Source organism: Rattus rattus, unplaced genomic scaffold, assembly GCF_011064425.1.
Source record: "Rattus rattus isolate New Zealand unplaced genomic scaffold, Rrattus_CSIRO_v1 PGA_scaffold_45, whole genome shotgun sequence".
Classification (NCBI taxonomy): domain Eukaryota; kingdom Metazoa; phylum Chordata; class Mammalia; order Rodentia; family Muridae; genus Rattus; species Rattus rattus.
The window spans coordinates 11,707-83,795 of record NW_022651162.1 but is presented as its reverse complement, the minus strand read 5'-3'; the positions used below and the strand labels follow the sequence as shown (position 1 = coordinate 83,795).

The window sequence follows — 72,089 nt, the reverse complement described above, 5'->3', positions numbered from 1 at the left end:
GCCTTTTCAAATTGTTCTGAAGCATCCAAGAAGAATACTTTTCTATCTTGTTTATTTTTCTTAAGAATAAGTACACAAGTTTCTATATTTGTTCCAAAAAACAGGTTTTCTGGAAGCTTAATTATTGCTTCTATAACATTTTGAGATACTAAGTATTCTCGAATTTGTTGTTCTTGTCTTCCTCTATATAGAATTCCAGGGAAGCAAACTACAGCAGCTACACCATTAGAAGGTTCAAGGTGATGAAGAATATGCATAACAAAAGCTAAATCTGCCTTCTCTTTAGGAGCAAGAACTCCGGCTTTAATAAATCTTTCATCCACAACTAAAGTGGAATTGTCAGATCCTTCTCATCTAACAGAGTAAGGAGGATTTGAAACTATCGCATCAAATTTATGTTCCAAATGTCTGAATTTATCATCCATCAGTGTATCTCCTAGTTGAATATTGAATTTGTGATATTCCACACTGTGCAGAAGCATGTTCATTCTGCATAGGTTGTGAGTTGTAGGATTTATCTCTTGACCAAAAAAACTTACATCCTTTAGTTTTTCATTTTTTAAAAATTTAAGAAGTAGAGATCCTGAACCACAAGTAGGGTCATACACTCTCTTAATGTTTTCTCCATTTTTACTTGCCATAACTAATTTCACTAGAGTTTCAGATACTTCTGAAGGAGTAAAGTACTCTCCCCCATATTTACCTGCATTTGAGGCATACATACCAATTAGGTATTCATATGCATCTCCAAACATGTCCATTTTGTGTTGAGAAAGATCTTCAAATTTCAATTCCATTTTTTGAATAACTCTTAGTAAATCTAGAATCTTTTCCCCTTTTGCTTTACCGCTGTCTCCAAGTTTGTTACCTGTGAAATCCATTTGTTTAAACAGGTTTGCAAATAGACCATCTCTAGAAGAACTTTCGATTTCATCGAAAATATCCCTCATTTCTTTATTTATGTTTTCTCTATCATTTGTTCTTGAGAATCTGGCTAGTACATTTCTGAATAAGTGAGTAGGCCTAATAAAGTATCCTTTTTCCTCCTTAAGGCCTTCCATATGTTCTGTTTTTCAGTATTCATCCTGAGCCTCTTCTCCGTAGTAATCAAATTTATGATCACCCGCATTTCTCTCTATTTGGTTTACATAATCTGCAAAGTTTTCTGAAATGTATCTGTAGAACATGAATCCAAGAACATAGTTCTTAAATTCCCAACCATCTACAGCCCCTTTTAGTTCTGTAACTACAGACCAAAGGGTCTCATACATTTTTTGTCTATCTACAACTATCTGATCGGACATAAAATACTTGTTATCTAATTGTAGCAGTCTGATTCAATTTTTTATTCTTAGGGATAATTAAATTAATAATTTATTTGCTTAGATTCCCCTTTCTTTGAAACGACTGTAAAGAGTTTCTAGTTTTCTTCTTACAGAATTCTTTTTCTCATTAATTTTCTCTTTACCCATTCTGTGGGACATAGGGGGCATCATTTTTCTTAAACTTTCTCCATCTCAATTTATTACTTGTTCTCCTGAGGCAAATGCATCCTCCATAAATTTCTGTGCTTTTTCCTCATCTAGATTTTCTTCTTCCACAATATTTTTAAATTCTTGTTCTTTTCTTAATAGTAAGTATTCAAATCAACCATTTTCATCTGAATGATTGTCCATATATTCTTTGAATAAGTCATAAATTTTTCTCCAAGAAGGATCTGCTTTAACAATATGGAGAATATTTTCTTTTTCTTTAGCTAACTTTACGGGGTCATCTATATGTTTAAGGTTGGATAATAGTTTTAGGATGTAGTCTACATTGATAGTTTGAGATTCCAGAATTTCCATCTCAAATGTGATGGAATCAAAGATGCTTGTTTCATCTAAACTTTCTGCTTGCTCTCTTTGTTGGTTTACTTTATCCCTAATGTCAAAGTATTTACTTTGATATCTGTTAATGCTGTCCTGATCTAGTTTTTCACTGTCTTTAAATTCATCAAAGTTTTTAAGCATGTTGTCCAATTTCAAGAATTCACCAAATGCTTTACAGAAGTTAAGTTCATCCTCTTCGCTGTTTAGATTTTGAACTTCTTCATCTATAGGGAATTGTTTTTCAAGTTGATTTTTTCAGCAGTCCAGATATTGAGGATAAATCACTTCAAAACGAGGAATAACTACTACAGCTTCAGATCCTGCAAATTTAGTTATTGCTTTTCTTAAGCTTTCCCTAAGGTCTAGGAAGCTGACTATGTTTCCGAATGGTTTTGAATCATCAAAAATTCTGTTTGTTCTGGATAAAGCTTGGATTAAGTTATGTTCCTCCATTTTTTTATCCACTCAAAGAGTATTTAGTTTTGGAGCATCAAAACCAGTTAGGAACATGTTTACAACTATAAGAATGTCAATTTCTCTTTTTTTCATTCTTTCAGAAATATCTGTGTGATAGTTTTGTAGACCAAGTCTTAGCTCTATTTGTGAATTAAACATTTCTCCATAATCATTTATTGCTTTTTCTAGGTATTGTCTTGCTCCTTCCTGAAGTTGGTCTATTGCAAGTGGTTCTGAATTCTCTTCCTCTTCTCCTTCTTGTTCTTCGGGTTTTTCATCCGAACCAGAGGAATAAATAATTGCTACCTTTAATTTTTTCTCTTTTCCTCTTTGTAGTTCTTCAAACAGTTTGTGATACTTAATTGCTTCATTTATGGATTTTGTAGCAAATATACTATTGAACTTCCCTCCACATGTTTTTGCATGAAAATTGTCCAATATTCTTTCCACAATACTTGATCTCATAGCCTGTTTGGATATTTCATCTCCTTCTGGAATTAATTCCCAACTTTTATTTCCTTGATATTCATAGTGAAATGGAAGAACGTTTGAATCAATTATTGCATCACAAATTTTGTAACTATGAAGTAGAGAACCAAATATTAGACTTGTGTTTGAATCTGACCGGTCATGTTCTTCTTCATGCATAATTGGAGTTCCTGTAAATCCAAATAAGTTTGATTTTGGGAAATGTCTAGAGATTGATTTATGCATTTTTCCAGCTTGGCTTCTGTGGCATTCATCCACAATGATTGCAATCTTTTCATCAAAATATTTATTTCTTAATTTCCCTCCAGATCCAAAAAGTCTTGCTAACTTTTGTATTGTGGTTACGATTATCTTCTTTCCCTTTATTGGGTCTAGAAGTTTTTCTTCCAGTTGTGTAGAGTTTTTTGTACTATCTACAGAACCTTTAGAGTAGTTTTCATATTCCTTGCAAGTTTGATGGTCTAGGTCTTTTCTGTCTACTACAAATAGAACTTTTTGTACTTCAGGAATTTCTAGAATTAATTGTGCGGCCTTAAAGGAAGTAAGTGTTTTCCCTGAACCAGTTGTATGCCAAATAAAACCTCCTCTATCCTGTTTATTTAGATCGTGTCGTATGGAAATTTCTACTTTCTCTCTTATTTTCTCAATTGCGGCTATTTGGTAGGGCCTTAAGACTTTAAGTTTTTTGTTTGAATCAAAAACACAGTATTTAGTAATTATTTTCTTTATTGTTCTGGGGTGTAAGAATGTTTGAACAAATTCGTTTAGTTCTTCAATTGTGGCGTTGTTTATGTCTGTTCAATAAGAAGTAAATAAAAAACTGTTATTAATTCCATTTTGTTCTTGTTTACTTTGTTTAGTTGTGTTTGAATAATACTTTGTATTTATTCCATTTGAGATTACAAATATCTGAATAAATTCAAATAATCTGTAAGAAGAATAGAAGCTGTTATTTGCATGAGTATTTGGTTGTAGGAAAGCTTCCTTTAGGGGCATTCCCCTTTTTTTTAGTTCTATTTGAACCATAGGAAGACCATTCATAAGAATGGTTATTTCATGTTTTCTAGCTCCTCCTTGATCTTCGTAATTATTTATTACTTGTAAAAAGTTGTTGTTTGGATTTTGTTTATCTATGAATCTAATGTTTTCAAATGTACCATCTGATCTATATAGCTCTACTTGATATTCATTTCCTTGAATTCTATTATTTCTATTTTCTATTCCTCAGTTTGAGGATCCAATTACATATCTATCAAGAAACTCATCCCATTCTCTATCTGTAAATTTGAAATCCTTTATTCTCTGTGCATTTAGATTTTCTAACTGTATCCTTAAATTCTTTATTAAAGCTTTTTCGGTGTTAAGGTCTGGCCTGTATTCATAGCCTATATCTTTTAAAGTTTTGATAACACTATCCTCTAATTCTTGAATGGTTTGATACTTTATGGAATCAGTATTTGTTTTTTGTCCCTTTGCTACAAGGGAAAATTCTCCAAGTTGGGAAATTATTTTTTGAGACATCTATTTCTTAAATTTTATTTTTTGAAATTTAGGACAAGTAAATAAGGGAATTCTAAATTATTTAAATTTTCAATCAATTCATAAAAGCTCAAATAATTGTTTATTTAAAGATTAGGTGTCTTTATACCGTTTCTCTATATTTAGGTTCTAATTTTCTACAATCTCCTGATTTCTTCATGTCTAGTTTCAAAGGAGATTTCAATAAATCATCATGTATATATCATTTGGAAATTCAAGCACCATTAGAATCATGAAAACCTACCTTAGATTCTTTATTGTTTAAAGCTGTAAATACCTCTTCTGTTAGATCTTCATTTTTAGAATCGAAGATGTTTAAGATTTGTTGTTTTCTATTTTGGAGAATCGCCATATTGTTTCTTTTTTTTATACCAGAGACTGCAAATCAAGCATGAGTTGCACTCCTGTTAAATCAATCATTGTTTTTTTTGAATTCTACGAGTAATAGAAAATATATATCACTGCCCCCTGACAAATTTGAAAGCATTCTCTGAAATTCTTCTTTAGTTAATTCATACAATCAGTAGTTTCACTCATTATTATTTAACTTACATACTTTATTTCCGTCTAATGTTGTTTTTTTGATTTGTTTTAATAATTCAAATTCATAATCTGCTCTAAAAAATCTGACTTTTCACTGCCCATTTTTATAAGCCTCTTTAAATGATTTTCCTTTTAATTTAGAAACATCATTACTAATTGCATTTTCTGCAGGGATTGCTGCAGCAGTTCCTAAAATTAAAGTTGTTGCTCCACCAGCAATCATTATTGGGGCTTTCATATTTTTAAGATTTGAATATCAATTGGCTATATAAAAATTTAAGCCTAAAAGTTTTTCTTAAATGTAAAAAAATTTTATTTTTAAATATTTATTATTTTCTATATAAGTAAGAATAAAGGAGGGTAATATAAACACCCTTACTATAATCGCGTCCGATTTTTATGGCAATTTCCACCGCAACAGTAGCAAAAATTGGTGGTGCAGGAACAATAGTTGCGGGAGGAACAACTGGTGCTTATTTAGGCAAAGACTATTTTGTTCTATATGCGGCTGAAAGGGAAGCAATAAATAAATCTGTTAAATTGAAAGTTTCAAAGGCAGAAAATAGGGACAAATTGATAAAAGTTGCTGTAGATGAAAATAGCAGCACTAAATTATCCGAAGGTTATTCTTGATTTTGTGAAATCGAAATGATAGGTGCCGATCAAGAAAAAGACTATTTAAATAACCTTATTCATAGATTAAGAAGTCATTTACCAACAGCCGATACCAAAAGTCATAGTAAAGAAAAGTCACTTCTTGTAAGGGCTTGTGCAGGAGACAGAGTATTTGTTGATGGAAATAGAAACAAGATAAAAGGGCGATTAAAACTTAAACAAAAGGCAGAATCTGTTTTTGAATTTGAAAATCATCCAGAACTTACAAGCCTTTTATCCTTCAATTTAAAAAAGAAAGAAGAGCAAGATGTTATTGATAGAAATGTAAAGCTTGAAGTTAAAGCAACAGAAAGTACAAACACTCCGTTGATAGTGTCTATAGCTGAGGATAGCACTGTCAAATTAGATCCGGGTTATTCTTGAACTTGTGAAATAACTTTGGATGAAGGCTCCAAGACTGATCATGCCAATCTTAAAACAAAAATTAGTAGTAAATTACCTGCAAACAATACTGGAGATGATCAGAAACAGAAAAATAAAAAGATTTTGGTGGAGTCTTGTTCTCAAAATAGAAAAACAGGAACTGAAGCAAATAAAGTTGTAGGGCAATTGTCTATTAAGAAAAAAACAGAATCAGAAACTCCAGATAAATATTTTGAGAATCATCCGGAATTGGATTTTTTTCTTAAAGATTAATAATTAAGTTAGTAGCAAGCAATGGCACTATCTACAGCAGCTAAATCTGTAATAGGAGGAAGCTTAGGAACAATAACTGTAGGTGGACCCATTGCTACTTATGCTGCTTGAGATCACATTCAGTACTATGAAGTAGAAAGGGAAGTAATTTATAGAACAGTGAAGTTAGATAGAAAAAGCGGAGAAACAGAAGGAACCAAAATAACTATAGAAGTAAAAACAGAAGAAAGTGCTAAAGAAAATGAAAAACTTAGTGAAGGTTATTCTTGGTCTTGTGAAATTACAACTCCAAACAGTAAATCGAGTGATATATGGAATAAATTGAAAACAAAACTTCCAAATAGCAAGAATAATGAATATTTAGGAAATAAACAGTCATTAGTTAAAGCTTGTTCAGGAAATAGAAAAAAATCAGAATTGTCCTATAAAAAAGTAGTAGGCCAATTAACAATAGAAACTGTGGAAGGACAAGATTCAGCTTTCAAATTTAAAGGGTATCCAAATCTTGACTCTCTATTAACAACCCCTTAAATATAAGAAAAACATTCTTATATTGCTGTTTTGTGATTCTTTGGAATTGTTATTTTTCCACAGTTTTTTGATTTTTCTATACCGGGTAGTTCTAGAGAGTTATTTAGTACTTTTTCATGAATGTAGAACTCAGAAGCAACATCATTTCTTGTAGTTCCTGTTGAATTTAAAAATTCGAATGATTCTTCAGTAAGTTCTCCCCCATTAGAACTCAATATATTGGGTAGTTTTTTCTTTATTTCGTTTATTCCTACGTTGGCACTTGAATTATTGAATTTTGGACTAATTTCAAATCAAGCATGAGATTTCCCTCTACCAAATCAATCTCCTTTTTTGTTGAACTCTACAAGAATTAAATATCTGCTGGTTGTGCCTTTGTTATCTTGTAATTTACTAATTTCATCTTTAAATTGTTCTTTAGTTCTTTCTCATAATCAAACTTTAGTTGGAGTACTACTTGCTGCATCCTCTTCATTTACTCCACATTCTTCACTGCCCTTTAAGTTATTAGCTTTTCCAGAGTCAGTCCGTCCTGCAAAAGTATCAAGCGCGAAGTCAGCTTTAAAAAATCTCAGATTTCAAGTACCTCCTTCATAAACCTCTTTAAATGATTTTCCCTTAAATCTGGAGATATCATTTCTTATGGCATTTTCTGCAGGTATAGCTGCAGCAGTTCCTAAAACTAAAGTTGTTGCTCCACTAACAAGAATTGTTGAAGCTTTCATATTTTTAAAATTTGGATGTTAATTGGCTACAAAAAGATTTCTTTTTAGGGTTGCAAATTAGTTCAAATTTTGATTTTTAAAAATTAATCTTTTTCGAGAGCCCTTCTGAGAGCCCGAATGACTAATGTATCAGTGCACTTAAAAACACCCCCTTTCCGGGCTCAAATAATTGCTTGTTTGAAATTTATGTGTTTTTAAACTAGGAAAAAATTTGATCTCTGTAGTATTCATATTGCTTTTCACATTCTTCAATTAGCTTAGGAATTCCTTCTTCTATATCCCCACAAATAGTGTGGAATTTATCTAGTATAGAGACTATTCTCTCTTGTTCTGCAAGAGGGGGTAGAGGAATTTTTAGTTGTTTAATTTTGTTTATTGAAAAGTTATATCTCGTGCCTGCTTGAACTGTTTTGAAGACTTGATTTTTGCAAAAATTAGATGATAGAGCATAAGCTAAATACTTTGGATTTTGATTGTGTTTAACTACAGCAGAACCCATTCCCACTAAGCATTTCTCTTTTCCTAAATAAGCAACACCCTTTCCAGTTCCTTCTAAATTTTCACTAACTACAGCAAACAGTAAATCTCCCGTCTCGCAATACTTTTTATTTTTTATTTCTGATTCATTCACTAATCCTTGATTTGACCATATGAATAAATTAAATTTATGAACATCACTGTATCTAATTGCAGGAAAATTTCCTTTATTTAATTGTGATTTAGTTATTCCATTTCCCGTGTAAGCTTCTATAGCAATTTCCCCTAAACTTTTAATTTCTCAATCAAACTTCTTCCTCACTTCTTCCGATTAAGGAGTTCAGATAGAAGTTGTATTGCTTTTTGCATTCAACTAAGGTATTTCTCAACTCCTCAATTAACTCCGAGAATTTGTCCAAATAGTTTGCAATTTTGGATTGAATATCTAAGAAAGAAATAGGAATTTTTATTTTTTTAAAAGAGGAAGCATACAAATCTAATACTGTACTTTTTTGAGCTAATTGCTTTGCTTGATTTTTGTAATCATTTGTAGACATTGCATAAGCTAAATATTTAGGATTTTGCTCGTGTTTAACCACAATTACATGATTACCAGCAATACATTTCTCTTCTCCCAGATAAACACAAGTTTTTCCAATAGTTTTTTCTCCTCCCATGTTGGAGACAATCAAATCTCCTTTTTGAAAATACTTAGGACTCTTAATTAAATGTGGATTTATGAAATTTATGCATTTCTCAAATTGCTGATTTAATCCACTGCTAATATCTTTATTTTTTACTGCAGGAAAATCACCACTTCCAAGCTGAGCATCAGTAACCCCTGTTCCTGTATAGATTTCTTTAGCAATTTCTCCCAGAGTTTTGTATTCTCAAGTTTCTTTTTGTAAATTTTTCATTCTAAGTCTTATTGATATTGAACAAATGTGGTGAAAATCTAAATTCAAACATTATTTTTAAATTATTTAGTTTGATTGAATTTTGCTGATTGAGGATCGAGAGAGCAAAGCATAAAATAAATTGTTATTCAGTTTGAAATAATTGATTCTACCAATAAATAGGATTTTTTAAGCTTGTGTATATATAAGGAATATTGTTTTCTAGTGATTAGAGGTAAATGTTTTTATTGTCTAAAAATAAACTTAATTAGTTTTTATATTTACTTGTGAAAAGAAAGAACAGAGTACAGCTAAATCCGACAGAACACTATTTGGTTCGTAATAAGAGAATATTTCTTATTAAATCAAAAGTTGAAAAATTGTTAGCAGACAAAATAACTGGTAGCAAAATTGAATTATTTTTTGACTTAAAAGACGAAGAAGAAAAAAACAAAAAACAAGATCCTGAATTTTATACCCCATTCAGAATTTGAAAGAGAGTTATAAGTTGAGAAAGCCGAAAGAGATCTCCGCTTGCAGATGAAGAAATCAAAAATGCAGAGAGACAAATAATTGATTATCTAAATAAACACACAGGAAGCTCTTGAGAACCATATCCAGCTAATTCTAGGGATGTGTTTAAGAATCACAAATATCTAGGTGGTGTTCCAGATGCTGTGGAAAGGGAAGGATTAAATACAGTAAATGTTTTAGAGATTAAGACTGTACTTCCAAAGCAAGATTCAGAAAGTTTAGCTGCTCAAATTCTTAAACAAATACCCTCCAAATATTTATTGCAGCTGGCCTTCTATTTATTTCTTAATGGTTTGGAAGAGGGCTATTTGACAGTTTGTTCCATAAAAAATTCAGTGGTTGGAATAAGTGGTAGAAACTTTCAGTTAACTGCAAAGCCAGAACGAATTCCTATTCCTAAAGAGGATTGGGAAAAACCTATAGATTCTTATATTCCTGAAATAGGAGGAATAAATTTGGAATATAAAATTTTGGAAATCCATAGAAATAACTACAAATATGACAATGAATTATTGCTAATTAAGGTTAAATTTGATATGGATAAATATGGAGCCGCTATTGCGAGAATTCAGGATTGATTTATTAAGCATAAATTTATGAGTCCAGAAATGACAGATAAGGAATTAAAGGAAGTATTGTGATTAAATGGCCCAAGAAAAAATAATTAGGGGTTTCTATGCAGGGAGGAGCTTTTGAGCTTAGAAAAAAGTGAATAGATTTTTTTACAAGTAAGAGTCATTTTGATGTTTCAAATAGATCAATAATCCCTCCTTCTTCAGATAAATCTTTACTTTTTATAAATTCTGGAGTAGCTGCCCTTAAGGAGTATTTTTGTGGGGATATTGAGCCCCCTGCAAAAAGGCTTGTGGGATGTCAAAAAGTAATTAGAACCGGAGATATAGAAGCAATAGGGGATTCTTTTAGGCATCACACTTATTTTGAGATGCTTGGAAATTTTTCTCTTGGAGATTACTTTAAGAAAGAAGCTATACAGTGGGCTTGGGAATTCTTAACAGAGTGTTTGTGTTTGGATAAGGAGAAGTTATATGTAACTATTTATAGTGAGGATAAAGAAGCTTTTGAGGAATGAAGTAAATTGATTGAGGCAAACAGAATAATAAAAGGAAACAAAGATACTAATTTTTGGGATATGGGGGTGGGTCCTTGTGGTCCTTGCACAGAAATTTATTTTGATAAGGGAGAATCTTTTGATCCTGAGAATAAAGGAATTGAATTGCTTGCTCAGAACATAGAGAATGAAAGGTACCTTGAAATTTGAAATATTGTGTTTAGCGAATACATAAATGTAGACGGTAAATTTAGTCCTGCTATTTCAAAAAATATTGATACAGGAGCTGGACTTGAGAGACTTTTATCAGTGATTGAGGGAACTTCAAATAACTTTGAAACTACTTTATTTTCCCCAATAGTTTCCTTTGTACAAAGATATACAAAAGAATCAGGATCTAGAAATTGAGCTATATCAGATTACTTTAGAACAGTAGGTTTGTTGGTCAATGATGGGATTAGGTTTGGAAGTAAAGGGAGGGAATATATTGTGCGAAAGCTTTTTAGAAAAGCTATATCTTTGCTTAATTGTTGGGATTTAGAAAAAGATTTTTTTAAGCAGTTAGTTCAAATCATATCTTCCACCCTTACTTATTATTCTTGGAATGAAGAGGAAGTAACCACGTGTTTATGAGAAGAATTTATGTCTTTCCGAAAAACAATGAATATGTCTAGAAGATTACTTGAGGAGATTATGGATAAGTTTGAAGTAGAGATCCCTGCGGAAGAGATATTTAATTTAGTCACAAGTCATGGTCTGGATTTTTGAATTGTGGAGAGAATACTTTCCACAGAAGGAAAAAAATTTTCTAAATCTAAGTATGAAAAGCTTGTTCAAGAACATAAGACTTTGTCTTTTAATTCAAATATATCCTCTGCTTTTGTAAAGAAAATCCCCTCACTTGCAGGACTTACATTTCAGTCCAGAATGAATTACAAAGATTCAAGTCTTAAATCAAAAATAGTAGCTATATTTGATACGAACTTTGAGCTTACAGAACAAGTAGAAAAAAAGGGTTATTTAATTTTGGAGGAAACAGTGGTATTTCCTTTAGCAGGAGGACAAGAATCAGATTCAGGCTTTATAAATGAGCAAGAAATAGAATCCTCCATAAAAGCTCCTGAGGGTCAAATTTTGCATCTAGTTTGTGGATCTTATAAGGTTGGAGATCTAGTGGAAGTTTCTCATTCTGTAGAGAAAAGAAAAAGATTGGAAGCAAATCATACACTTGAACATTTATTGTTTGAACTTTTAAAGAGAGAAATAAGTTCACAAATTACAAGAAATTCAGGACTTAAGAAAAGTGATTATTTTTCCTTAGAGGTTATTGTTCCAGAAAACATAAATAAAGATTCTTTTGATCTAATAAGTTTGAATAGCAAACTGCAAGAGATTGTGAATAGTAATTTAAGTATAAAAACAAGCTTTATTTCTTTTGAACAAGCAAAACAATTGAATATTCCATTTCAGTTTGAGGAGGTTTATTCCAAGAGCAAGGATAGTTTGAGACTTGTGGATATAGGGGGATATAGTGTAGAGCTTTGTTCTGGAACTCATGTATCACAAACAAAGGATATAGGAGCTTGCTTAATAGCTGAATTTAAGAAGAAGCAATCTAATGTTTATAAATTTAAAGTAATAAGCGGAGAAGAAGCAGTACAAGAGGTTTTAGGGGGTAAAACGAGAGAGGAATTTTTAAGTAGAAATAATGCAGATTTAGAGAGAAAAATGAAGGAAGATAAGAAGAATAATTTTGAGATTGAGAAAAATAAATTCTTAAGCACAATAACAAATAGAGAAGAACAGCTTATTTGTTTGGAAGATGAAGCAGTGGAATTAGAAGTTGTGACTGCGGCTTTTAGGGAAATGAAAGGATTATTAAACAAGCAACTTGTTCTATTTAGTAGATTAGAAGAAAAAGGGTATAGATTCTTTATAGCGAGTGATTGTTTTGATCTTGCCCCTCTATTTAAAAAACTTAGAACAGAATTAAATTGAAAGTGTGGGGGAAACTCAAACTTTGGAAGTGGAATGGGGGAGAAAAAAGACTTTAAAGAAACAATTACTAAACTTCTAACAACATTTTTCAACTAGGCATTTTTAAACAAGTGCTTGGTTCTTCTTTAATCATACATTTACATCTAGTAATTATTTCCTCATCCATAGCAACAATTATTTTTGTTATTTGTGTATTTAGATTGTTAAGCCTTTCCGCTTCTTGGAAGAAGAAATCTATAAATGCATTTATATGAACTTGAATGTCATTTATAAACTGCTTCTTAGCCATTTTTTCTGATTGACTAATTTCAGAAAATAACAACCGAACTACCCGTTTTCTGTTTTCAAGAAATCTGTTTGATAATTCTCTTACACTTTTTTCATATTTCATTACTTCATGTAGATGACGGTTTAGTTTTTTTATTTCTTTTTGATAGCGCATAATCTCTTCATACATAAATCTAAAAGCTTCCATATTTCTAAAGTATTGTCTTTGTTGTGTTTTTTTTGTTTCCTTAAGTGCTTCATAAAGAACTTTTCTTGATCTGAAATATCTGGTGCTATCAGATCATTGTTTGAAAGTTTTGAATTTGTCTCTAGAGAAGGGTATATTAAAAAGTCTTTTTTTTTCTAAAGCTTCTTGGGAAAAAGGCAAAAATAAATTTTCTATATGGTAAAGGTGTTCTCTAATTTCTACTTTTCCAAAGTGTATGGATTTTTCGATGAGACTTTTGTTTAGGTCGTAAAATTGTTTAAGGGACTGCTTGGTCTTAAGAAGTTTTTTTTGTCTTTTAAGATCTTTATTTCTCATATATAGGATATATTTTATTTTGTACCCTCGTTTCCTAGAATATTGTATATTTTCAAACCATGATTAAGAGATATTCCGTAAAGAAAATTGCAGATATATTCTCAGATAGTAATAAATATAAAAATTGATTGAGTATTGAGATTTTATTAATTAAATATTTAGCAAAGAAACAGTTTTTAAGGGAAGACAAGGCAGAAAGATTAATAGCAGACCTTACAGTTCTTCCTCATAAGATTCGAGAAGAGGAAAAGAAAGTTAATCATGATGTAGTAGCTTTCATAAATCAAATATCAAACTCTACAGCTTTACCCGAGAAAAAATGAATTCACTATGGACTTACTTCCTCAGATATTGTGGATACAGGGAATTCAATGGCCTTGAGGGAAGCAAATGAGATAATTCTTGATGTTCTTAAGCAATTAATAAAAAAAATCGAAAAATTAGCTTTTAAGCATAAACACACATACAAGCTTAGAAGAAAAAATTTGCAAATAGAAGGCTTAGAGTCTTTTGGTTGTAATTTAGCTCAAGTTTATTCAGATCTTAAAGTAGCTTTAGAACACTTCTTTGAAATTAGAAAACATGTGGAAGTAGTTTCCTTGAGTGGATCTGTGGGTCATTGCACATATTTGGATCCCGATTTACAAGATTATGTGGCACAAGAACTTGGACTATTTAGCTCAAGAGGATCCACACAAGTACTCTCTAGAAGTAGATATTTTTCTTATTTTGCTATATTGCATAACATTGCACAAACTATTAATTCTTTAGCTATAGAACTAAGACTACTTTGTCGTACAGAAATAGGAGAAATATCTGAAGGTTTTGCGGAACTGCAAATAGGCTCTTCCTCTATGCCACACAAGAGGAACCCTATAACTCTTGAGAATATATGTGGATTATTTAGATTGTTGGGAGGTTACTTAAAAACAGCTAGAAGTAATTCAGTAATTTGGTTTGAGAGAGATTTGTCCCATTCTTCTGCGGATAGGGTTTTATTTTTGGATGGAATTACAGTTTTTGTGCAGATTGTAAAACGAATGAATTCGTTTCTGGATAAGTTCACTGTACATGAGGATGTTATGAAGGCAAATATAGAGAAATGAGCTTTTAGGGCTTTTGAGGGATACATGAGACAATTCTTGAGAGTTAAAAGTAAATTATTTGATTTAGAAATTGAAGAGTGTTTTGAGGAAATGAAAAAGCACACTTCAAATTTGGAAACTTTGAAGCAATCTTTTAAGGATGTGGGATTTGGAAAGAAATTTAAGGATTATGAGATAGATAAGTTGTTTGATATAAATTCATATTTTGGTTCCTTGGATCTCATGTATGAAAGCATATTTGAAGATAAATATTTAAGAAATTCATTTCACAATATTTATTTCGAGAATTGCGAAATAAAAAGAGCTTTAGATCTAATTGCACAGCAATTAAATAATTTGTATGTGAATATAAATGAGCCTGTACAAATCATAGGAATTAAGGATGATTGCATAGTATTTCTTTCTCAACTACTACTTAGACTTAGATTTCCTGTGACTATAAAAACTGTGGATTTAAATTTGTTTAAGTATGAAATTAAAGAGGACCCAACACAAGTTACTGAAGTGAATTTGTGATTTAGCAAAGACCTTCTTAAGAATAAAGATGTTTTAGTGCTTGATTGTTTTTTTGAGAGAAAAGAAGTTATAGATTTACTTAGTGAAGGCTTGAGGAAATGTGGTTGTAAGAGTGTGAATTTTTGCTCTATGTTTGTGACTAAGAAAATCGAAATTTCAAAACTTGTGAATTACTTCGGACTTGTCTTGCCAAGTGATCAAAATATAGCTGGATTCGGACTTAGCTACTCAGGACTTTATAGAAATGCTAATTTTGTAGGTAAAGTTAAAGAGTATTAAGAATTAGTAAGAAATAGATTTAGAGTCCAAGTAGTTTTTCACATAATCCACAACTTCTTTTTCGGTACCCAAATTTAAAACCACATTTGCAAGCATTTGACAATCAGTTATTGAAACTTGACTTAATGTTTTTTTAATTCCAGGAATTGCTGTGGCACTCATGGATAAACAATCAACCCCTAAACCTATAAGTAGGATTGCAGAAATAGAATTACTTGCCATTTCCCCACATACACTGATTTCTCTTGATTGAGTTTTTGACCCTTCCACAGCCATTTTTATAAGATTCAAAATACTTGGATTATTTGGTTGGTAAAGGTAATTTACTTCTTCAGACATTCTATCTACCGCATGTGTATACTGAATTAAGTCATTAGATCCCACAGAAAAGAAATCTGCTTCTTTTGCAAAAGCTTTAGCAATTATTGCTGTAGAGGGGATTTCAACCATCATTCCTATTTTGTAATCCTCAGATACTTTGTGACCTTCTAATTTAAGTTTTTCAGCAATTTCTTTTGTAAATTTTTTAGCTTCTATAAATTCATCCAAAGTCGTAACCATAGGGAACATAATTTTTAATTTTCCAAAAGTACTTGCTCTTAGTAAAGCTCTAAGTTGTGTTTCAAAAATGTCTCTTTTATCCAAACTTAATCTAAGAGCTCTATATCCCAAGAATGGATTCATTTCCTCAGGAAATTTGAAGTAATTCAAATGTTTATCCCCCCCTATATCCAATGTTCTTATTGTTACTTCATGTTCTTGAGATTCTTCCAAAACTGTTTTATAGGCTGTAAATTGTTCTTCTTCTGTAGGTCAATTTTGATTTTCCATGTATAAGAATTCACTTCTAAATAGGCCAACTCCCTTACCCCCATATTCAATTACTTTTTTAAGATCTCTAGGTTGACCAATATTTCCTTTGATTGAAATATATGTCCCATCTTTTGTTTTGCAATCTTCTTTCTTGTACTTCTCAAGTTCTTGTTTTTCTTTCTCATCATTTTCTTTTTTAGATTCTCAAGCTTGTTTTTCAGATTCAGAAAGATCACATTCTACTATTCCTGCTTTTGCATCTAAAGCCACTAAATCTCCATTTTTTACAGCGGAAGTTATGTTCTTCAGGGATACGATTGCTGGAATTTCTAAAGTTCTAGCCATGATTGCAGAATGGGAAGTTGCTCCTCCTATATTTGTGGCAAAACCTTTTATGTACTTCTTATTAAGAATTGCTGTTTCACTAGGACTTAAATCATTTGCGATGATTATGCATTCTTCTGAAATAAGAAGTAAATCCGGCAAAGTTATTCCACATGCACATGCAAGAAATCTTTTTTTTATATCTCTAAGATCACTTGATCTTTCTTTGAAGTAATTGTTTTCCATTGCTTCAAACATCTTTATATATTTCTCAAAAACTTCACTTATTGATCAAGCTTGACTTTTTCCTTCATTTATAAATGCAACAATTTCTTCTTGCATTTGTTCATCATTAACCATTTCCAAATGAGCTTTGAATATTTCTGCTTTTTCTGCAGAAATATTTTTTGTAGAAATTTCTACTAATGATTGAATTTGTTCTTTAACTTTGGAAACAGTATTTAAAAAAAGTTCTTTCTCTTGTTTTGGGTCTAAACTAGAATTTTCTGGATATTCAAACTTTGGTTCTTCAAGTAAAAAGGCTTTAGCTATAGATATTCCAGAGCCTATTCCTATCCCGGTAAATGTTTTTGACATATATCAAACTTTAAAAATTTTATATGGACAATATAAATATATTTAATTATGCAAAAAAAGAGAAGTATAGACAAAATACAACTTTATCACTTATAGCATCTGAAAACAAGATTTATCCTGAAGTTTTAAAAATTGCGCAATATCCTTTGTCCAATAAATATAGTGAAGGGTATCCAAAAAAAAGATTTTATGCAGGTTGCGAGAATATAGACGATATAGAAACATTTGTTATAGAGCAAGCAAAAAAAGCTTTTGAGTGTAATTTTGCAAATGTTCAGTGTTATTCGGGTTCTATAGCTAACTTTGCAATATATAGTGCTTTTTTAAGCTTTGGGGACACAATTCTGAGTATGGATATGTCTTCAGGAGGACATTTAACTCATTCTTCTAAAGTTTCTTTTGTTTCAAGAATATATAGAGTGGAGACATATTCTGTAGATCCCGAAACTTATAAGCTTGATTATTCAAAAATCAGAGAGATTGCAATAAAAACAAAACCCAAACTAATAATTGCTGGAGGATCTAGTTATCCATTTCAAATTGATTTTGCAAAATTTAGAGAAATTTGTGATGAAGTTGGAGCATATTTGTTTGCAGACATTTGTCATTTATCTGCTTTCATAATCTCTAAGGAACATCCAAATTGCTTTCCGTATGCTCATGTAGCTATGTGTACCACACACAAACAATTAAGAGGAACAAGAGGCGCAATAATTCTTTGAAATGATGAGAAATTTAGTTCTTATATAAATAAATCTGTATTCCCTGGTTTGCAAGGAGGAATGAATCCAAGTGCTATTGCAATGAATGGTTTGGCTCTTTGTAAAGCAAACACCTCAGAATTTAAAGACTATGCTAGGAAAATTCTGGAAAATGCAAAATTTTTATGCCAAAGATTTATGTTTAACGGAATAGAAGTTATAGGGGGAGGAACCGAAACACATATGCTTTTATTAAATGTGAAAAAAAGTTTTGGATTAAATGGACAAGAAGCTTCCGATCTGCTAGAAAGAGCGGGTATTATGGTAAATAAAAATTTAATTCCTTTTGATGAGGAATTACCATCTGTTTCTTCCGGAATAAGAATAGGAACTTTATCTCTTGCAATAATGGATCCCTCCAAAGAAGAATGTTTTTGGCTTTCAGATATCATCTGTAAGGTTCTTAGTTCTAAAACTAAAAAAACCGCGGATAACATTAAAAAATTAATACGAGATTGATTGTTGAATAAACAATTAAACAAATAATGAAAAATAGAAAATCCATAGGAAACGGAGAAATAGTTGTTACCAGATATGCCCCTTCTCCTACAGGGAAATTGCATATAGGGGGAGCCAGGACTGCCCTTTTTAATTATTTGTTGGCAAAAAAATATGGTGGTAAATTCATTCTTAGGATTGAGGATACAGATTTAGAAAGGAATGTTGAAGGAGGTCATATAGCCATGGAAAATGACTTGAAACTCCTAAATATTTTTCCTGATGAATCTTTTTCTGTTCCTGGAAAAAGAGGCCCTTATTTGCAATCTCAAAAAATAGATAGGTATACGGAACTTTGTCAACATTTAATTGATGAAGATAAAGCTTATAGATGCTTTTGTACAGAAGAAGAATTGCAGGAGGCCAGGGATACAGCTATAAAAAATAACTCTACACCCCTTTATTCAAAAAAATGTAGATTATTAAAACAAGAAGAAGTAGGGAAATTACTTAAGAAAAATGTTCCATATACAGTAAGGCTTAAGGCAGACATAATTGAAAATTATTGCTGAGAAGATTTGGTTAGGGGAGAAATATCTATTCCTAAGCATTCCATGAGTGATCCTGTGATTATGAGATCGAATGGAATACCTACATATAACTTTGCTGTGGTTGTGGATGATTATGACATGGAAATTAACTATGTTCTTAGAGGAGAGGAACACATTTCTAATACCCCTGTTCAAATAGCTTTATACCATGCTTTAGGTTGGCAAGACAAAATTCCTACTTTTGGTCATTTATCCATAATCGTAGATAGTGACAAAAAGAAATTATCTAAGAGATCAGGAAATGAATTTCATTTCATTTCAAGTTTGATTTCAAAAGGATATCCGGCGGATGCCGTTTTTAATTTCTTAGCTTTGATGGGCTGATCTTGTGGAGAAAAGGAAATTTTTACAAGAGAGGAACTTATTAAATGTTTTGATTCTGCGGGTTTAAGTAAAGCTCCGGCCTTTTTTGATATAGAAAAGCTAAATTGGTTGAGTCACAAATATTTTCAGGAAATGTCCAACTCATATTTTTTGAATTTTGTAGATCCTTTTTTTAATGCAGAATTAGGACCCGATAATGATAGAAAGCCTTTATTTGCTTTGACAAATAAGAAAAATATTTATTGTGCTTCGCAACTTAATGAACTAGCTATAGATTTTTTTAAACCTAGAGAATTTTCAGAAAAACAAAAAGCATTCTTAAAAAATCACAAAACTTTATTGTCCTTAGCTAAAGATTATTTCCCCGATTTAAAAGAGGGTTGAGATCAAACCACAATTAGAAATTACTTGAAACAACTTATGCAATTAAGTGATTTGTCTGGAAAAAATTTCTTCAAACCGCTTAGAGTGTCATTTTCATGCCAAGATGCAGGGTTTGAATTAGCAAATGTTATTGAATGTTTAGGAAGGGAAAGAGTGTTGAATAATTTGGAGAAAGCAATTACTTTTTTGAATCAGTAAGGAATGAACAAGCTTTTAGCTTTTTCTAAACTACATTTAAGTCCAGAAAAAAACAGAACTATTTTTTTTATTAAAGACGCCATACATGAGGATATAGATTTCTCTGGAGATCAATTTTGGCTTTATGAACTTGTAAATACAAAAGAATTACAAAGACTTTTTAATCTCAAACAACTTTCTCTTACTTGGTGAAATTTTCCTTCAAGCACACATACAAGATTTTCTCATTCTCTTGGGGTATATGAACTGTGTAATAGGTTCATAAAACATTTTTTACTTAAAGGGGATTTAGACAAGGATAAGGATAAATCTCAAATTAATATTGCTTTAGCTTATGCTCTACTTCATGATGTAGGCCATGGACCGCTTTCTCATGCATTTGAGAGAATTATTCAAGGATTTCATCATGAAAAAATGGGGTCCAAAATAATTTCTTCACAGGAGACAAAAGTCAATCATTTGCTCAGAAAAAAAGCATTGGAGGATGGTTTAAATGAGAATTTTTATGTGGAAGAATTGGTGAAGTTGTTTAACAAAAAAAGCGGATATAAGTGAATAGAGGATTTAGTGTCTTCTGATGTGGATATAGATAGGCTTGATTTTCTTGTTCGAGATTCTTATTATTCAGGAGTTTCCTATGGTAAGGCAATAAATATAAGTTTTTTGATTAAGTGATCTACTCTAAAAAAAGATTCTGATGGAGAAAGAAGATTTGCATTTCACACTAAGGCAGAAAATCAACTAGAACAATTTTTATTTTCAAGAAAAAAAATGTATTCTGATTTGTACTGCAACAAGATTTCAATAATTTATGAATCAATATTGGCTAAAAGTGTGGAATTCATAAAAGCAAATAAATCAGAATATGAATCTATAGAGCCTTTTAAACGAATTAGTTTCTTATTTGACACAAGCTGAGAGCAGTGGTCTATAGAGAATTTTCTAAGTTTGTATGACTGCAATCTTTTGGATTGTTTGGAGAGATTACTTGAGTCGGGGCCAGAAACAGGAAAAAAATATGCGAAGTATATGTTTGGTAATTCAAACACATGTGATGTGGAATCTTGTATGAATGAATTAGGAATAATTTTTTCTTCTGAAATTATTGAAAATTCTAAAGCTGCAACAGTAAAACTTTGGGATTCAAAAACTAAGACTTTGTTAGAAAAGCGCATAATTGGTTAATATAAAGAAGTTGTATGTCTAAAGAACAAGTATCAAAACTTCACGTATCCGAATTAATAGAGCTGGCTTATAAATTAGCAGCAGAGAACTTCAAAGATCAAATTTTTAGCTTTTCAGCTATCTGGTCTAAAGTTTGAAAATCAGCAGAAAATTTCTCAAAAGAAAAAGTGGAAAGCTGAATCGGTTATTTTTATGTAGAACTTCTAAATGATCCTAGATTCATAATATTCAGTTTCAATAAGTGAAGACTGAGAGAATTTATGGATTTTGATGAAGTTAAGAAATTTGAAAAAACAGTTGTTTCTGATGAATCTTTATTTGAGGAAGATTATGAAGCCTATCTTGCCGCAGAAAAAGCTAAGAAAAGTGTTGAGGTTGCTCCTGAAACTATGCAACAAGATCTTGATGATGTTGATGCTGATTCAGTTATTGAAGAAGCACATGAAGGCGAAGGAGAAACAAGATCAGAAGAAGAAGATTCATCAAATATTGATGAAATCTTTGAGGAAGAGGAATCATAGTGGTGCCCAAGGGGAGAGTCGAACTCCCACAATATCTCTATTGGCAGGTTTTGAATCTGCTGCGTCTGCCTATTCCGCCACTCGGGCAATATAAAGAATTATAAATGCAAACTAATAATTCGTTAAATTCTGTTGTTAAACCCACAAGGGAAGCTGACAAAAAAAACTTACATCTCATAAACGAGGAAATTGAGTTTGAACAAGTCCTTTTGGTTGTTCCTGATGGAGAAAATCAATTGATTAGTTCTGATGAAGCCTTGGAAATGGCTAAGAAACAAGAGTTGGATCTTGTTCTTATAAATGCTAAATCTACACCGCCTATAGTAAAAATTCTTGATTATGGGAAATTCCTATATGACATCAAAAAGCAAAAATCAGGAAAAAAGAATGTTGTTAAAGTTAAATCAATAACAGTAAAACCACAAATTAGTGCACATGATATTGGTTGAAAATCCGATAGAGCTATAGAGTGATTTAAAGCTGGAGATACTGTTCAGTTTGTTGTACGTGCTACAGGAAGAATGTCAGATAGAATTGATCTTATTAATGATGTATTTACGAATTTTTCAAAAAGAGTGGAAGAATATGGTAAATCTAAGGATGGACTGAAGAAAATAAGTAAAATTCAATATGCTACTTATTTCATGCCTATAAAAAAATAGATATTTAATACTATGTCAGTAAAAAAAATAAGAATGAAAACCAAAAAGGCGTTTTCTAAAAGATTTATAGTTTTGGGAAATGGAAAACTTAAAAGAAAACAATCTCATAGATCTCATTTGGCCTCAAACAAGACTACAAAGCAAAAGAGACATGCTAGAACTAGCTTGATTCTTAATAAACCTCAAATGAAACGAGCATATCAATTGCTTCAAGGTTAGGAAATGCGAGTAAGAGGTGGGTTTAAAACCAGACAAAGAAGAAAGAGCATCCTTAAACAAGCAGAAGGATTTTGGGGACATAGGCATAGATCCTATAGAACCGCAAGACAATCTCTTTTAAAGGCAGCGGAATATGCTTTTATTTCTAGAAAACAACAAAAAAGAAATTTCAGAAAACTTTGAATCTTAAGGATTAATGCTGCAGCAAGACAAAATGGTATTACTTATTCTCAGTTTATGAATAACTTGAAAAAAAATAATGTTCTTCTAAATAGAAAAATTCTTTCTGAAATGGCTATTCATAGACCTGAAGATTTTAAAAAGTTATGTCAGCTGTAGTGATTGAGTGAAGTAGATTTTTAGAAGCACAAAAAAAATTAGATTCTTATACTTTTAACTTAAAAAACCTTTCTTATTCGGAAACTGCTTCTGAGAGGTTACTTGCTCTTGTGGTGGAGCTAAATGAATTAGCAAATTCTTCTAAAGTTTTTAAATTTTGAAGCTTACAAGAGGGCAGTAAAACTCAGATATTGGATGAATTTGCAGATGTTTTTCACTTTACACTCTCAATTTTTATAGAGAGAAACATTGACCCTAAAGGAATTGCATTTAAATCTACAGAAATTAAAAGTAAAAAAGAATTGACCCTTTTATTTTTAGAATTAATCTCTTCTTTTAAGCAAGATATATCGGATTCCGAATTTAAAGATTGAGCTCAAAGATTTTTAGATCTTGGAGGAGCTTTGGGATTTACTTGGGAAGAAATAGATAAAGCTTATTGAACTAAATGGCAAGTGAATGTAGAAAGGCAAAATAAGGGTTATTAGAGGATGTCAGAAATAGTACAAGCAATAGATCTTAGAAGGGGGCAAACAATTATTTGAAAGGGGGATCTTTATTTAGTTCTTGACCATTCCTTTAACAAAACGGCTATGAGATCGGGAATTGTTAAATGTAAGGTTAAAAATGTTCAAACAGGATCAATTACTGTGGAGGATTTTTCTGGAATGAAATTTGAAAGAGCTTTAATTAATAAAGTTCCCGTCATTTATTCTTATTCAGATTCTGAGTTTTCCTATTTTTTAGATTCAGAGACTTATGCGGAAATTAGAGTTTCAAACAAAGATTTTGAAGAGGAAATTAAATTTATAGAAGAGGGTCTTGAGCTAAGCTTAAGTCTTTATGAGGAGGAGGTGCTAGCCATTAATTTACCAGAAATAGTTTCTTTAACCATTGAAAAGCTTTCTGATGATTTGCCTGCTACAGATCAGAAGAAAGTTGTTACTTCAACAGGACTTACTGTAGCTGTACCTAAGTTCTGTGAAGTGGGTGACAAAATAAATGTGTCTACTTCGGATGGAAAATATAAGTCACGTTAACAGAAGGTTTTATTTAAGAATTTTATTTTCTCCGTTTTTTTTCTTTTCAGCTGTTTTAAAGTATATTTCTTGTAAATCAGAAGCTAAAAGATACATTTCAGACAGCAGTCATATTTCAGTAGAGGAAAGGTATGAGAAGTTTTTTTCTTTTTATACGAGCTTACTTAGGCTCCAAAATAAGTCATTTACTTTCATTTGTCAAAAAAAAATATCTCAAGTTCAAAGTATTTTTGTTGTTGATGGAGATATTGATTGAAATTCAGTAGCATTACTCAGGTATTTGGTAAAAAATCATCACCATCCATTTCCTTCAATACTTCTTACCTCTTATCTTTTAACAGTAAAAAAAACCTCTATATTTTGAGAACTTATAGATACTTTTTATGGAATTAATGGATTAGTTTCAGCTTTAAATTCAAATAGCTCTTTGATAATAGAAAAAGATTTCATATTTAAAGATCAGAAATATGTTTCTTTGCTTAAAAATAGTCACTTACCAATAATTCCCATTCTTATGAGAAAAAGCAAAACAAAATTTGTTTTCAAAATAGGAAACGCAATAAAAATAAATGAAATAATGGGATTAAAAGAAACAGCTTTGGAAAAAATGTTAAATTCATGTTTTTCGCATCTAGAGCGAGAATTCTTCGATTTAATAGAAAAAAAAGGAGAAAATAAGAAGATTATTTTTAGAGATTTATTTTCGATTAAATAGCTATATATTATTATTTTTAGAGTTGGATTGGGTAGGTAGCGAAGTGGCTAAACGCTTCTGACTGTAGATCAGACACCTTGATGGTTTCGGGGGTTCGAATCCCTCCCTGCCCACCATTAATTGGGCTGTAGCCAAGCGGTAAGGCACTAGACTTTGACTCTAGCACGCGATGGTTCGAATCCATCCAGCCCAGCCATTGTTGACTTGCTAGCTCAGCGGTAGAGCATTCGCCTTTTAAGCGAAGGGTCCTGGGTTCGAATCCCAGGCGAGTCACCACTTTTAAGTCAATAATATTGGCGCTGGAGTGGCGGAATTGGTAGACGCCCAGGACTTAAGATCCTGTGAAGTTTTTCTTCGTGAGAGTTCGAGTCTCTCTTCCAGCACCATATTTGCGGCCATAGTTTAGTGATAAAACCATAGCCTTCCAAGCTATTGATGTGGGTTTGATTCCCATTGGCCGCTCCATTTTGTATGTTTTTAAAACTAGAATATAATTAGTATCCAGTTTTTAATTAAGATAATTCTTATGATTTCTTTTAGTCCCAGAAATTTAAAAGAGCATTGAAAGAAACCATTGGGGCTTCTAGAGCTTAAATTTCTTAAAAATACATTTTCTAGAGCTTGTGGTTATTTCTTTTTATTTGGAGTTCTTCTTACGTTATCAGTTATAGGTATTAACTATGTGTCTGGAGGATATAGTTGGTTTTTGACTCTTTTCTTTTTGATTGTAGCTCTTGTATTTCAATTTCCTCTGGTACGAAATCACTTGATTTACAGAAATAATCCAGTTACAGTTACCAAACAGTTTGTAACAGGAGCTTACACTTGATTGATAGTTACATTTTTGTCTTCATTCTTAGCAGTATCTTCCATACTGGTTTATTTCCTTTCTACTGAAGCAAATTTCTTTTCAAATACGATAACCCTTATAGCCGTTGTTTTTGTGTCTGCTTGCCTAGTTTATGCTATTCCCTTGGCTATCGCTTTATTTCTTGCGAATAAGAGAATGATTATCTCTCTTAGAAAATTTGCTTTTATAGGAAGCTCTATTTATATTGTTTTATCTGCTATTTCTATTACTTGACTTATTTTCTCCCCTTATAGTTCAGGTCAAGGAAGTCTTCTTTTGATTCTAGAATTGGTTTCTTTAGTTCTTTTATTTACCGCTCCAATAATTACTATCTACAAACTTAAAACAGTTATTAGATACATCAATCATGAGGATGCAGAAGAAGTTAAAAGATGAGAAACATATTTTGTATTTGAGATTGTTTACCAATTGCTAGCTCTAGCTCTAACAATTATGAAAATTATTCTTCGTTTTCTACAATCAGCCTCAAGATCCAGATTAGGTTAGTAGAAGTGCTGTTTTTTTAGTGTATGAGCTGCTTATTTAAGGTAGCTATCATACACCTTAAAAAAAATATACCTGTAGCATCTGTCCTAAGTTTTTTTGTCGGGACAGGAACAACAGTATTAGCTTCTTCTGACAATTTATTAAGTAATTTTCAAAAAGGTTTTGATGAAGTTAATTACGATAGTAATCCACACGATTTAATACTTGTAAATAAAAACTTTAAACCCACACAAGATTTAAATCTAAATCCGACTTACAACATTGATTTATCTAAGATTAGTTTTTCCATAAAGAGAGGTTACAAATGAGCTTTTGACACAAATAAAGATCATTCATTCATTAAGGCTTCTAAAAAAGAACAATTGTCTTCTAGCGAAGAAGGCAAAGAGGGATCGTCCAGCCCTATAACTCCAACTCAAATTTTTGATAGTGACAAACTGGCAAGAATCAGCAAGAATGTTTTGACAATTTCTCATGATAAAAAAGCTTCTGGGACATGAGAAGGAAATGAGCTTTTAGCTTGTTGAAATTCCAGCTCCTTTATTGCGGCTTATGATGGAGAGTTAATTTTTAAAGATAGAAATAAAACTTCAGTTAATCCCTATGCAAGCCAACTTAAAAGTAATTTCGCTTTGAAAGAAGATTTATATGAAAAAAACATAGTTTTCAAATGTCCAGGATCTAAACAAGAAGAGAATACATTTTTCAGATATTTAGATTATTTTTGAGGACTAAACAACTACTATAACAATCGATCACGCCTAGCAAATAATTCGAACAATATACCTAAATCTGCAGAATCAGAAGATTCAGAATCTAAATTAACAGAGGATGAAATTTATGAAATAAGTAGAGACACTTTTAATAAGAAGTTTGTTTTTAAAACTGAATTAGAGAAAGCAAAAAAAATATGAGGATTTAGACCCTTTATAGAGCAGGATTACTATTTATCTTTTGATATTGATTTTGAAAACAGAATAGCAGGAAAAGATTTATCTAAGAATTTCAAAGAGCTTGTAAGAAAATTAAAAGACTCAACAATTTTTACAAAATTAGATGATTCAATAAGACAAAACATAAGTCTTTTTTCATCTACAGATATCTTTGACAAATTAGTAACTAAATACTATTTTTCTTCTTTTGAAAAACCACTCTATGAATTTACATCTTGACTTCCCATGATTAAGGGAATGACTTTCTATGAAACTCTTTTGCTACTTACAAAATTATTTTTGTGAACACAACTTTTAGACACAAATAATAAACAGGAATATATCAAGCCTTCTTTTGAATATTCACAACAACTAAAAGAAAGGATCAAAAAAACAATCAATAATTGAGGATCCTCTCTTAGTGCTGATACATTTGATCCATTTAAACAATTTAATGGCGACATAAAGCAAAATGAAGAAGACAATAAATCATTACAAACCAAATCAGAAGATTTCATCTTTTCTACACTTAGATGAAATAAAAAACTTTCAGAATTAGACGAATCAGAATATCAAGAATATCAAGGACAGACAAGTTCTGGGGGACCTGAATCGACTAAATCATGATGTTCAACAAGTTCAACAGGAGCTTGCAACAATTTATTAATTAATGATTACAACGAGAAGACTTTATTTCAAGCTGCAAAAGAAGTTCTTCTTAAGTGAATTGATGGTAATTACAAAACTATAGACTCTTCGGATTCCAGCAACAATAAGGTAATTACAGCTTTTGATAAAAATTCTTACAAAAACAAAAAAAACAACAAAGATTCATCCAATACAAAGTGATTTAATGAGGAATCGGCAGTTTATAAGTACTATAGGCCTTTTCCGGATGATTTTGAGACAGTATACAAAAAATTAAGTTCAGAGCTTTTTGAATCAATCAAGAAGTATTTGGTGTTCATTCAGATGAACAATCTGAATGAGGTAAGAAAGTTCATGAATGATCACAATATATTTACTCTTTCATTCCTGCTTTATACTTTCAAATATAACGTCCCTGAGCCTTACAATAAAAAATCAAAATATAGGGTAATAAATAAATCTTCTTCTGATTTTCATGCAGATGATGGAGATATAAATGAAGATTGATCTGCATCAATTAATTACCACAAATCCATTGTTGTTTCAAATCTTTCAAATGTTTCCGCAAAATTAAATGATTCAAGCACAGTCAATCATCACTTTAAAGTAATTACACAAGAAACCAAAGATAATTCTTCTCTAAATAGGGCAAAGATTCTTTCAGGTAACCCTTTGTTTTCAAATGTACAAGACTATAAGTCAATAATTAGAGAAATAAATCTTTGGAAGGCTAAGGAAGCTAAAGAGAAAACTCCTTCCTCTTATGAATTGAGACATGCATTCAAAGTTCTTTCTAGAGCTAAATTTACAAATCCTGAATATTCAGAAATATTTAAGACTCTATATAACCAATACTCTTGTCCTTATCCTGATTTTTGAAAGTCTTGTGACGCTTTTATTTCTGTACTTGAAGCAGAAAAAGCAATAAATTACATTACACAATTAGAAAAATATGCGAATAATGTCAAAACAAGAGGTTCACAAATTGTATTTGACTTTATAGATCTAGAAAGATTCTATTTCTTAAGTAGTTTCTCTTCTATTATGTCGAGAATATCCATTGTTCCTTCTACAGGATATCTTGATCAATTCTCTTCTGCTTTTGCTTTGGTTTCCCCTTTTTATGCAAAGCACAACAACATAAAGCCTATTTCCGATGAACAATATAAAAAATTTAAGGCAATAGTAGAAAGCGAAGATACTACTCAGGAAGAATGAGAAAAAGAATACTACTCTTTCATTCTTGATCCTACAAATCATGACAGCATAATCAATGTAAATAACAACAAGCTGATTGTTGTGGGAACCGCTTTAACTCCAGACATGATGCTTCCTTCTTTATCTTGGTTAAATCTTGTTCCAAATAAAGAAAAAGAGGCTTTGGTGTATGTGGATGATTACGGTTTTAAAAACATAAAAGATAATTCTCTGTCATCTTGAGATGAATTCTATTTATCTATTGCTTACCCTCAAAAAATCAAAGATCTACATTTAGAAGAGGATTATTTCTTACAACTTAAAAATTATGTAAATTCATTTGTAAATGGAGTTGAGGAAGATAGCACATTTATGTCTTCTAATCCAGAAATACAAACAACAACTTATGAGCTTAGAAAAATAAAGGATCCTGTATTTAATTATTTGGTGTTCTTGAGAAGTAATTATGTGGATAGATTTTTGTCCTCTATAAATTTACTTTCTTACATACTGCTTACATTTGTAGGAGCAGTTACTTTATTTACTGTATGAACACTAATTAAGAGGTATATCACCTCAAGAATAAACACTTTTGGGGTATTTGTTGCTAATGGTATACCTAGATCTTCAATAATTCTTAATTCACTTTCATTTGTTCTTATTCCGGCAGTTATAGGAACTGTAATTGGTTATTTCTTGTCTTTAGCTCTACAGCCTTTGTTATTTGGTTTATTCTCAAAAATTTGATACTTAAATCCTATATTCAATGGATTTAGTCTTCCTCATTTACTGAAATATGTATTTATAACTACAGGAATTCTTATTCCAGTTTGTGTTCTGTCCTCTTTCTGAATGCTTAAGCCTTCTGCAAGTAGTTTGATGAAGACAAGTTTTTTATTTAAGCAAAATGCACTTGTAAGTTATGTATACAAATCATTAAGCGAAGTTTCTCCTCTTTGGAAATTTAGACTTTCAATAATCCTAAACACCATAAATCGAGGTGTTGTGCTTTCCGTATCCACAGTATTTTTATTTGTTTTCAGTAGTTTCTTATTTAACAACTTTGGTCAATTCGAACAACTAAGTAGTCTTGAATTAAAAACAAAAGAATATGGATTTGATATGGGATTTGAAACCCCTACAGAACAAACAGGGCAACATCTAATAAGAAGTTATAAAGGTTTAGGAGATACATTTCTAAATACTGTTTACCATAAGAAAAACATTCTTGAAAATACTGGAAATAAGGATCCAGAAACAGGAGATTTTGTTTGAAACAAACGAGAATTAGTTATTGACAAATCTCAACCAGAAGTTGTTTCCTCAGGACTTTATTCTCCATATCACCTTAAAGACATAAGTTCAATTCTTAAGGCTTGCAATGCTTTAAGTGTGGAAGAAATAAAGGATAAATTTCAACTATTCGATTCTGATTATCCAAGTAAGTTATTCAAAAACAATCCTTACAATGCATTCTTGCTTAATAGTATTCTTAAGAAAAAGAATGGCTCAGACTTAACTGTAAATGGTTGTGATAAGAATACAAAAATTTCAGATTTTTATGATCAACAGGCTTTGCCTTTACCGACTCCAACACATGAATCTTTAAAACTTTTTTATCATTCAATTCCTAAAACTCCGGGGGCAAATAGTCAAGGAAAAGGATCTTCCCAAAACTCAAAAATATTCAATCCAGATGTTACAAATGAAAACATAAAAGCGAGTCTTAATATTTCGAATTATGTTCCTGTTAAGGATGAACTTTGGAAAACAAGCGATTCCTCGAAAACAGCAAAAGAAATGCTGAAGTTTGGGAATGAGCCTTTATTTAAACCACTTATTGATTACTACAAGCAGAAGAAACCTTTATTACCAAAACATTCTGCAAAACACGAAAACCAAAGTTTATATTCTTGAAATTTTGTTTCCACACCAAGTATTACAGCAGGATCTGGGGATGATAGTGATGTGTATGGAGATTTCAGAACATTAAATAACTCAAACCAACATTATCACCCAACCCTATCTAGATTATTTAAAGACCACTCAAACTATTGATTGTTCTCTTATTCAGATTTAGAAGATTTACAAGCAGACCCTATTTTCTTTAAGAATAAAGTCGTTATGTCCTTCTTGTTTAATCACGATTTTGAATTTACTTTATTTGGAAAAACAATAACAATCAATCCTTGAAATGAATTTACAGACTTCTTCTCTAAATATTCTCCTGAGCTTGTTTCTGCAATAGATAAGAACCATAACAATTTTGTAAGTGCAATTATTAAGTCCAGATATGGGGAGTTTTTTGTGAAGAGATTTATGACAAAGATTGAAAATGCAGGAAATAAATCTTCAAATGTTCAAACACATCATGGAAAGAAGATTTGATATGTGACTAAAAATGAACTTAAACCAGAAATTCAAAATAATGTGGAGGAGGGTGTTTATTATCTTGATCCAAGGAAAATCATTTACTTTTATGACAAATTAAATGAAACAAGTACTGCAGGATCTAAAACTTCCTCAGTGTCTGTTTCAATCGAATTCAGTGATAGATATTTCGACAGATTTGTGATCTTTAGACCAGATTTTTTGTACTTGTTCTATGCACTTATGAAAGATCCAGATTTTTTAAAACCAGAGATTGCACCTATAAAGATTGTCTTTAATCAGAGTATTTATGTAGGAAATTATGACAAACAATTGGAGGAAGAATGGGAAATTGTGGGTGACCCAAGAGAGGATTCAAAACAGAGAATAGGACTTACTTCTACACACTGAGGAAATGAACAAGAAATTGATTACTCTAAACAACCGAATGGAGATCAAACTTATACATATTTACTATCAGATATAGAAAATGCGGGGGTAGGAATCAAAATTATTGGACTTAAACAGGATGTAAGGGGAAGTTATGTAAGGCTGTACAAAGGGGATGAGATTATTAATCATAGGTTATATAGTTCAAGTAAAGAAGAAGATGATTCTTATCCGATAGTTATTAACCAATTCACTGCAAAGAAATTAAATCTTGAACAGGGAGATACATTTACTGCAAAGATTAGAAATTTAAGAGAAAAATTTACACTTCAATTTAAAGGAAAGAAAGAGTCTGATATTTATAAAACAGTGAAATTTAGGGTTGTAGATATATTTGATTCATACTATCAAACTGCATTTTTCATGAGTCAGAAGGATGCGAATGAAATACTGGGACTAAATCCTGATTATGGATTTAATGGAATATTCACAAAGAAATTTATAGATAACTCAGATCTTCCTTTGCAACTTAAGGGGGCTGTGTCTGGATACAGTAAATCTGGATTTTTTGTAAGACAAGCTATAGATAGAACTTCTGCAGAATTCCTTAATTTTTTGTCTTCATCAAGAAATAACGATTCAAAACTAGATGCAGAATTGCTTTCTCACAAATTAATACAACCAAATAATCAAAAATGATTTAGTTACCTTTATCTTGTGGATCAAAAAAATAGAGAAGCCCATTCTATTGATCAAAGAAATCCGGATGAATTTGCAGGATTGCTTGAGCAAGTTTATGGGAAAAAGAATGCTCTAGGTTCTTCAATTAATGACATTAAGAATGCTTCAATTTCAAATGATTTCATATTTAACACAGCAAGTGATTTGGTATTTTCAATAATAAATCTATTTATTTCAATTTTTTCTCCTCTACTTGTATGTACTTTGCTTGTAATTACTAATTTGATAATTGAAGACTTGAAAAACCTACTTACAATTTTGAATTTACTAGGATTTACAAATAGAGAAAATGCAGTAACTATATTGCTTTACTTAGGTTTAATTTTGGGTATATCCACAATAATCTCTCTTCCTATTGCTTCTGCTATGTTGGGCGCTTATGTAAATACCTTATTTAATAACATTTCTATATATCTGCCTGTGTACTTGAGATTTGATTACACCTTACTTTGTTTTGGAATTATTCTTTCTATGTTTGGGTTCTCCTACTTCAAATCTATGAGAAAAATTAGAGGTTTACATTTGCCTACAGCTATGAAGAGCTTGAATGACTAGAAATTAAAGATTATGTATTCTGTAGAGCTTGTGGATTTGTGTTTTGGATATACACAAAACAAACCAATACTGAAAAAAATAAATTTAAAGCTTTCTAGAAATAAATACATCTGTGTTCTTGGGCACAATGGTTCAGGAAAAAGTACACTTTCAAAACTACTTATAGGTCTGGCTAAGCCTTGGTCAGGAACTATAAAGATTTTTGATATGGAAATGAATGAAGAGAATTACAAGAAGATATTGCTAAAAATTGGTCTTATATTTCAAAATCCTGATAGTCAATTTATAGGTTTAACTGCAGAGGAAGATATTGCTTTTGGTCTTGAAAATAGGAATGTTCCTAGGGTTTTGGTGAAAAAGATAATAGACAGAGTAAGTAAATTTTTAAATATAGAGTCCTTACTTAAACTTAACTCTTCAGAGTTATCTGGAGGAGAAAAGCAAAAGGTAGCTATAGCATCTATTCTGGCATTAAATCCAGAAGTAATTATTTTTGACGAATCCACATCCATGCTTGACACCGCAAGTAAAACAGAAGTTTTGAAAATTATGAAGAGATTGGTGCAGAAAGAAGGGAAAACAGTTCTTTCCATAACACACGATATGGAGGAGCTTTTGTTGGCGGACGAGATTGTTTTACTTAAGGATGGAAATTTGCTCGCTCATACTACTCCTTCAGAATTACTTAAAGATTTAGAACTTATAAAGTCTTCAAACTTAGATTTACCTTTTATCCACTGTTTGGCTACAGAATTAAGAAATAAAGGAGTAGATATACCTTTCTTTAAGACAGAGGATGAGCTTGTGAAGTTGCTTACAAAGAATGTGAAGTAGTTTTCTTAAGTTTATAAGCGGTAAATCCTCAGAAGAGAAGCGAATAATTACTTCTTATAAATTACACCCAAATATAGCTCTGGAGGCTAGGGATATAAACTTTTTTTATGGCAAAAAGAAAATAGTAGATGGGTTTAGTTTTAAATTTGAAAAAAACAAAATTTATACGATATTAGGGGCAGCAGGATCAGGAAAAAGCACTTTGGCAGCTCACTTTAATGGATTACTTAAGTCTGATACTGCAAATATATTTTTATTTAACGGACAGAACATATACAAATTCAACAAGAAAATATACAATTTCAAGGAGATAAGGAAGACAGTGGGGATGGTTTTACAAAATCCTGAGTATCAACTTTTTAAAGAGACTGTGCTTGAGGATGTTTGTTGTGGAATGAAAATGTTAAATGTTGTAGATGGAGATCCTATTGAGAAGAGCAAGAGGAAACTTATAGAGCTGGGTATGGGGGAAGAATTCTTCGAGAGAAATCCCCTTATGCTTTCTGGAGGGCAAAAGAAAAAAGTGGCTTTAGCGGGAATTCTAGTTATAGATGCGGATATTGTGGTTTTTGATGAACCTATATTGGGTCTTGATCCTTATTCCTCCGCAAAAATTGTGGAAATCATAGTAGATCTTAAAAAACAAGGAAAAACAGTGATAGTGATTTCAAACAATATAGATTTATTGCTATCTTTGGGGGATGAAATGCTTGTTATAGATAGAGGCAGACTTATCTTGAGTGGAAACCCATACACTATATTTAGGGATGAAAGATTGAATCTTGGAGTTCCAAAAATTATTGAATTTATAAAAAAACTTACAAAAGCTTCTAGCAAGTTTGAAAAAATCTGAGAAGATGAACCTAAAACTTATCAGGAGCTTTCTAAATCTATCTTAAATGTTCTTGGAAAATAGCTTTTCGCATAACAATACTTTCTTAAATAAGCTTAATCCGCTTATAAAGTTCATCATATTCTTTGCAGTTATATTTTTAGTTTTCCTAAAAATAAATCTGCTCACACAACTTCTACTTCTTATATTTGTAGGAATTGTAGCTTGGAAAGGGGAATGTCAACATGTTCTTAAGAGATCTATTTCTGTATATGCATTCTTGCTTTTCTTTTTATTTGCAGTAAATTTTTTCTTTCTTAAAACTCCTGGTTTTTGAACAGACACAAAATTTTCCAAATATACAGATATTTTGGGTTTAGTTAAACCTTATTATCCTAGTGCAGTTAGTGTGAAACATGGTTGGTTTTTTGGAGGAGAAGTGTTGAAAGCTTCAAATTCACACGATGTATTTTCCACAGAAAATATCTCCGTTCTAGAATCAATAATTAAGGGAAATGCTAATTCGAGTGGAAATTCAGGATCAGAACAATCATTACCCACTTTGCCTATTCAAGGGAAATGAAAGATTATTCCGGTAAAAACGGGTAATTTTGAAGGGGCTTTAGAGAAAGTTCATTATGTGGCTTTTTTACCTACTTGATATACAGTTTCACTACTACAAATAGTTCATGCAGTTGCTCTTACAAACAAAATAGTAATGATCATGATTTTGTCTGCAGTCTTTTCTATAACTTCCCCGTTGTCTTCATTTACATATGCTTTGGAGGATTTATTTAGACCTACACGGGCTCTGAAATTTCCTGATAGGATTATGGCCTTAGCTTCAGCAATTTCTATTAGGTTTGCTCCTTCTCTAATTTCAGAAGCTTCAAGAATAATAAAAGCTCAAGCAAGTAGGGGGATAGATTACAAAAATGGTAGATTTAGAGATAAGTTATCAGCCTTGCTTTCTCTTTTTGTTCCTTTGTTTGTTATCTCCTTTTTTAAATCAGGAGAATTGGCAGAAGCGATGAAGGCTAGGGGATATGACCATACACAAGCCAGATCTTGCTACAAAATTTATAGAGCTAATTTGATAGATTTAACTGTATTTGCAGTAGCAACATTCTTTTTATCTTCACTTTACTATATGTTTTTTAACAGTTATTTCTTAAGCATTTTTTCTATGACTGAATGCCTTGTGCTTGTGGCACAATAATAAAATTAAACTTCCTATATTGTGGATAAAAAAATTAAATTTAAAAGTTCTCTCCATAGAGAAATTTTTATAAATTCGGACAAATTTACTTTCTTGCTTACAAAACAAGAGCTGTCCTCTCTTCCTGCTTCCACAGGAAAACTTCTGACTATACAAGGAGTAAGCTTTCAAGTTGTAGCTATACCAAACTCACAGAAATTTGTTCTGTTCAGGCTTATTGCAAACTATAAAGAGAAAAATTTTGAGTTTAAAGGAGAGGATTTTTATCTAAGGGGAGTAAAACGTGAATTACATCCGGTTTCTAAGCTTGATTTAAAAAATAAAACATTAACTATGTCGGCTGAGGAGAAATCAAAAATACTTAAATCTCAAGAATTATTTGTAGAAGAAGAAAAAGCAAATCTAGAAAAGTTAGATCAAGAGTCCTCAGGTTTTTTGAAAACAGAACAAATATCCACAGATTCAATTAAGGCTTCTGAAGAAGATGTAAAAAAAGTTTTAGAAGAGGTTTCTACAATATCAAAAAAAGAAGAGGAAATCCCAAAAGAAGCTAGTTCAATTGAAATTAGACCAGAGTCAAAAAAATCAATAAATAAAAAAACTTCACAATCAGAAAAGAAAAATGATTTCAGATTTAAAAGTACACAGGAAATTGAGAATATTCTTACTTCAGAAATAGCTTCTTCTAATTCCATTTCTTCAGAGGGGGAAGACGGAGGAGATGGAGATGAAGGTGACAAATCTAAACAAACCGCTAAATTTACTCCTAAGAATTCTGATTCAGAAGTTTTAGTAAGCCCAGAAGAATCTCTATTTCTATCTCCAGTAAATCTTGAAAAGAAAGGAAATTTTTGATTCACCCTTAATTCCCAAGTTCAGGATGCTGATAAATTCTTTAATGATTTAAGGCTTTATTATTTCTCAAATCCTTCAGAAATAAATGCAAAGATTGGATTTGTAAATTCTTCAGAGCTTCCCCCTGTTTTCTCTAGATCTTTTTCTGGTCTAAATCTAAAGGATTTAAACAAAGCTTTTGCAGAGAAGATTGCGGCTAGAGTGGATGAATTACAAGAGAATAAAAATCGAATTGAGGCTGATTTAATAGCCCTTAGTGAACAACTTTCAAAAGGAGGCCAAATTCCTACAGATCACAGGCAGTATCAGGAACTTCTTTCTTCAAAAAGATCCATACAAGAATGTATAGATAGAGCTAGAACTGCAATTTCAATTTACTCTAAGAATGCAAATGAATTTAAAACAGAAGCACAAACAGCCTCACAGAAATTTTTCCTAAATATACATGGTAGTCCAGAAATCATTTCTAGGTATTACGAGAAAGTTACTGAAAAATTATTTGAATTGAATGAAGAAATAAATGAAATTAATCAGAAACATATAGATTTAGAGAACTTAATTGTTAGAAGATTAAAGGAACAAGAAGCGGCTAAGAATGCAAAAGAGAAAGTACGAAAACTGGTTGAACAAGAAACATTAGAAGCATTTAGAGAGGATAATAAAGAATTTTTTGAAACTTTTTCTAAGCGGGATAGAAAGGATTTTGTAGAGAAATTAGGGGAACTTTCTGAAAGTACCGCAGAGATTTATAGAAATCTTGCGGAAGAGAAAAAGAAGATTCAATACTACATTGACAACCTTAGTGCTTTAGAGAAATTTGAAGAATACGAAATATCTTTATATGAGCATAAAAAGAGGGAAAAACAACTTAGACGAGAAGCGGATGAATTCAATAGACATGTTTACAAACTAAAGCTTTTCTTGGATGAAAAAGAGAAGAAATTTGATGATTTCTTTGAATTTACAAATAACACAATTCTTGATTTTCAAAAAGAAGTGGCTCAAGCCTTTAATAACAATGACACACTTGCAAAACAATGTTTAGAACAATTTTGGAATAAATGAAATGTAGAGAAGCGAGAGATTGATGTAATTTACACTCGAACAGAACAAATAGTAGAAGCCTTGTCTACAATTCCTCCTCTTCAAATAATCAAACTTTACAACTTAAGTAAGAAACTTAGAGAAGAGGCTTTAGACAGGCAAAGGGAGTGAGATAGGGTTTATGAGGAAATTCAGAAAGAATTTAAGGAACTTGGTTATGAACTTCAAACCCCTGCTCCTTCTGAATTAGATAAACAATATCTAGAAAAGATTGATAAAGCTACATTCAAACTTTCTGATGCCACAAAACGAGCTTTATTTATTCCTAAGGAATTCTTCATGCTTACAGAACAAGATGATCCAACAATAGGGTTAAATCCTAAATTTATGGATGATGAAAAATTTGCAATTATTGATCAAGTATGAACCAAATTATCTCCAGAACAAGAGGAGGAATTTAAACGTAAATTTCATGAAGAGAAGAAGGAGAATGAGCTTAATAATGCTAGAAAAACACTTCAAATTCTTAAATCTGAACAATTCAAGAAGCTTGGAAAAACATTTGTAAGTAAGTTTGCTTCTATGGAGAGATATACAAATTTGTTTACTGGAGCAGAGAAGGAATCAAGAATGAAGGTTATTGAGAATGATGAGCTTAAGTTATGGAAGGATGAACATTACTTGATTTCAAATTCAAGAGGAGAGTTTAAGGATACTCTTTACAACATAACAAAAAAACTATTTAGTAACAAATCTGTAACTACAGTGAATTCAGACCTTGTGTTTACAAATGATGGGCTTGTGGATGACGGAAAAACACAAATATTTACAGCAAAAGACTTCTTTATAAAACCTGAGGATTCAAACTCTTTTGTATTTGCTGAGGATGAAGTAGAGTTAAAGGAGGACGAAAGAATGCTACAGGAGCCGGATGAAAACACAATAGATTTGATTTCTGATGCAGAATACTTGGACAGAGTGAGGGACAAATTCTCACCTGAACAGCCACTACATAAACCAACTTTTGAAGAGCTTGCTCAAATATGTATCTCCAAATATAAACAACAAGGGGAAAATTTTGATGTGGAGCTACTTAGAGAGAAATTATTCTTACTTAGTGATGAGGTTAAACTCATAAAAGAATATCACTCTGCTCAATCTCAAAAATTAGACACATTACTGTCTGAGAAATCAGAAATGTTTGAAGAAATGCAAAAAGATCTTTCCTCTATTCAAGAATTCTTAGAACAAAAAGAGAATGAGCTTGAGGATATAATTTCTAAAACTGAAGAAGAGCTTGATATTAGCCTTGCTGAAATCAATAATAATTTGTTTAGGGTAGAAGCACCTAAGCCTTCTAAGAGTGCTCTTATGAGGTGATTTGATAAGCTTATGTATGGGGAAAAATTAGAAAGAAAATAAACAATACTTAAAATTAAATTAGTTTTATGTCAAGAAAAGATAGATTTACAGGAAAGGTGGCTAGGACAGGGAATAGCAGATCAAAAGCTTTAAACATCACTAAAAAAGCTTGACATTTCAATATTCAAACAATTACTATAAGAAATAAAGCAGGAAAGAAAATAAAGATTAAAACTTCTGCTAAAACCTTAAGAACCCTTAGAAAACAGGGAAAAATTTAGAGTAGATGTCACGATTTACAGGAAGCATTTTTAAAAAATCAAGAAAGCTTGGACTTTCCTTGCTTGAAACAAATAGGGAATTTACCAAGTGAAAGCAAAGAACTACTCCTCCAGGACAACATGGAAATAGTGGGAGAAGAAGAAAGGTTTCTATTTATGGGGAACAATTAAGAGAAAAACAAAAACTAGCCCTTATGTATGGTCTGAAGGATGTTCAATTTAGAAGATTCTTCAAAGAAGCTAAGAAAATGGAGGGATCTCTTTCCTATAACTTGCTTGTACTTCTAGAAAGACGTCTGGATAATGTTGTTTTCAGAATGAATTTTGCTCCTACAAGACGAGCAGCAAGACAACTTGTTTCTCATGGTCATGTTTGTGTAAATGGTAAAAAAGTTGATATTCCTTCTGCTTGAGTAAATGTGAATGATGAAATTTCTATTAAACCCAAATATAGACATCTTCCTATAGTTAATCAACTGAATGAGGATGATACTCCTGATTATGTGGATGTGGATGTTGCAGAAAAAAGAGGAATTTTGCTTAGATATCCGAGAAGACAGGAAATGAGTCAAAGTGTTAATGAAGTTTACGTCGTAGAATGGTATAAGAGACTTGTTTAGAGAATGATTGCTCGAATACAAGCTCTATGTGACATTTTCCCCAGGGGAAATAATCTCATAGATATTGGTTCAGATCATGGTTATTTGGGTCTTGAACTTATAAGAAGCGATAAGGCTATACATGTTTGGAATGTAGATCTTTCCCAATCTGCAATAAGCAGAAGCAAAGAAACATATGAAAAATATGGATTCTTGAATAGAGCTGAATTTTTTTGTGGGGATGGTTTTAGCGTTTTCAAAAAAATTCCAGATAATGCCGTAGTTGTTATTGCAGGAATGGGAAGTGCTCAGATTTTGAAAATACTTAATTTTCTGCCTGACAATATAAAACATCTTATATTTCTTAGTCATACTGAGTATTTCACAATCAGAAAATGAGCAAATGAGAACAATTGATTAATTCAGAAGGAGAAATATTTTGAGGATAACGGCTTTTCTTATTTAGCCATGTCTTTAATTAGATCCGCAAAGAAAAGGGAAGATTATTCTCTAAACGACTATATTTTTGGCAAAGAAGAATTCTGGAAGGAAAATGAAAGCTTGTTTAGGTCATACTGAAAAGAGAGAATTGCTAGAGTGCTTAAGATTCCTTTTCAATATAGAACAAATGAAGAAAAGATCGCTCTTTCCTTCTTAGAGAAAATGGGTGTTGTGGATGCGGAAACTATAAATAAAAAGAAAAAACATGAGTAAATCAAAAGCAAACAATAAGGAAAGTTCAGATTTTCACATTCAGGATTTAAGGCGTATTTCTGATGCGAATATAGAGGACGCAAAAAAATTTCTTAGACAAACTTTTAATTGAGAGGGATTGGATGTTCTGAATACAGAAGTAGATAGCAATATAAAAACAGACAAATTAAGAGATATAGTTATAAATCCAGAAATAGATTTGGGAATTGAGAATCCAATAGACTTCTCAGAACTAATTGATTCACAAAAAGAAAAGATTGTTAAGCCAGATACAAACGATCCAAAAGAACAAATAAAGGGATTAATTAAGCAGCTAGAGCAAGAAAAACAAAAAATAATTTCAAGTAGTTCATTTCTGTCCAGATTCTTCAGAAAATCAGAGGAGGAATCAGAAGACAAGGATAATAGCAATTCACACCTTGTAGATTCAATTTCGGATGGTACTTTTGAGTGGAAGATAAGGGACACAAATATCACTTGTGCTCTTATAGTTTCAGACACCATTTGAACAAGAGAAACTCCCCTTTATAAATCTGTTACAAATATTCTTAAGAAGTGTTCTGTATCTTATGTAGAGTACACAAATGTTCAACCTAATATGGACAGAAGAATTGTGTTTAAGATGGCAGAATTTGCACATGATCATGAAGTGAACACAATAATTGTTGTGGGGAGTATGTCTACTATAGATTTAGCAAAAGTAGTAATTCCAAAAATTTCAAGACCAAATTTATTTAGTTTGCACTTGCATAAGAAACTTAGAAGTTCTACTTTGCATCCACAGTATTGTTTGTTTGCTATACCCACACTTGTAGTTCCGGAAAAGGGGATAAATTCTAGATCTGCAATTAAAAATAATGTGATTTTCCCTAAGTTTGATTTGTTTGGGGATGCAGTATTTCTAAGTGGTACAGAGGATGGAGTGGACGCAGTTTTTTATTCTCCAGAAGTGTTTGATATGCTTGTTCCGGAGAAGATTGTGGAAGTTTTGCATGAAACCTTTTTCAGACTTATATTCAATTATTTTGATTTATCTTTAGATACAGAATATTCTGAGGGAGTTGTTGAGAGTGTTCGTGAGATTGAGAAGTGTTTAGAACTTATATCTGCAGGAATTGATATAAGTGAAGCGGAAAAATATTCACTTATAAAGATTATTGCCTCTTCTTTGAACAAACAATCATTTGTGGATGTAGAGGATTTTTGGATTTGATATAGGCTTGAGAGTAGATTATCTCTGCTTGTAAATTCTAAAAAATGTCATGGACTGGCTTTATTTTTACCTTCTTACTTAAAAGTGCTTTCTGAACATAGTTTGGAATTTTCTAAACGAGCAGAAGAATTAGGAAATCAACTTTACGGAACACAATCAGTAGAGGGATTTATACTTAGGATTTTTGTGTATATAAAGAAACACAAACTCCCTATAAGTTTCTTGGATATTCCTGAGATTAAGAAAGTGGATTATATGTTCTTATTTAACCTTATAAGGAAGACCTCAAGCTTTTCACTTTCAAGAAAACTTGCAAAAGTAATTACAAAAGATTTGACTATTTGATAACTTCTTTTATCTTTTCAAGAGTCTTAAAGTTTCTTTTTACAAATTCATACTCTATTTGTGTGGGCGTATAGCCTTTATCTCTGAGACTTGAGTAAGCTGTAAATACAGAATTTATTCCGTTATATGCGGCTCCCATTGGGATTCTAACCCCGCTCTCACGACTCATACTTGCAATCTTTCGTATGAAGTGGAATCTAGCCACAATTGAAGCTAAAGCCACAGAAAGGTATTTGGATTCACACTTATCCTCAAATATGTCTATATTTACTATTTCTTGACCTTGACTGTTTAAATATTCGTAGTATTTTTGAACATTTCCGTTTGGAACAAATCCATCCACTACTCTAGCTACTTTTAAAGCTCCCTTTATGGCTAAATGGGCTTGATTGTGCCATACAGCCATAAGTACATTTAGATTTTTAATCTTGTCATATTGTTTGTTATATTCCAGGGGGCTTATATCTATAGTATGTGTCTCGCAAATTGTCATAATTTTTGGAGCCAAATCTATTATCTTGTCATCACTAAGTTTCTTAGAATCTTTTAAGTAGTAGAAATATGGTTGTTGTTTAAGAGTTTCTAGAGCTGATTTAGATAAATAAACAGCAGTTATAGAAGGGCCCCCAAAGAAATCCCCTTTTCCTGATTCATCCGACCCCACAGAGATTTTTTCTCAATCGTGAGTAAAAGACTTATAGTTCATTTTTTGCAGTAATTTTTAGTATCTTTAAACAACTATAGAGTGTGTTTTTAAACATGTATAGTAAACAAAGCTTCTCTTGCTTAACTTCTGGATTTTGTATGTTCAAAATAGAGGTTTCCTCATAGTAGGAATGGAAAATTTTTGCGAGTTTGAATAGGTATTGGGTCAATTTGTGTGGAGCTAAAGTTTCTGCAGCACTAGTAATTAAATCTTCATAATGTATCAAAGGAACAAGTAATTCTCTATCCTCCTGTGTTATGTGCTTAAATTCACAACTTTTAAGAAAAATTTCCTTTTCTACTTTAATAAGTATTTTGGTCGCTCTAGAATAGGCATAAAGCACATAAAAAACAGGATTGTTGTAGTCTTTAAGCTTTAGTTTTTCTACATCTATCTCTAAAGGACTATCAGGTTGTTGAGAAACAAAGAATCAACGAACTTCTTCATATGTCATATATTGTTCAAGATCTCGCATGTAAATTGCTGTGGCGTTTCTTTTGGACATCTTCTTGGTTTCATTATTCTCTATAAGCTTTACAAGTTGTAAAAGTACAAATTTGATCTTATTTTCTGGATAGCCTACTGCTTGTACAAATGCTTTAAGTCTGTCTATATGCCCTATATGATCTGCTCCAAGCACATTCACAATTTCAAAATTTTCATTAAATCCAGTCATTCTTAATTTTTTGTAGTGATAAATCAGGTCTTGCATGTAGTAAGTGTGCTTCCCATTATTTTTTATAAGTACCTCTGGTTTTAGATTTTCAAACACTTTGTTTGCTTCAAATCAAACAGCATTATCTTTGAAGGTCACATAATCTTCAATCCTTTTTAGTAGTTCATTTATAGAGCTACTATTTACAAATGAGCTTTCCTTTATTCAAATGTGCTTGTCTATTGCATAATTTTTTAGATCTTTTTCTATGTTTTCCAGGAAGTATTCCAAACAATCAGTTCTTACTTTTTCAAATATTGGGGATTTCAGTATGTCTACAACTCCCTCTATTCACTCTCCTCTTTTTTCAGTAGCAAAATAATTTGCACAAGCCTCGATATCTGGACCGTTGTAGAGTGCAGGTCTTTCTATATGTAGTATTTTTGGGTTGAAAACTTTATTTGTATATTTAATTCAGACTGAATTTACGAGTTCATCTATTTGGTTACCCAGATCATTAACTAAATATTCCTTGTATATGGAGTATCCCGCGAATTCACACAGATTTACAAGTGTGTCTGAAAATATTCCATTTCTCGCATGTCCTATGTGCAAGAAACCTGTAGGATTAGCAGAAACAATTTCTATGTATTTTCACTTGTGATTTGTAGGTTGTTTCCCTATATTTCTGCCTTGAATTAAGACTTTCTCGTAGTAATCTGAAAATGCTTTAGAGGAATACTTTATATTTATGAATCCATTTTTTTCTGCTTTAGCTTCTTGGACATATTCAAGTTTATTTAGTTCTTGGGCTATTTTTGTGGCTAAATCTGTGGGTTTTTGTTTGTATTTAGAAGCAAGTTGTAGGGCTATATTTGTGCAAATATCCCCATAATTTGTATTTTTGGGTTCTTCAAAAATTAATTTGTCAAACTCAAGATTTAAATCCGCAAGAACTTTTAGTAATTCAGTTCTTAAATAATTTTGAATTCCTATCAAAACAGAATAACTATATAAATTGGGATTTTATTAAATACTAAAAAAGGTTTGGGTCCTTTAACATATTAAATATTATTTAGGCTACTAGGAGTGTAGTTCAATTGGTAGAACAATAGTCTCCAAAACTATGTGTTGTGGGTTCGAGTCCTGCCACTCCTGCCATTTAACTTTATATGTCCACAGGGTTAGCTATAGTTCTTTCTGTAATTATTTCTTTATTGATAGGAATTGTTATTGGTTGAATAGCAGCTACATTCTACTTTAGAAAACAAATTAAGGAAAATCCTGTAATTTCGGAATCCCAAATTAGGGAACTTTATAGGCAAACGGGGCGTAGATTATCTGAGAAGCAGGTTTCTCAGATTATGAATAACCTTAAAAAACAGAATTAAGAATATGGCTAAGTTTGTGCTTAGCTCAAGCAATCCCAAGTATTATCCAGAACATTCTCTTTCAGAAATAGCTTTTGTGGGGCCTTCAAATGCTGGCAAATCTACACTTATAAATGCTCTTGCAAAAAGCAAAATTGCACACATATCAAAGAAACCAGGAAAAACAAAAACTCTTAACTTTTATGATTTTGATCGTTTTTTCTTGGTTGATATGCCAGGATATGGTTATGCCAAATTAAGTAGAAATATGCGGGAGTCCTTGCTTAAGATTCTGGAACTATATTTTTTAAATAGGGAAAAAGTTATAGGTGTTTGTCACATTTGTTCCCCGCATGCATTTTCTGAAAAGGATTTAGAAGTATTTGAATACCTTAGTTCCAGATTTGATAACTATTTGTTACTTATAAACAAGTCGGATAAGCTTTCTAAATTACAACAAATCAAATTTAAGACATCTATTCTTAAGGAGATCAACATTTCCGAGGAAAAAGTTCTTTTTATAAGTGCAAAGGAGAATTCCAATATAGATTTACTTAAATCAAAATTAATTTCTTGAATCTAAACATGAAATATTTCTCCACTTTGCTTCCTCCTCCAAATTTGACGGGGGTTTTGCACTTAGGCCACATGTGAAATGGGATTTTGCAAGATGTTTTGTATAAGTTTTATGAAACACAAGGAATCCCTGTGTCTTGGGGGTTTGGATTGGATCATGCAGGAATATCTTTGCAAATAAGAGTGGAATCAGAACTTAGAAAGCAAGGAATAAAGAAGTCAGATTTAAGTAAACAGGAGTTTGAGAAAAAGCTTTGGGAGTGGAAGGAAATACATGCGGAGAAAATAAAACAGCAGTATGGCTGGCTCAATTTCGGATTTGATTTAGCCAAGGATAGATTCACTCTGGATGAAGGATCTGTATCTAAAGTTTTAGAGATTTTCAAACAACTTTATAGAGAAGGACTTATATACAGGGAAAAGAAGCTTGTAAATTGAGATCCAAAATTAAACACAGCAATTTCGGATGTAGAAGTTATCTACAAGCAAGAAAAAATCAAACTTTATACACTTAAGTACAAGCTTGAGAATTCAGAAGAATATTTAAGAATATCTACTACCCGACCAGAAACTATATTTGGAGACACAGCAGTATTTGTAAATCCTGGAGATTCAAGATATTCTAACTTTATAGGGAAACGAGTTCAAGTTCCTTATACGGATAGATTTATTCCAATTCTTGCGGATGAATATATAGATATTGAGTTTGGAACGGGGATTATGAAATGTACTCCTGCACATGATTTTCAAGATTATGAACTTGGAAAGAAGCACAAACTTGAATTTATAGAAGTATTTGGGCCTGATTTGGTTGTGCTTGTAGGTCCATATAAGGGCTTAAGCAAGGATGAATGCAAGCAGAATTTGATTTCAGATTTGAAAATTCAGGGATTGGTGGAAGAGGAAGAATATGAAACTAATGTGATTTATTCAGAAAGAAGTGGAGCTTTAGTAGAGCCTCTACTTTCAAATCAGTGATTTCTTAAGAGTTCTGTGTTGGCACGAGAGGCTCTTGATTATTGGAAAAAGAACAAACAAGATATGCGAATTTATAAATATACAAAAGAGAGAGTTCTTGAGAATATGTTTCTTGAAATGGAGGATTGGTGCATTTCTAGGCAGCTCGAATGAGGGATTAAATTGCCCGTATGGATTGGACCTAATGGGGAGCATTCTCTTGAATTTAAAGAAGGATTTGTGGCTTCTGAGGATGTTTTGGATACTTGATTTTCCTCTTCTCTTTGACCACTTATAGTTTTTGAAAAAAATCCTGAATTGCTCCCATTAAGTGTTCTTATATCTGGTAGAGATATTTTGCTTTTTTGAATTTCACGAATGATTTTTATGCACTTTTATGTGTATAAGAATTTGCCCTTTAAATCTGTATATTTGCATGGATTGGTGCTTGACTCTCAGAAGCGAAAAATGTCCAAATCTTTGAATAATGGAATAGATCCCATAGAAGTCATAAAAGAATTCGGAAATGATGCGCTTAGATTATTTTTTGTAAGTCATACAAACTATGACTCAAACATAGCTTTTTCTAAATCTAAGTTAGATCACTATTCTAAGTTTTTGCATAAATTTAAGCATGCTTTTAAATTTCTACAAACTCAAAATTTGGATTTAAGAGCTATAGATTTTAATCCACAAGACTTGAATGAATTTGAAACTTGAATATTTTCAAGACTTTGTGATCTTGCTGGTCGTATGAGTGAACTTTATGGAGAATATAAATTTCCTTTTATTGCTAAGGAAATTATGGATTTTGTGTGGGATGATTTTTGTAATAAGTATTTGGAAGTATTTAAAGTTTTAGAAAGAGGAGGTAGAAACACAAAAGGATTTATAGGATTTGTGTGGCATGAAATTCTTTACTTGCTTAGACCTTTAGCTCCAGAAATAACCACAGAAATTTACAGAATAATATTTAATCAGGATTGAAATAAAGAGCATAAGTGGCCTGTGTGTGAGCTTGAAAGGAAGGATGTGGATTGATTTTTTGACTACATGAATAGTTTCTTGGAAATGCAAAAACAGTTGAATTTGCCTAGGAATCAAGCTTTACAAATACGACTTATAACAAATGATTCTCAGGATTTCTTTATGACTTTTAAACCTTATTTTGAGCTTTTAAATCAGGAGGTTGTGGAGATCGGAAATAGACTAAGTGATGAAAAACGAGCATTAATTTCTGTTGCCTCTCGAGAGCTTACAGTGGAAGTGTTCTTGTCTGAGGAAAGCGTGGATAAATATAGATCTATACAGGAGGAGAAGAAATTATGACTTAAGAAGGAAATTAGTTTTCTTAAGGGAAGATTAAATAAGGATTTTATAAGTAGAGCTCCTGAGGAATTGGTTGAGGAAATACAAGAGAAAATTACAAGATATGAGCAAGAACTTAAGTCCTATGAATAATTTCTTTTTTCTGCTTGATCAGCTTCCAAAAATTACTTGGGAAGTTTATTTTGCTAGATTTTTCCTTGTATTTTGATTTCTTATAGCTCCAATAATGTTTTTGTTTTTCTTTATGTTTACTCGAGAACTAAATAGAGGGAAGAGAGGATCTGTAGTTTTTGAAGGTTGAAAAGAATTTGGACACTATAGTTATTTCTTTCACAACCTATTATTCATATTTGTTATAGGAGCTTTATCCTTTAACACAATATTCCTTATTTATTCTTTTGTGGATATATATATTGTGAAATTTAGTTCTTTTTATTCGCTCATATTAGGGATTGAGGGAAATAGAGAAACTATTACTGAAAAACACCAAACAGGATTCTTCTGGGGAGTTGTGTTTCTGGGTTATTTCTTAAGTTTCATATCTATTTGCTTGTATACATACTTCAATCTATACAAGACTGATTCATTTTTTGCAAATCAGTGACAAGAATTTGTGCGTAAACACGCCGCACATCCCTATACATTCACTATTAGAAATAAATTTCCGAAAATTTATTCATTCTTGCATGCTTGATTTTTAGACATAGATAACATAACTGCAAATACAAGAGATAGATCTCAAATCTTCATAATTGGTTAATCTTTCCTAATTAATTAAGGGAATTCCTCTTGAATCCCTTGAGAAATTTATTTGGAGAAATAAACAAATATAGGCTTGAAACTGTTGAATTACTATTCCTGTGTTTCCAAGCAATCTTTTTTTCAAACCTATTTCCTTTTGCTCTATACAAGTTTGTATTTTTTATTCCATTATTTCTATTTGTATATTTATTTAATCTAAGCCATAAAGTTATAGGTCTTTCAGCTCTATTTTCCTTGCTACTTTGTGGATTGCAAAAAATTAGTGCACTGCAAGTAAAAACCACTTATCCAGCTCTACTTAATCACTATTTTGATTTGAATGTTTGAATATGTTCACATATAGACTTACTCTATGAAAAGGACACAGCAAACTTTATAAAAACACTTGTATTTGGTTCAAAACAAAGTGAAGTTTATAAATTCTCAATTGGATTAGGGATTTCACATTTGCTTGTGGTTAGTGGAATACATATCCACTGAATTAAGAAATTTATAGTTAAAGGACCCAAAACAAAATTCTTATTCTTCTTTTTCCTCATTTTTTACTGAGCTTGTTTACGATTTACAGTTCCTATACTTCGAGTTTTACTAAGTCTTATATTTTTTAAATCCAAGGATAAATATAGAACTTGAACTTATTGTGTTCTTATTGCTCCCTTTTTTAATGTGGGCATATACAAGAGTATTTCTTTTTTACTTTCCTTCTTAATTCCTCTTTTATTTTTGTTAGTAAAGGAATTCAAACTTAATCGTGTGAATACTTGAATTCTTAATTTCTTCATAGCTTTTATTTATTCCTCCCTGCTTTTGCTTCCCTATACAAAAACTATAAATCCCGGTTCCTTTTTGCCTATTTTGCTATTGAGTAATTTGATCCTGATTTTTTATCTTTATTTCTTATTTACTTGATTTCTTGTATTTTTAGCTCCTATACACACATTATTGGCCAAACTCACTTTAGTTTTATTTAATTGAACAAACTCTTTTACTATGCCCTTAAGATTGGAGTTTTGAGGGTTTGAATGTAGCTGATTTGCTATAGCCTTGTGTGCTTCAATATTTTTTATATATTTATATAGATGTTTGAAATTTTCTTCTCAAGGGATGTTGGATTATTAGATCATAAAGCTAAAGAATTTAGGTTGCACAAATTAGATGTGCGAGTTATACGAAATCCTGATTTATATGAACTCCAACACTTTCTTGCTTGGAGGGATGTAAATTCCGGAATTAATTCGTGTTTGGTGGAAGGATTTAAAGGTCAACTGCATGAATTGGATGAATTTGTGTCCAGAACCAACTTGTCTGATCAGAATATTATGGTTTTGATTAGGCCCGAGGAGGATTTTAAACCCCCTAAAGATCCTACAATTTTTCAAGCAGTTTCATTTGTAGAAATTCCTATCCTTAATGAAAAAACTAAACGAAGTTTTTTGAATAGAGTTCTTCAGCTTTATGGGATTAGGCTCGAATCTCAATTATCAAATTTTGTTAAAGACAGAATACCTCCTGATGCTTTAGTCATAAACGAATTTATAAATCGTTTATCTTTGCTTGAAGAGGAGGATTTTTCTGAACAATTGCTTCTTGAATTGCTTGATTTATCTTCTTTAGATGCTAATTTTTTCCAATTCTGAGATTTATTTTTGGAACAATCAAATGAATGACTTGAATTTTTTAATAATCATGTTCTTGGGATTGATTCGCTTAGAAAATGTTTCCATATAGTTGCAGGAAAAGCTACTGAATTTAAAATTTTTATTGATTACAAAACCGCAGGAGAAAGTATGAATGATGTGGAGAAAGAATTAAGTATTAAAAAATATACTATGTATGAAATTGAAAAAATATGAAGAAATTATGGGTCGGAATTTCCGAGTTGAATAAATGAATTGATACTAAATTTATGCTTTTTTCAAAAACATTTAAATTACTCTTATAGTTCGAGTATTTCTTTGTTTAGATTATTTTTGCTAAAACAGAAAATGAATTTAAAGCCGTGTTAATAAATCAAACCAACAAACAGGAATTGTATGAATTGCTTCGCAAATATTTAAGCCTACTTGTAAACACAAAGTTTTTTTCGTCCCAAAAGAAACACCATTCCAGCATAACAAAAACAATTTCAGAATATCTTTCTCTTCTTTATTGATTAGCCAGAGAACAAAAAGATAAGGAAAAAGAGGTTGAATTTCTTATTAAATCATTCCTAGAAAACTATAGCTATTCTCAAGATATTGATAAATATCTAGATTATTCAGATAAGAGCTATTCAGATTTGAAGGATGAAATCAATTACTTGAAGATTTGTGCACAAAACATATTTAAAGTAGATTTAGACACGATAAATCTAGAGGAGCTTAAGAAAAAGGAGACGGTTACTGCAAGAGAATATTCTTCTCATATATCTTCTCGAGCAGAAGCAGTGAATGGAAATTTTGAAGAATTTATTGCTACAGAAGATCATCTCCTGGATAACAACTTTATTAATAATTTAGTTATCAAAAATAGTGCTTGAATAAGGATTAATCAAGATATAGAGAGAGGAACAATTTACATCTATAAAAATAAACCTAAGAGAAATGTAATTATTAAATCTGTAATTCAAACATTACTTGGATTGGTAATTGCTTTTGCTTGATTTGCTTTTGCAGTAAGCCTTAATAAATTCGTAGAATTTTCAATCTTTTCTTTGATTGTGGCTACTTGTTATCCCTCTTTTGTAATTTACAAAATAAGTCAATCTTTAAAAAATGACAATTACAAATATTCTTTCCAGAAGAATACAGTTGCCCATTTGATTGCTCTTACTTTAATCTTTTGAGTGTTTTTCGCAGACTTCCCCAAATCAGAACAAGACGCTTATATGTGAAATCTTGCACAAAATAAATTTGCTTGCGGCTCTATAGCATTTTTAGTGTTGGCAACCACCATTTATCTTGTGAGTTTGCTTTGGCTACAACCAGAGAAGGATCAGGAAATGATTGATAAAACTTTAGAGAAGCACATGTCTGAAATATCTAAGAATGCTTCTATAAATAACTAAATTGATACTCAGACATTCTTATCGCTATTCTTGATCTTGAGCAAATCTTAAAACTAAATTTAGTTTTTTGTTATTTTCTCTAGTTTGTTCCTTTTTCTCTTTATACATTCCACACTTAGAAATAACTATTTCAATTAAATCCTTGCTTTTTTTAGCCACGGGATTTATATGTGGGCCAATATTTGGTTGTTTAAATGCAGCCATTTGTGATTTGTCTGTTTTGTATTCAAAAGGCTATCCGTTCTCCTTTTTGTTTTTTACTCAAGCAATATTTTTTGGATTTATAGGGGGAGTATGGGGCTATTTATTTAAGAAAAGGAAATTTGTAACAAATAAGAAATTTATGCATTCATCTATTTCTTTATTCTTTTTTATATCTCTTATTTTGTCCTATTTTGAACCTTTATTGCTAATTCCTATTTGTGGTTTCTTTTGTTTGATTTATATATTTATCTACTGCTTCAAAAAAACACTTACAAAACAGGATTTTTCCTTGTTTTGTAGCGTGCTCTCGTTGCTCTTAATTTCTTCTTGTTTAGGCTCCTTATTACTTGGAACTTATGCGGCTGTAATTTTTAATTCCAAAATGTCTATTTTGTTAGGATTAATTTTTAGACTTTTGAAGGAAATTTTTAAGGTTTCTATATTTATTATTCCTTTATTTTTAATACTTAGAAAATATGCTTAAGTTCTTCACAAAAAAAGCCATAAACCCAAAAGCCCCTTTCTATTTTTTCGAGACTTTTTCGAATATATTTTTTGTAGCTATAGGAGGAATATTCACTCATCTATTTCTTATATTTTTTGCATTTGCGGTAATAAATCCTAAACCTATTTATGTTCAAATAAGTCTATTCTCGCTTATAGGGGCAATAATTTTCATAATTTCGAGGTTTAAGTTTGTAAGCAAACATCCTCGTATTCTTAGAAATTTGAATTACGAAAATTTTTTATCCTCTAGAAAGCAATTATTCTTTTGAATTCTTTGAACATTTAATTTTTATTTCTTGTTTTGTTGATTTTGTTTGACTGTACTTGGGACTTCAAACGGATTTAATATAACTATAGGACCTAACAATACAGAACTTGCAGGTTCTGCAGAAAAGTTACTTGGGTTTGTGTTATTTATGACCCATCTTTTCTTGTTATTCTTGTTTAAATTGATCATTTACTTCTGATCTAATCTAGTTGCTTTTGCACACAAAGAATTTGAAAAGAGGCGTAAGAATCTTGAAATTGTTCGTAGTAAAGTTGGTCTAGGGGGAAAATAGAGGAATGTTATCTACGAGGTATCACAGACATTACTTGTGGGTGTTCTTTTATTTTTTTTTCACTCTTATGGTGGTTGCTATTGCTTTTGACATAAGTGCTGATGCCTCCTCTTCAGGAACTAATTCAGATAAACACTTGATTAGATTTTTGAATGTTTTGTTTTGCTTTATCTTTGCTTTTATAGCTTTAGTTATGCAAAACTATTCTTCCCGAACTCTTATGGGTCTGAATACCTTTATCTTTAATAGGAAGAAATGACTCAGAAGATTTTTGAAATTAAAGAAGAGGAAAGTAAAGAAAGTTGTAAAGAAGAGACATGTAATAACTTTGATGTTTATTAATGCATTTTCTAATCTTGTGTGCCTAATTCCTATATATGTTGTAGCTATATTGATTATTTGCAATGTTTGGAGTAGTGTAGAGAGTACAATTTTTAAAAGGGAATTTTTCTGCATAGCAGTTATAGGAAAACACGTGGCTTGGTATTTGACTCTACTGATTTCTAGATTTTCAATATTTTTTGGTAAAAAACGTTTACTTGTGCTCGCCTAATGCTCTCCTTGATTTCTCTTCCTATCCTTAATGCACAACCTAAACAGGGAGTTTTCTCATTTAATTTGGATGTATACGGTTCTATAGCTACTTTAGTATTCCTAACCGTATTTATGTGTTCCTTGTGTTATCACTATTCAAAATCGTTAAAGCAAGTGAGATCTTACTCCGATCTTCCTAGATTAATTTTTCTGATTTTTATAGCTGTTCAATGAATTAGAAACACTACCTACCAAATTCTTGGAGAACAATACAAGAAGGCAGTTCCTTTCTTTATTTGCATAATCTCCATGTTTTGATTTTCGAACATAATTTCGATTCTTGGATTTAAACCGCTTGGGGCAAGATTTGAAATTCCAGCCTGTTTTGCATTAATAGTCTTTATAGGAACGATAATTTCGGGTTTGGTGTATAGAGGCAAGAATTTCTTTGGAGATTATTTTGTTTGAATAAAGAGAAAGGGTAAAAAGATTATTCCTGTTTTGGATCCTTTAAAACTACTTGGAGAAGTAAGTAAGCTTTTGTCTTTAACTTGCAGGCTCTGAGGGAATACTCTAGCCGGTTCGTTAATTCTATTTGTGGCTTATCAGTTCTCAATGGGCATGTTTGCCTCTCAAAATATTACTTATCTAGGACCAGTATTATTACCTCTATTCATGTTTCCACTTCACATTTATTTTGATATTATTGATGGTACTATTCAGCCAATGATTTTTATGATCTTAACTATGTGCTACTGGGCCATGGCAAGGCATGGAGAAGGAGCTTCAAGTGAAGTTAATTACGCATCTAACCCAGAAAAAGGTTAAAATTTTTTAAGATATTAAAATTTATGAATCATTTGGTTGATACATTAACTTCAGCTTTAGTTCTTCTTAGTAGCGATAGTAGCGGTAAATACATTGGAGCGGGAGTTTCTCTTATTGCTGGTTTAGGTGCAGCAATTGGTCAAGGTTACATTGGTGGTAAAGCAATTGAAGCTCTGGCGAGAAATCCTGAGGTTGAGGCTTTGATCTTTAGACAATATATTGTTGGAGCAGCTATTTGTGAATCTGCTGCTATTTATGGTCTTATTATTGCACTTCTTTTAATGTTTGCTACATAGTAGTTTTTTGTGAAGTTATTGGGGAGCTTAGCTCCCTCATGCTTTCATGAGTTTCTCAAATTATTGATTTAGTGCATTATTTAGTTTTCCCGCTCTTTCAGAAGGATCTCTTTCTAGTAAAATTAAAGAATTTATTACAGATCATCTAAATATGAATGTTTGGACATTTTTAGCTCACCTAGTTTGTGCATTAATAATTATTTCTTGCATAACTTTATGGGTTTGAAAGCCAACAAATGAATTCATAGATAAAAACAAGAAGAAGCTTGATAGGGAAAGACAAAATTTAGTTCTAAATACTAGAGAAACAAGATATTTCTTGGGAGTTTTAAAAAGAGAAAGAAATGAAATTTTCAATATTAAACGAGAAACAGAAAGTAAAGCTAAAGCAGAAGCAGCAAAAATTATTAAGGATGCTCAGATTCGTGCAGAAAGATCTACCGAACATATGAGAAAAGAAGCAGAGGACAGAATTAGAGTTATGGAAGAGAAAGCAAAAGATCACATCAAAAGTTCTGTTGTGAAATTATCTATAGAACTTACTGAAAAATTGATCTCAGCAAACCTGAATGACGATAACAATAAAGCTATTATTGATGCCTACATTAAGGATTTAGAAGAAAGAAAAATTGCTTCAACTGAAATAAAGAAATAGGAATATGTCTAAGCATCTTCCGGCTATAAGTAGATTTGCAAAAGCTGTACTTAGTTTCTTTGAGACTAAGGAATCCAAACAAAAATTACTTAAAGAAATAGAATCCATCATCAAATACTTTGAGGAGGATTCGGAAATAGCGAATTTTTTTATTTCTTATGGTATTAAACGAGAGCAAAAGAAAGAAGTTATTGGAATTATGCTTAAACAAGCAAAAGCACACGAAATTCTTTCAAATTCATTAAATATCATGATTGATAGGGGAATGTCTTCAAGTGTTAAAGTATTTTTAAACACAATTAGAAGTGCTTTACTTGAAAATTTAAACATCAGAAATGTTTATGTTTATTCAAGTTTTCCAATTATTGATAGTCAAAAATCAAGAATAGAGGAACTTTGAAGGGAAAAATTGAAAAATAAAGTGTGTAACTTTCACTATTTATTAGACCCTTCTTTAAGATTAGGTATAAAAGTTCAAGTGGGCATGTATATTGAGGAGTATTCATTAAACTCTAATTTCAATAATCTAAAGATAAAATTAGATTCAATTTTTATTTAGTAGGCTGTGTCAGACTTAAAGTTAGATCAACATACGGAAATACTTAAGAATCTTGTAAAGAACTATAAGAATTCTTCAGAAACTACAGAAGTAGGAACTGTGGTTTCAAATTTAGATGGAATCTTGAACATCACAGGTCTTAGAAATGCACAATTAAATGAGGTTCTAATCATTAACGATAAATTTCATGCAATTGTTCTTTCTTTAAATTCCGATTTGGTTGGGGGAGTTATGCTGAGTGAGTATGACTCAATTCAAGAAGGAGATGTGGTAAAGAGAACAGGAAAAACATTCTCTGCTCCTGTGGGGGATGGGGTTATGGGTAGAGTTATTAATGTTCTTGGAGCCGCTATGGATGGGGATTTTGACTTTGAATGCACAGAATGAGAACAAGTGGAACGAATTGCTCCAGGGGTTATGGAAAGAAAATCTGTTTCAGAACCCCTTTACACAGGAATTCTTTCTATTGATTCACTTATTCCTATAGGAAAAGGACAAAGGGAGTTGATTATTGGGGATAGACAAACAGGAAAGACTTCTATAGCTTTGGATGCAATCATTAACCAAAAAGGCAAAGATTGTTATTGTGTTTATGTTTCTATCGGTCAGAAAAATTCCACTCTTTTCCAGATAGTTCAAAAATTAAAAGAAGCGGGAGCTATGGATTACACCACTGTGGTTAGTTCCTCAGCTTCAGATTTACCTGCTCTTAAATTCTTGGCTCCTTTTGTGGGAATCACAATTGCAGAACAATGGGCTAAAAAGGGTAGAGATGTTCTTATTGTGTATGATGATTTAACACAACACGCCATTTCATACAGAACATTATCTCTACTTCTTAACTTTCCTCCGGGTCGTGAGGCTTTCCCTGGTGATATTTTCTATCTTCATTCTAGATTGCTTGAAAGAGCAGGAAGATTTATTGAATCCTGTGGAGGAGGTTCCATAACAGCTTTACCAGTAATCCAAACACAAGCGGATGACATTTCTGCATATATTCCTACAAATGTTATTTCCATTACAGACGGTCAAATATTCTTAAAAACATTGCTGTTTAATCAGGGACAAAGACCAGCTATAGATGTAACTCTTTCTGTTTCTAGGGTTGGTGGTTCTGCTCAGAAAAAAGCAATAAAAGTTATGAGCAGTAGTCTTAAATTGGAACTTGCTCAATATTTTGAATTGCTTGAATTCTCTAGATTTGGATCTGATTTAAATGATCAAACTAAGTACACACTTGAATTGGGAGCGAGAATTCAAAAATGTTTAATTCAAAAACAATTAGCTCCTAGAAGTCCAGTAGAAGAATTGTTTATTCTTTTCCTAATCAAAGAAAGATATATCATGAAACTATTCTCTGCGAGCGATATAGACACATTTATTCCTTTTGTGCTAAATAAATTGAATGAAAGTAAATTGGTTGATGAGATTGATTTTGATGAGAAAGTGACTATAGAAATGGAGGATAAATTCAAAGCATTGTTTGATTCTGCCTTCCAGGAATTTGAAATCGGAAGAAATTCTGTTTCTGAAGAAGATAAATCATAGTAAGTGCCTTGTCCAATTTACCCCAGATTAATCGAAAGATTAAATCAGTAAAGACTACAGCCAAGATAACAAACGCTTTAAAGGTTGTTTCTTCAAACCAGTCTTATGTATATAGAGAATTACAAAAGAAATCATTACCTTATTTGCAGGGGATATACCGTATCTTTTTTGAAGTATTTAGTAATCCAGATCACGATATAAGAACCACCAACAAGAGATTTATTTCCTATTCAAGCTCTAAGAAAGAACTTTGGATAATGTTGGGAACAGATATTGGAATGTGTGGAGACTTTAACGAGAAGATTAAGAAATATGTGTTTAGTCAATTTGAAAAGGATTCAGATGGATTTGTAATTATTGGGAAGCAATTAGCACTTTTGTGTGAAAAAGGTTTTAAGAACAATATTGAATTATCCTTTGGAGGAGAAATTACAAAAACACATGTTTCTGAAAAAGTAAAAGATATTGCTTTCAAGATTTTGGATGTATTTATGCAAAAGCATTACCAAAAATTAACTATGGTTTATCTTAAAAATCCAAAAGAGGGGGTTATTGAGAAGATAAATATTCTTCCATTTACAGAAAAATATTTTGTTAATAAAAGAAAAGTTTATATGAGGGGACTTAATTTCTCCACAAGCTATCCTGATTCTGTAATTGATTTATTTCCTCAATACTTGGAATGTATTGTTATGGGAGCAATTGTTACTTCAAAAATAGGAGAGCACAATATAAGAAGAGAACTTATGCATAATGCCACAAAGAATGCGAATGAATTACTGGATGAATACACTCTTACATTTAATAAGCTTAGACAAGCAAATATTACTCAAGAGATTACAGAAATTGTTGTGGCAGTGAATGCCAAAAAAAGATAGAAGGGCTTGTGGTTTATCATTCTGTGGGTAAGGGTTTAAAAAGGTTAATTATCGGGGTTGTAATTGCTGGAGCTTTACTTGCTGTAGTGGTTGTTTCTACTATTTTTGCTGGAAGAGGGTAAAATTAAATTAAATGGCGGAAAAGAATAAGAATATTCAGGAGCAGACAGCGGAGGGAATCATCTATCAAATTTATGGTCCTGTAGTTGATGTTATGTTTGAGGGGGCAGGGCAACCCCTTGTAAACGAAAAACTTTCCATAGTAGGTCCAAATAACGAAAACTTAGGGGCTTTAGAAGTTTCACAACTTATAGGGGACGGGATTGTACGTTGTATTGCTATTACACAAACAATTGGACTTTCACGAGGAACTAAGGTTTTAAGAACTTATAACTGTATCACTGTTCCTGTAGGACGCGGAATACTAGGAAGAATGTTTAATGTGCTTGGAGAACCTATTGATGGAATGCCAGAACCTGAAGTATTTGAGAGAAATCCTATTCATGCACTTCCACCTTCACTTAAGGATCAATCTCCTACAGTGGAAATCATGGAAACAGGAATCAAGATTATTGACTTACTTGTTCCTTATGCGAAAGGTAGCAAAATTGGATTGTTTGGTGGAGCTGGTGTGGGTAAGACAGTTATTGTTACAGAACTTATTAATAACTGTGCTATGGGGCATGATGGGTTGTCAATTTTTGTGGGTGTAGGAGAAAGATCAAGAGAGGGTAACGATTTGTATTTTGAAATGAAAGAATCTGGAGTTTTAAGTAATACAGTTCTTTTGTTTGGGCAAATGAACGAGACTCCAGGCGCAAGAATGAGAGTTGCTTTATCTGGTCTTACAATGGCAGAATATTTCAGGGATGTTAACTGTTCAGATGTGCTTCTATTTATTGATAATATCTTCCGTTTTTCACAAGCTGGTTCTGAGGTTTCCTCTCTTCTTGGTCGTACCCCATCTTCTGTGGGTTATCAACCAACTTTAGCTTATGAAATGGGTAGATTACAAGAAAGAATTGCTTCCACTAAGAATGGATCAATTACTTCTATTCAAGCAGTTTATGTGCCTGCTGATGATATTACTGATCCGGCTCCTGCAGCAGTATTCTCACATTTGGACGCAAAAGTTGTTTTGGATAGAAAAATTGCTTCTCTAGGTATTTATCCTGCGGTTTCTCCTCTTCAATCTTCCTCTAATCTTTTAAACCCTGATTATGTGGGTGTTGAACATTATGAAATAGCAAATAAAGTTGTGGAAATTCTTCAGAAGTATGAGGAATTACAAGACATTATTGCAATTTTGGGTATAAATGAACTTTCCTTAGAGGATAGAAATCTTGTTTATAGGGCTAGAAAAATTAGGAACTTCTTTTCACAACCATTCTTTGTGGCTGAGAAATTTACAAACATTAAGGGTAGATATTTGAAGATTTCTGAAACTTTGAAATCGTTCAAACAAATTATTGATGGAGAGGTGGATGATTTACCAGAAGAAGCATTTTTATATGTGGGAGATATAGAGGATGCTAGAGCTAAAGCAGAACTGCTAAAACAACAAAGAGAAGCTAAGATTAAAAATTAGAGAGGAGTTGAAATCTGCAATTAAGAATTATTATCTAAAACAAAAAGTAAATCTAAATAACAAAAGTTCTTTTATTTCTTCAGAATTAAACCGTAAAGTAGAACAAACTAGAGAATTCATAAAAAAATATTTTGATTGAAGCGGAGAAATAATCTTTCTTCCCAATCCTTATTATGCGAAAAAACTTCTTTTAGAAAATTATCCAGATTACACATATTTTTCAAATTATTCAGACCCATATTTGTTTGAGTCTAAAAACCATACACAAATAACTAATTCATTTTTAGTAATTGAAACCAACAAACACTTTCTTTTTTGAGAGGGAAGTCTTCCTAAGAATTGAGTTAAATCAAAAGGTTTTTTGTGTTTAGAACAAAATTCAAAAAAAGAGGAAGTTAAGCAAGCAGATTTTTTTATATTTACTCCAGTTCAAGGAATAAGCATACTTGGATTTAAACATGAACTTGATCCCTTCTTTTTTGGAGCTGGTGCCATTTCACATATAGATAGAAATGGTTATTCTCTTGTGGAGGGAATTAGGAGGTTTGATTGTGGAACAGAAAATTATGCTCTTCTGCTGTTTTTGTATGAATATTTCAATCGAGTGATTTAAAATTTAGGAGAATATGCTTAAAGAGAGAATTTTGCTGAAACTTAGCGGAGAGGCTCTTAAATCAAAAGACAAAACATCTATTTTTTCTCATGAATCTTTACAAAACCTAGCCAAACAAGTAGCACATCTTTCTAAAAATTATTCAATTTCAATAGTTATAGGAGGGGGAAATATTTGAAGAGGAAAAACAAATAATTGTGAACTTCTTTTGGATCACAATGCCCATACAATTGGTATGGTGGCTACAGTTATAAATGCTTTGGCTTTCCAAGACTATTTAAGATCAGAAGGGGTTTCTTCTACAATCTTTTCTTCTTTTCCTATTCACAAAATTGCTAGTGATGTTTCCACAGAAAAAGTAGAAAAAGCTTTAGGAGAAGGGGATGTAGTAATCTTTTCTGCTGGTACAGGAGTTCCTTATCTTTCCACAGATACTTGTGCTGCTGTAAGGGCTTTAGAGGTTGGAGCTAAAAAAATCTTTATGGGTAAAAATGGAGTGAAAGGAATTTACGATTCAGACCCAAGGGAAAATTCTGAGGCTAAATTTTTTGACAAGATTAGTTATGAAGAAGTTTTGGATAGAAAACTGGAATTCATGGATTTGTCTGCAACAATCATGCTTAAATCAAATGGGAGACCAAAACTTATAGTTTTTAATCAGGATGTGGAAGATTGTTTTATTAAAGCTGTAGAATCAAGAATTGAATATTCAGAAGTTTATTAATTAGGAATCATGGAATTTGATTGAAAGGAATTTCAACAAAAATTAGTAATCGCTTTTGAAGAAGTAGAAAGCAGATTAGATTTGAACTTTAAAAAACTATATGTGGCTAGGGTAAATCCCGATCTTATAAGTGGAATAATAGTGAATGCTTATGATTCAGATCTTAAATTAGAAGAACTTGCAAATATATCTGTTCCGGCAGCAAGAACATTACTTATCAAACCATTTGATCCCTCCACAATAGAGAACATAGTTAAAGGAATTCAAAAATATAAACCAGAATTTAGCCCCATAGTGCAATCAGATTGCATAAAGATTGTTCTTAATCCTCCTACGGAGGAAACTAGAAAAAAAGCTGTTAAAGAAGCAAAAGAATTTCTTGAACAAGGAAAAGTAAGTCTTAGAAATGTAAGAAAAGACTTTGTGAATGAAATAAAAGCAGAAAAGCTTGCAGAAGATTTAGAAAAGAAATACTTAAATCAACTTGAGGCAGAAATTAAGAGTATGAATGTAAAACTTACTTCAGCTTTTGAAGCTAAAGAAAAAGAACTTATGTCTATATAAGTCATATGGCTTATGTTTCTGAAGCTAAATATTTGCTACAGAAACATTCAAGCTATTGTTTACTAGACATAGAGGTTACAGATTGTCCTAATCCTCAAATACTTCAAATATATGCAGAAACTTTTAATTCTTCTTGGCAAAGAACTGGGGAGTTTTACCAATTGTGCAAACTAAACACAGCCCTAACTCCGAGCACAATATTAAAAACAGGAATTACGGACGCATTACTAAATAAACAAGGAAAACCCCTTACCAAAGTGCTTCAAGAATTCAACAATTTCTCAAGAGACAGTTTGCTTATAGCTTATGAATGCAATTTAAAAAAACTTCCTCTTTTGCTTTCTCACTATAGAAAACAAGGACTTAAACTTGAAGCAAGGGATTCTCTGGATATAAAACTTGTATTCTCAGAATTATTTCCTGAACTTAAATCTTGTGAATTTTTGGATATTTGTGGTCAAACAGGACTTCAATATGAAAGAGGAATCGAATATAAAGCTATTTATGAATCAAAATTATTAAAGGAAATTATGCTTTATCTTAAGCCTTTAATTTTTAAATCTTAATCTTTTCCTAATTTGTGTTTTCCGAACAAAAATCTCGTTTACTTCCTCCCCCAAAGCAATCATTTTTAGACAAATTAAGGACTAAATACAATTCCTCTAGATTTATACCTGCAATTCTGTTTATTCTCTGTGTGGTTTGCTTTATAGCTTTATCTAGTTGCAGTGAATCTTGAATTTTGATCACTCGAGATTTTTTCTTTTTCCCATTTATCTGAATGAGTGTGTTCGAAATATTCAAGCTTTTCCCAAGACTTAAATCAAGATTTTGACTTGTATCCTTATTCTCGTTTCTTTTTTATATTCCAGAAGCATTCTTATTCTTGAATTTAAACAATAGATCTTTAAGCAATCCAAAGCACTATATGGCTATATTTCTATTTATATTTTTTGTGATTTATGTTCTTTCCTCTTTTGTTTTTGGAAGAGAAAATATTTTTGAAGCAAATTCGCTTGATTCCAAATTTGTGTTTAGGCGATTATCCTCATTTGCTTACTTATTCTGAAATTCCTTATTCTTCTTAACTTCTGTGGGAAAGATTGATTGAGTTATCGCTTCTTTTTTACTTGTCTCATTCTCGGATGCTTTTGGTTATTTTGTTGGTTCTAAAATAGGCAAGATTAAAGTTTTTAAAACTTCTCCAAATAAAACACTAGAAGGATATTTATTCCCTCTATTGGTGTCTCCCGCAATATTTATGTATATTCATTTTGAGTATGGTTTTTTTAAAGAACCAACAATTGGTTACTGAATTTTTGCAATTCCTTTTTTATTTATTTTCTCCGGCTTTGCTGGAGATTTATTCTTTAGTCATCAGAAAAGAATTTTGCAAATAAAAGACTATGGGAAAATGCTAGGGGGACATGGAGGATTTTGGGATAGACTGGATTCTCATACATTCTCACTTACTTTTTGTTCTTTTTCTTTGCTTCTTCTACAAATATTTAATAAATCTATTACATCTCTATAAACGTGTCTAATAAATATAAGAATTATTTTTTAAAAGTCCATTCTGTTTTTGATGAAGCATTTTGGAATCAGTTTGTTTCTAATTCTTGTGCATTTAAACATCACTTGGATAAGGAAACTAGAACTGGTTGAATAGAAGTAGAAGTTTTCAGAAAACTTCCTGTAGGGGGTGTTTTTGAATTTTTTAAGGTTTATCAAACACTTGAATCTAGTTCCTTAAAGCTAATTTTCAAATCTAAATACTTATTTAAAAAACAGGATATACAAGATTTATTTGCACGTATCCTGGGAAAAGAGATAGAGCACCCCTTCTTTTTTAATCCCCCCTACATACTATTTGAAGCGGAAACAGAGGAACAACAGGAAGAACTAGATCAAATTGTTCTCAAACTTAAGCCTATAGTTCACTTTCTATTTAAGGACACAATCTCTTTTTCAATTAAGAAATCTTTTGTTCAAGCCCCTTCCCCAGTAGTCTCTACTCTCCCTCCTGATCCAATACCCAAACCAACAGGTCGTTATGCTCAAAATAATTTCAAGAGCAAGGATTTAAAAAAAGGAATATTCACAGTTTTTTATAAAGAGGAAAGAATTGACTTTAACAAAAGCAAGAAGTTTAAGTTTGGAATTAAGTCTGTTGAGGGGAATGAAATCTATTTGTTATCTGCAAGAAAATTGGAGGATATGAGTGTTTGAGAAAGCATACAGGAGAATAAGAATTATGAGTGTGAGTATGAATTAAATAAGGATTCCAGATTTTCAAACTTTATTGATGGTTTTTTAAACTCTGCCACAGAAGCGGAGGAATCACATACTGCTCTGCTTGATACTGCTAAAAAGCACTTATTCCCTATTTGTGTAAGAACTAAATTTTCCGCTTTTGATGGCCTTTATTATGCAAAAGATTTTCTTAATTCAGCCTCTTTAAGAACACATAAAGCTTTAGGGGTTGCAGATTTTGCTTCCGCTCAAGCCTTTTCTGATTTGTTTAGAACTTCTAAAAAACTTGGAATTAAGCCTTTGTATGGAGCTGAGTTTGAAGTTATAGGAAATGAATATCCCATAGTTTTGGGGGATGTTTCTTCTTGGGATAAAGAAAGTTTCTGTGTATTCGATATAGAGACCACGGGACTTAATGCTTTTGTGGATGAAATCACAGAGATTTCTGCTTACAGATTTACAGATTCAGAGGAAATTGGAAGATTTAACACATTTTTAAAAATTAAAAAACCACTAAGTCAATACATTTCAAACCTTACAGGAATAACAAATGAAATGCTTGAGAGACAAGGTCAAGATCCTGAACGAGCACTTAAGGAATTTCAAGAATTCATAAAAGGAAGTTTGCTTGTGGCCCATAACGGAATCTCATTTGACTTCCCATTCTTAAATGCAAAAATGAGAGAATTTGGTCTTGAGGAAATCCAAACTCCAATACTTGACTCTATGAGACTCTCTCAAGCAGTGTTTTCTGAGGAGAAATATAAATCTCATTCTCTTGGGGCTGTGTGTAAACGAGCAGGCATTACTTATGATGAAACCTCTGCTCACCGAGCTAAATATGACGTGGATGTTCTTGTAAAAGCATTGAACAATCATTTGCTTGCGGCTTTAGAGAAAAAATCTATTTCCTTGGGAGAACAAATTGGCTCCTTAAATGAACTCTTGTGAAATCCACAATTACTTTCCCATCTGTATGGTCAAAATGTACTTGTGTATGCAAGGAATAATGCAGGAATTAAATCTCTTTACGAATTAATTTCTATAGCTCACACTACAGGCTATTTAGGAAAACCAACAATCTCCTATTCTGATCTTCAAAAACATAAATCAAATCTTGTAATTGTTTCTCCTCCTTTATTCTCAGATTTTGTACAAGCAGTTTTGCAGGATGACTACACTGAGTTTGAAAAGTTTTTACAAATATATGATTATGTGATTCTTCCTCCTCCCTCACACTTTGTGCATGAAATAGAGCGTGAATCATTCACACAAGCAGAAGTAGAATTACTAATAACTAAGATTTTTGACCTTTGTAAAAAACACTCTAAACCTTGCTTGTTTAATCGTGCAGTAAGGTATTTAAGCAAGGAAGAACATGAAAAATATCTAGTTCTTATAAATGCCAAAGGAATTTCAGGGAAGAGAAACCCTTTGTATAGCTTCAAATATAGCCACACACAAACATTTCCTGATTTCTCCTACAAAAACACCGAGGAAATAATTAGTGAATATTTATTCTTAGGCACAGAAAAGAAGATTACAGCTCTTGCTCACAAAAATCAAGAGGCTTTTCTAAGTGAGATTGAAGAGGGAATAGAGCCAATCAAAACAACTCTACATCCACCACACATAGAGGGTTGTCCAAACTTGATAAAGAAGGAATGTGAAAAGGTTATGAAAAATATTTATGGGAAGAAAATCCCATCTTATATTCTTGATAAATATAAATTTGAACTTGATTGCATAGTGGACAACAATTTCTCAGTAATCTACTGAGTGTCCCATCTTCTTGTACAAGAATCACTTAAAAATGGTTACCTTGTAGGATCTAGAGGATCAGTTGGTTCTTCTTTTGTGGCCTTTTTACTTCGAATTAGTGAAGTAAATCCCTTACCTCCACATTATTTTTGTAGTAATTGTTCTTATTTTGAACTTGTTGAGGGTTGGCTTGAATCAGGATTTGATTTGCCCAAAAAACAATGTCCTGGTTGTGGCAAAGATTTGAGGAAGGATGGACACAATATTCCATTTGAAACATTTCTTGGATTTGGAGGAAATAAAGTTCCAGACATAGACCTTAACTTCTCAGGGGAATATCAAAACTCTGCACATAACTTCCTTAGAGATTATTTTGGCGAGGATAAAGTGTTTAGAGCAGGAACAATAAGCTCTATGGCAGAGAAGACTTCTTTTGCTATTGTGAAAACACACATAGAGGAATTAAATGCTTGAGAGGAATCCCAAAACAAATCTAAAACTGCATTTACACAGGGAAAAATTAAATGACTTGCAAATCAAATTATTGATGTTAAGAGAACTTCAGGGCAACATCCAGGAGGAATTCTTGTAGTTCCAAACGACTACTCTATAAATGATTTCACCCCAATAAACTATCCTGCAAATGATGTAACAAGTGATTGATTAACCACGCATTTTGAATTTGAAGATTTGCATGATGCATTACTTAAATTCGATATCCTTGGTCATGATGACCCTACAACCTTAGCAATTCTTAAGGAAATGACGGGAGTAGATCCTCTAAGTATTCCTTTTGATGACCCTAAAGTATTAGAAGTTTATGGATCTTGTGAAGCTTTAGGAATTAAGAAGGGAGATTTGCTTAATGATGATACAGGAGCAATAGGTTTGCCTGAATTTGGAACTATTCTTACAAGAAGAATAATTACAAAGTGTAATCCAAAAAGTTTTGCTGATTTGATAAGGATTTCTGGTTTCTCACATGGTACAGGGGTGTGGAAAATGAATATTGATCAACTAGTAGAGAAAGAGGGCAAAAAACTAAATGAAGTTATTACTTGTAGAGACGACATCATGATTTATTTCTTGTCCTTAGGAATGGATAGGGAAAATGCTTTCAACATAACAGAAAGCATAAGAAAAGGTAGAGGAGTTAGTGCGGAAGCGGAAAAAACACTTAGAAAATTCAATGTGCCAGACTGATATATATCTTCCGCAAAGAAGATTTCATATATCTTCCCTAAAGCACATGCCACTGCGTATGTACTTATGAGCTGAAGAATTGCTTACTATAAGCTGTATCATCCCCTTGCTTTTTATGCCACATATTTCACAATTAATAATGGAGCATTTGACTGGGAAACAATAAGGACAAATAATTTCACAACTATAAAAAGAAGATATGAGGAAATAAAAAAACAAACAGAAAATAAGAAATTTAGGCCTACAGCATCCGCAGTATCCAATAAAGAAAAGTCTTATTTAGGAATATATGAAGTGGTGCTTGAATTCTTAAAAAGAGGATTTAAATTTAAGGAAATAGACTTAAACAATTCCAGTTGTTCTAAATTCATACCCATAGAGGAAGAGAAATCTTTGCTAATTCCATTCATAGTTATAGATGGTCTTGGATCTGTGAAGGCTAGAGAAATAGAGGAAAATAGAGGTGTGGGATTCCTTAATTACGAAGATTTCCAACAACGAGCTTCTGTGAACAAAACTGTTTTACAAACTTTAAAAGAGAAGAAGATAATCCCTGAAGGATGGCTAAATTAAACTTTTAGTGGATATGTCTGAACTTTTAAGAGATCGAAAATTAATCTTAGAGCAGGAATTAAAACCAGATTCAGTCTGAGTCATAGGGGGATTTCTTAGAGTTTTTAAAAAAGTAGGAAATATATATTTTGCTGTTCTTGCAGATCGATCTGCACAAATTCAAGTAATTTTTAAACAAGAATTAGATTGCAAACGAGAATCAGTTTTACTTGTAAAGGGAAAACTTGTTAGAAGGAAACGAGAAAATTCAGACATTTTTTTGGGAGAATGAGAGCTTATTGCTGAACAGTATGAAATTCTCTCGCATGCTCTTAAATCTTTGCCTTTTGAACTTATACAAGCAGCAGATCCGGCTTTAGAGCCCACAAGACTTAAATATAGGTATTTGGACATAAGGAAATCATTACTTTCCAATTTGGAAGCAAAATCTAAAGTACTAAACATATTTAGAGATTTGCTAATTAAGGAGTCGTTTCTGGAAATAAATACCCCCTCTTTATCCACAACAAGTCAAGAGGGAGCAAATACATTTTCTGTTCCTGTACTTAGAGAAAAGCAAGAGGCTTATTTCTCTCTTTCTCAATCCCCACAACTATATAAACAATTACTTATGATTTCAGGAGCAGAGAAATACTTCCAGTTTGCAAATTGTTTTAGACTTGAGGATTTGAGATCGGATAGGCAATATGAATTCCTACAACTAGATATAGAAGTAGCTTATGCAAATCAGGAATATCTATTCTCTCTTATTGAATCTGCTTTCAAGCGAATATTTAGTGAAGTTTTAGGTTTAGAGCTTGAAACTCCATTTCAAAGAATTAGTTATGAGGAAGCAATGGATAAGTATGGTTCAGATAAACCGGATTTAAGGCGCGAATTTGATATAGAGGATTATTCCACACACTTTGAGGATTTGCTCAAATTAAATAATCATACTTATTGTCGTGGAATATTCTTGCCTAATTGTAGGATCACAGATATGGAAAGTAAATGATTAGCCACAATAACTACAAAAAATGACATCTATATGCTTCATTTGAAAGAGGGAAAAGTGTTTAAATCTAATTTGTTTGCTCAAGGAATGCCTGAAGCTTCAAACTCTCTGCTTGGTAGAGATATAGGCACAGGAGAAACGGGAGTTTTGATAGTGACTACATATGATTCAAAAACAAGAAAACATGCTTTACTAAGTGTGGGTTCACTAAGACTTCATTTCTCAAGAAGAACTAAGAAAGAGCTTAGGGAAACATTTAAATTTGCTTGAATTGTGGATTGGCCTTTGTTTGAATACAACGAACTCACAAATTCTTGAGACATAACTCACCATTTATTTACAAAACCCGTAACTCAAACAAATGAATTTGATCCATACACAGTAAAGTCTTATGGTTATGACTTAGTTCTTAATGGGGTAGAACTTGCTTCAGGATCTATTAGAAATAATGATCTTGAATTGCAAACTCAAGTATTCAAACATGCAGGACTTACACAAAAACAAGTGGAAGAGAATTTTGGTTGATTCCTTGAGGCTTTTAATTATGGGGTTCCCCCGCATCTTGGAATAGCTTTGGGAGTGGATAGAGTTTTGCAATCTTTATTAAATCTTGAAAGTATCAGAGAGGTTATTGCTTTCCCTAAAAATAATCATGGAGTATGTCCACTCACAAATGCTCCATTCATAAAAAAGGAATAAATTTATGTCCTCACACAGAGATTACGATTGGAAAAAAATAGAGGAAAAGTGGGTTGAGGAATGGGAGAAAAATCAGGAATTTAAATTTCTTGATTCCCCAGATAAACCTAAATTTTATGTGCTTGATATGTTTCCTTATCCCTCAGGTTCAGGTTTGCATGTAGGCCACCTTAAGGGCTACTTAGCCACAGATATTCTTGCTCGTTTTTACAGAATGAAGGGATATTCTGTATTTCATCCCATGGGATGGGATGCATTTGGACTGCCTGCGGAACAATATGCAATAAAAACAGGAAATTCACCAAAACAATTTACACAACAAAATATCAATAACTTCAGAAAACAACTTAAACGATTAAGCCTTTCTTATGATTTTTCTTTAGAAGTAGATACATCTAATCCTGATTATTTCAAACACACACAATGAATATTCTCACAACTTTATAAGCATGGACTTGCAGAGCTTAGAGATACACAAGTGAATTGGTGTGAGGAATTGAACACTGTGCTTGCAGAAGAGGAGATTGTTATTGGGGAGGATGGCAAAAGATATTCTGAGAGGGGAAATTATGAGGTTGTGTATAGGAATATGAAGCAGTGAGTTCTTAAGATTACTGAATATGCAGATGAATTGCTTGAGGGTTTGGAATTGCTTGATTGACCAGAAAATGTAAAGAAGATTCAAACCGATTGAATTGGGAAAAAGAGTGTTTATAAATTTCCCTTTTCTTTTAGAGGAAAGAAATACTTCATAGAGCTTAAGTATGCTTCAAGCATAAGGAGACTTAAAGGATTAGCAGTTCATAAATTCTCTTCACTTTCCCGAGAGCTTGATTTAACTGAAATAACTACAGGAAATAGGGAGATGCTGGACGTGATTCTTCTGGATGAGTTCCATCTAAAACCAATAAATGTTTGCTATTTGTGGAATGCAGAATCTAATGCTCCTGATTTAATTCCTTTGTTTGAGGGCGGTTCAGAGGAGGATTTTTATGATCAAGAAATAGAGGAATACTATATTCGTAAATATGGTTTTAAACCCGATGTTTCCTACAAGCTTAGGGATTGAGTATTTTCTAGGCAAAGATATTGAGGAGAACCTATGCCTATCTTGTACGATTCAGCAGGAAATATAGTTTTGGATGAGGACTTACCTATACTTCTTCCAGACAAAGTTGATTATGAAACTAAAAGGGAAGGAAAGTCTCCTCTTGCGAATGATCAGGAATGATTGACTGTGGTTAAGAATGGAACTAAATACACACGAGAGAGTAACACAATGCCAAACTGAGCAGGATCTTGTTGGTATTTCTTAGCTTATTTACTTAAAAAAGAGGATGGTACATATTACGACTTAGATTCTCCGGAGGCAAAAGAAATTCTTGATCGTTGACTTCCTGTGGATGTGTATGTAGGAGGTCAAGAGCATGCCACACTACACTTAATGTATGCTCGATTTTGACATAAATTTTTGCATAAGCTTGGGTTTGTGAATGCAAAAGAGCCTTTTCAATCTCTTGTAAATCAAGGATTAGTGCTTGGAGGAGATGGTTCTAAGATGTCCAAATCTAAGGGAAATTATGTAAGCATAGAGGAAATGATTGAAAAGTATGGTTCAGATGCGCTTAGAGTTTATGAAGCATTTTCTGGCCCCACAACTCTTTCTTTTAAATGAGAAGAAGAGGGAATTAGAGGGAGCAAGAAATGATTAAACAAAGTGTTTTCTTACTTTAGTAAACTTGAGGAATATTCTTGTGTGTCTGAGGACAGAGATATAAATGTACTTGAGAATAATTTGCTAAACAATATCTCTACACACATAACAAATTTCAAAGTAAATTTAGGGGTATCAGAACTTATGATTTTCTTAAATTCAATTCAGCGAACCAAAAACTACACTTCTAAAGCTCTAAATACATTTACACAAATTCTTAGTTTTTATGCTCCTGCTTTAGCCTCAGAAATTTGAACTAAATTTTTAGGAAATTCTGGATCTCCAGCAAAAGCTTTGTGACCTGAACTAAACACACTGGATCAAATACACGATCTAGAATACAAAGTGTTTGTAAATGGGAAATTTAAATTTATGTTCTCTGTGTCTAAATTGGACAAGGAGAATGAACCTTTTCTTAAAACACTTGTACAATCACAACTCCAAGAATCCTCCAAATCTACAGTAGCTATAGTTGTGGACACAATCTCCTTCAATCACGAAAAGAAGATTATCCTAGTAAACTTAGCCCATTAAAGCTCCAAAAATTGCTCGTTTAAACCATTTGAATATAGTTCAAATATTGAAAAACAAAATCTTTATTCTTGTAAATATTCCTTCTTTTCCATTCTTAGATCCCTTCATCCCATCAAACAAAATTTCGAACTCTTTTCAGAACAAATCGTTTCCACAATTCGATTGTTTCTTCTTACTATGAACAAGTTTTTTAATTGCCCTTTCATGTACAAATTGAAATGTTTCCACAAATTTCATCTTAAAAATCTCAGGGTCATACTTGGGAATAGCATCACAAAAATAAGACATAAAACTATCTTGAGGAGTAACTACTATATTTCCCATGCGACTTGTAAGCATGTTTATGATGTTTTCAGGCATATCTGCAACAACAAGGCTGTATTCTTTTATTAACTTAAGTCTTTCTTCCTTTTCTTTTTGCCTTTTAAGTTCTATTCTCTTTTTAAAAAAATTACTTTCCTCTTGTACTGGTTTTGGTTGTTCCTCTGTTTCTAATTCCTTATTCTCCATATAAATCTCCGTGTTTTAAAGCTTTAACAATCTTTCTAGATAGCTTGGTTCTGAGAATAGTAATTCAAACACTTCTGCTTATTCCTAAAAAGAAGTTTTTGATTGATTTTCCAGTTTTTTTCAGACAAATATAAATATTTTTTTCTATTTTTAATAGAACTTTTGCTGTTCTATTTTTAAGTGGGGTATTTATGTTGAATAAGCATGAAAATTCTTGTCAAAAATAATCATTTGAGATATAGAAATCTTCCTCTTTGTTTCTGTTATGAATAATTTTTTTTAGGGTTATTGCGGCCCTATTTTGAAAAATCTCTGCAAATTTTTTGCAGAATACCCTATATTCATCTTTTGGAGTGAATCCCATTTTTCCATTTATGAATATTTCAAAACTTTCTTGTGCATTCACAACCAAATCTCCCATTCTTGAAGTTAATGCTTCCTTAGCTCATTCAGGCAGTTCAAATGCCACTGTGGAATATCTTTTTGTAATTTCTTCTCGTTTTCTTTGTCGTTTGAAAGCTCTTATAGGCATCCTATTTATATATTTGATTTTTATTTTTAAAATTATAAATTTAGCTTAGTTCAAGTACTAACAACATGCACACTTAAATGAAATTTA

At 31.9% G+C, this 72,089-nt stretch overlaps 3 protein-coding genes and 2 non-coding genes across 5 annotated transcripts; all 5 read left to right on the top strand.

Moving 5' to 3' along the window:
• Positions 1–23,120: 23,120 nt before the first annotated feature.
• On the top strand, positions 23,121–23,567 carry LOC116889652 (elongation factor P-like). Its single transcript, XM_032890556.1, has one exon. The coding sequence runs from the start codon at positions 23,121–23,123 to the stop codon at positions 23,565–23,567; it is 447 nt and encodes a 148-aa protein (XP_032746447.1).
• An 836-nt stretch (positions 23,568–24,403) lies between these two features.
• On the top strand, positions 24,404–24,475 carry Trnaq-uug. The gene has a single exon. It is a non-coding gene; the product is annotated as a tRNA-Gln (tRNA).
• An 8-nt stretch (positions 24,476–24,483) lies between these two features.
• Positions 24,484–24,555, top strand: Trnak-uuu. Its single transcript has one exon. It is a non-coding gene; the product is annotated as a tRNA-Lys (tRNA).
• A 13,331-nt stretch (positions 24,556–37,886) lies between these two features.
• On the top strand, positions 37,887–56,862 carry LOC116889651 (ATP synthase subunit alpha-like). Its single transcript, XM_032890555.1, is given in 2 exon segments — positions 37,887–38,234; positions 55,318–56,862. Coding segments are annotated over 2 exon segments (1,893 nt in total).
• Positions 56,863–57,873: 1,011 nt separating this feature from the next.
• Positions 57,874–59,328, top strand: LOC116889649 (ATP synthase subunit beta-like). Its single transcript, XM_032890554.1, has one exon. It carries the CDS (start codon positions 57,874–57,876, stop codon positions 59,326–59,328), a length of 1,455 nt encoding a protein of 484 aa, XP_032746445.1.
• Positions 59,329–72,089: the final 12,761 nt, after the last annotated feature.

Excerpts from the sequence above, each read along its gene's own strand:
- LOC116889652 (XM_032890556.1), top strand. The coding sequence starts at position 23,121 with ATGAGATCGGGAATTGTTAAATGTAAGGTTAAAAATGTTCAAACAGGA.
- LOC116889649 (XM_032890554.1), top strand. The coding sequence starts at position 57,874 with ATGGCGGAAAAGAATAAGAATATTCAGGAGCAGACAGCGGAGGGAATC.